The sequence below is a fragment of the Arachis hypogaea genome, chromosome 4 (genome assembly GCF_003086295.3).
Source record: "Arachis hypogaea cultivar Tifrunner chromosome 4, arahy.Tifrunner.gnm2.J5K5, whole genome shotgun sequence".
Lineage (NCBI taxonomy): Eukaryota > Viridiplantae > Streptophyta > Magnoliopsida > Fabales > Fabaceae > Arachis > Arachis hypogaea.
The window spans coordinates 117,138,460-117,210,548 of NC_092039.1; the positions used below are offsets into that span (position 1 = coordinate 117,138,460).

At 38.0% G+C, this 72,089-nt stretch overlaps 3 protein-coding genes across 13 annotated transcripts; all 3 read right to left on the bottom strand.

The window, feature by feature from the left end:
• Positions 1-5,619: 5,619 nt before the first annotated feature.
• LOC112797481 (AT-rich interactive domain-containing protein 1) lies at positions 5,620-9,773 on the bottom strand. Of its 9 annotated transcripts, none has more exons than XM_072236097.1 (5): positions 9,641-9,764; positions 9,169-9,313; positions 8,910-8,991; positions 8,049-8,577; positions 5,620-7,020 (listed from the first exon to the last, which is right to left on the bottom strand). In XM_072236097.1, the coding sequence occupies exons 3-5, from the start codon at positions 8,918-8,920 to the stop codon at positions 6,214-6,216; spliced, it is 1,347 nt and encodes a 448-aa protein (XP_072092198.1). In that variant the 5' UTR covers positions 8,921-8,991; positions 9,169-9,313; positions 9,641-9,764; the 3' UTR covers positions 5,620-6,213. The 9 variants fall into 9 exon arrangements, with proteins under 9 accessions (XP_072092198.1, XP_072092199.1, XP_025696232.1 ...); XM_072236098.1 differs by having other exon boundaries at positions 9,185-9,313; positions 9,641-9,728; XM_025840447.2 differs by lacking the exon at positions 9,169-9,313 and having other exon boundaries at positions 9,641-9,773.
• Positions 9,774-16,488: 6,715 nt separating this feature from the next.
• LOC112795283 (uncharacterized) lies at positions 16,489-17,705 on the bottom strand. Its single transcript, XM_025837221.1, has 3 exons — positions 17,598-17,705; positions 17,158-17,308; positions 16,489-17,033 (listed from the first exon to the last, which is right to left on the bottom strand). Exons 1-3 carry the CDS (start codon positions 17,703-17,705, stop codon positions 16,489-16,491), a joined length of 804 nt encoding a protein of 267 aa, XP_025693006.1.
• A 26,270-nt stretch (positions 17,706-43,975) lies between these two features.
• Positions 43,976-51,443, bottom strand: LOC112797483 (protein PTST homolog 2, chloroplastic). 3 transcript variants are annotated; one of them, XR_011881434.1, is made up of 8 exons: positions 50,445-51,443; positions 49,074-49,354; positions 48,811-49,001; positions 48,058-48,203; positions 47,808-47,955; positions 47,267-47,335; positions 44,796-47,188; positions 43,976-44,666 (listed from the first exon to the last, which is right to left on the bottom strand). XR_011881434.1 is itself a non-coding variant. In XM_025840450.3 (7 exons), exons 1-7 carry the CDS (start codon positions 50,990-50,992, stop codon positions 47,087-47,089), a joined length of 1,485 nt encoding a protein of 494 aa, XP_025696235.1. In that variant the 5' UTR covers positions 50,993-51,443; the 3' UTR covers positions 43,976-47,086. The 3 variants fall into 3 exon arrangements, 1 of the variants encoding a protein (XP_025696235.1); XR_011881433.1 differs by having other exon boundaries at positions 43,976-44,670; XM_025840450.3 differs by having other exon boundaries at positions 43,976-47,188.
• Between the last annotated feature and the right edge of the window lie 20,646 nt (positions 51,444-72,089).

Below are 72,089 nucleotides of genomic sequence, written 5' to 3' on the forward strand. Positions count from 1 at the left end.
TGCTAATGCCAATCCACCAGCTTTATCCGTCGGACTAACAATCCTTTAGTCCGTAAAATGACAAGATCTCAACTTACTTTTTACCAGACGAGATTGAATTTTCGTTTCACATATAAACACAATCTCGGGAGAGTGGAATTAGCATATTCTTTTAAGGTTATGAATTGTCAGATATTTTTCTAAACTCCGATAGTTCTAGGAAAAAACTTTTATGGCGAATTAAAGGAAAGGAATAAAGAAGGAAATAAAAAAAGAAATTGAGAAAAGTCAAACGACTTAGATGTCACAGGAATTCTATTTAAAAAAAATCCAAGCAGACCAAATTAAAAGAGTACGTACTCCACAAAATAATGAGAATTGTGATGTAATATTTAAATATTTGAAAAATGTATTATACATATAAAGAATAAAAAAAATTAACTTTTGAAACGAAATCTTACTATATTTATCTTACTAAATAATCTTATTTATATATTATTATATTTAATATTTAGTTTATAATATTTAATGTATATTTTATTTAAATGTATATTTAATGTATTTAAATGTATATTTTTACATAGAAATAAAAGAATTTAGAATAATTAATGAAAAAATTATTAGAGAATCAAAAATTATTTTAATGTACAGTCAAATGAATGAACTACCTGGAGCCCGTATAAGAGTTGGTAATCAAAATTTTAGTAAATTATGAGTTTATTTGATGTGTGTATTACCAAATTAGGGTATCAAACTTTTGAGATAAAAAAAATATTTTGAGTGAATTTTTTTTTTGACGAAAAAATTTTTTATTTATAGAAATAACCATACAATATTTATGGATAGAAGAAAAAATATTAAATCTAACTCTAAAAAAAATAGATATTTTTTATGTGGAACTATATACTAAGAGTAAATATAAATTGCAAAAAATCTTAACAAATGAAAATAGAAATAAATTTGAATTTAAGTTTCTAAATCTATTTGTGTTGCAATATTGTGAAATATCATTTTTCTTCTTGAATAAATTTAAATATTTTGTCAATCTAAAAATATTTCTATAAAAAAGTTTTCATCATTATATTTTTCTTTCAATGAAAAAAAAGATATGTATCACCATATTAACATCACTCATAAAAAAAAGTAAAAATATCACAAAGAAAGAAAAATACAAGAATATTAAAATCTAAAATTTAGGAAAAAAATTAGAAATAAAAAAAGAAGGAGGACCAAAAATGAAAAGACAAAGAAGATAGAAAATAAAAAGAAAGAAAGAAAGAGTAGGTGAAGAAGAAAAGGAGGGAGGGCCTGAGAAAGAAAAAAATGGTAGGGAGAAAAAGACACAAAGAAGAGAAGAAAGAAAGAGGGAATGAGCCTACAAGTTTATATTTCCATACTTAAAATTTTAAAAACAAACTCTTATATTTCACAAATTGACCTTTATTAAAGTTTTAGAGAAAGGGATAAATATATTTTTGACCTTTTGTCACGCAAACATTTAAGTTCCTGACAATTGAAAATTATATTTAAGTCACTAACTTCCTCAAAATCAGGACATTTAGATTTTTCCATCCAACTAAACTTGTGAAACATAACAGAGATATCTGACGTGAATGTCGTTATGCTGATATGGCTATAACAGTGTTCCAAGTGAATGTGGCAAAAAGATTTAGAGACAAAAAAAGTCTCCCAACTCTAAAATGACGCCATTCTATTCTAAACCTTAATCCTACAAATTTAGGGAATGAGTGAACAAAAATGAGGACTCTGATACTTTTTATGACCGCTGATGGTGTATCCTCGAATTCAAGGAGAAGTGGAGGATAAGGAAGACAAGAACGGTCCACTGTGAGCTCGGGGGCATGTGCATTGCATGCAAGAGATGAGAAAGACGGCGTCTCTCCAAAGAACTTTTGTAGAGTGTATGCAATCATATTCTTTTTGGGGTGTCCATCCTATATGGTAAGTAAAGAAAATTATTGGGTTTAAATTACGATTCACCTTAAATACTATATGATTTTCAAGTTTTCTAGATTGTTGTGTAGGTAAGAAAATCGTATTGTAATTTTTTTTTGTGTCTAGCTTAACGAACACATTGTAAGACTTGGGAGCTTTGATACAAGGATCCTGGAAGAGAAGGATATCAAAAATGTTAAAGAACATCACGGGATGCAAGAGTTGAAAAATAGAATCACTAGTTTGGAGAAGAGAATGGTTGCTTTAGAGATGAAAGAAAAAGACCTAATAAAATGGTGCATTTGTGTTGTTGTAATTGCTTTGTGTTGCTGTTATACAATGCAATAATTAAGCAATGTTTAAAAAGAAAAATATGGATGCAAAGTAATTGTTTTTTTTTTTTTGCTAATACATATGCTGTAATGATTAATGCCATTTACGGTATTCATAGTCTTTGTATTTTGCAGTGTTTGTGAAATGCAATGAAATTTCTTAAAATAATAGCTAATCAAATACTCAGGAACTAAAATTAAAGTTGTCAAATTAAACATCTAAGTTTAGAATTCTAAAAGAAAAAACAAGTTCACTAACAATGTATATGGTTAAATGGCATGGTACCATCTAACAAGTTTACAACATCAACAACAAAGCCTTGTCCCACTAAGTCGGGTCGGTTACATAGATCAAACGACGTCATTGAGTTCTATCATGTATCATGTCTACAAAGAGACCATTTTCATGTAAATCTCATTTGACCATCTCATGGATGGTCTTCCTAGGTCTTCCTTTACCTTTCACCCCTTGTCCACCTTCCATCTCATCCACCCTCTTGACTAGGTGCTCTATCGGTCTTCTTCTCACATGTCCAAACCACCTGAGACGCGATTCTACCATCTTTTCCACAATAAGTGCTACTACAATTCTCTCTCTTATATCTTCGTTCCTTATTCTATTCAATCGCGTATGACTACTCATCCATCTCAACATCTCCATCTCTGCCACACTTAACTTATGTTCGTGATCTCCTTTGACCACCCAACACTCTGTACCATAAAGCATAGCCGGTCTAATAGCAGTGCGATAAAAATTACCTTTAAGTTTTAAAGGCACTTTTTTATCACATATAAAACCAGACGCACTCCATCATTTTGACCAACCTGCTTGGATCCTATGATTTACATCATGTTCAATCTCTCCATTATCCTGTATGATGCACCTAAGATACTTAAAACTTTTAACTTTTCGTAAGATGTTTTCTCCAATCTTCACCTTTGTATTAGAGTTTTCTCTTTGGCGGCCGAATTTATATTCCATATATTCTGTCTTGCTATGGCTTATGTGCAGACCATTCACTTCTAGAACTTCTCTTCATAAATCCAACTTCTTATTTAGGTCTTCTATTGACTCTCCCATAAGGATGATATCATCAACAAAAAGCATGAACCATGACATAGGCTCTTAGATATGCTTTGTGAGTCCTTCCAAGACTAATGTGAAAATGTATGGACTTAAGGATGATCCGTGGTGTAATCATATACCAATAAAAAATTATTCGGTCACACCACCTTGAGTCTTCACACTAGTTGTAACCCCATTTTGTTTCTTGTAAGCACATGATGTTAATCTTCTTCCTTGTCATGATATCCACCACCTCCATAAATTTTACTGTTAGAGTGCCTATGTTTCATATCCTAAATATCAACCTTCTATCCCTTTGACCTTTACCTTTACCTTTTTCTTTGTGAACTAGCTTATTTACCCTCACCCGTTCACGAAAATGTGAGAATCCTTGCTCATTTAATACTACACCCAGGCACTGATGCAGCAGCTCTTACTCATTTGACACTGTACGCGAGCCATACAACGTGTTGCTTTCGGGCAACGACATAACTTTAGCGCAATAACGCCTTTGTTCCTTGTCATGAAAAATCGACTAAATTTTTATGTTGATTGTCGAAGGCCTAACACAACCCTCCTCCTTTATCTGGACTTGGGACCAACTATCTATAGCAGGTGTAGAATAGGCGGAGTTACCATCTAACAAGTTTAATTTGACAAAAAAAAAAACAAGCAACACAAAATAAGTAAAATAAAAGGCAGTTATCAAGTTTGCCTTAAACTATTACAAAACACACATTTAGCCTAAAAAAACACAGACACAGTTCTTCATTCTTTGTAAGAGTTGCTGCTGCCAATGCCTTCCTTGATGCCAATGTAGTTGCTGTTTCTAATTATGCGGGATATTGAGCCTATGTTGTGGCTTGAGAGTTGGATGGGAGTGGACTTTGGTCAAGTGGAGCAGGCGGCCTGAAGATTTTCTGTTTTGGCCTAAACTTGGATGGATATAATTGAGCTCTTTTTTGGGCCACGGATGGATCTTTGGCAAGAGGCTTAAATGGAGTGTTTAATGTAGGCCCCTGCTCTATATGAAAGAGGAAGATGTATTAAGTTTCTTTAAAACTTCAACTATATCAACTGGTCTATCCCTCTCTTTATCAGTAGTATCAATAATCTCAGAATCATCTACGGGGTGGTCAAAATAAATATAGAACTCATCCATCTTTAAATTTTTCATTTTATTCTCTCGCATTGCATTGATCCCTACATCCCCTGTCAGAATATGCAACCTATACTTAATGTCTGGACTTGTTGGGTCATACCACCTTATATGATTGATATCCTAGGCCCTTAAACAAGGTTATCAAGTATCTGAAGTTGACAAAATCAATGTCCATCTTAAAACATTTCTCTACCTTACCATGCACATAAACAAGCTCACCACCACTTCTAATAAAATTATACCCCATGATAAAAAAACTGACACCACATAGTAATCATCCATCGAAAAAAATAAACCAATTATTTTTATCATTTTGAATAAATCAAACTTGTGTCATACTACTCAGTAAAATTTAGGCATTTTCGCACACAATTTTAGTCATATTCAAAGATAACAATTTAAAAGCAATTTTGCCCCACAAACCCTAACCAGCAACAAAATAAACCCACATTACAATATGCTTTAGACATCCATTTCCAAACCCTTGTACCAACTAAAGCCCTTCTATAAAAAATGAACTAACCATGTAAACAAAACTTACCTTCGTAGATGAAGATAGACGACAACCAAACAATGCAACCCTTTCACCTTCTTTTTCAACCACTTCACCACGCAACAAGAAAGAAATTCGAACCTTTTTTTAGAGGGAGAAACAGAGTATGAGTGTGACTTTTCAGTTTTGATCTTTGTTAAGGGGTTTCCTCTAAACCTTTCTGCCACATATGTGTGGGACACCATTACAGCCATGTTAGCATAGTAGCATCCATGTTAGACATTTCTATTATGTTTCTGTTACATTTCACAAGTTCAGTTGGATGGAAAGATCTAAATATCCTAATTTTGTGGAGGTCAGAAACTTAAAAATTGCATTTTTCAATCTTCATAAACTTAAAAATTTGCATGACAAAAAGTCAAAGACCTATTTATCTTTTTTTCAAAATTTTATAAACTCCAAAAATTTCAGATGGAGCTTTCAAGCTTGAATGCTTGATTATCTTATTCAGGAATATGGATGGAACCAACAATCACTCGGCAAGAAAAAGGTTGAGGGCGGATTTGCAAATACCTAAACCAAAATAATGTCTACAGCATTGAATGATACATCCAAAATAAAACCAGCATCATATGAAAGGATGAAATTTAAATTACATTTCCATGTATTTAATCATGATCCTCTACAAAGAAAAATGTCATCTATATATTTTATGAAGCTGTTCTTTCAACTTTTTAAAAACTCTTGTCACAATCAAGAGGCAAGACAAAAAGGGCAAAATAAATCATGCAATTAAGAACACCAATGGCTGCAACACATCATTGTGAAAATGCAAAGTATATCTCAAAATTGGAAGCATGTAAACTAAAGAAAACTCCAAATTCTAGCAGTTCAAATCTTTTAGTTTGCTGCTTCCACCACCATTTCGCAGAGACCCTACACCAAAACCAAACCAATCAATTGAATCCCAATCTTGTACACCAAGAAAGCAAGGTGACAACAAACCATCGACACCGAAAATTCTGCAGCTATGACGCAGAAATCAATGATTTCACATCCTAAGCAATGAGATAAAGATTGGTTCTGAAAATTGCTGCAGCAAAGATGTGCAAAGATGATTTGATATTCCAAGCAAGGAGAAGAGATCAATTGACATGGAAGATTGCTGCCACAAAGAACAAATGGCCAAACTCCGCTCAACGAAGCTTGTGACTTCAGTAACTCGCTATCTTCCCTTTGTCTTAGGCTTCTTAGGCGATAATAAGGTAGTGCGAGGGTTATCTGTGTTATGTCCGAAAGAATTCTTCAATGGTCCATATTCTGCTTCATCATCGTCGCTGTTGATGTCATTTGGAGTATTCCTATTCTGGTATCCCCTTCGCTGCAAGAGGAAGACATTGAAGTAGTAACTCACTAAATCTTCCCTGCTCTTTGTAGGAAACGATTTGAAAATTTGTTCCCAAAAACATGTCTCATGTGAAAGAGGGTTTGCTTTCACCACATCCTTAAACTTCTTCTCTTCGTCTTCGGTCCACAATCGCCTAACATCTTCCCCTGTCTTGTGTAAATTCCACATGTAAAATGCATCACCCAATTCTAGCTTAAGTTTAGCCCTTTTCTGAGCAACATGGAATTGGATACACTCAACAGAACCTTGAAATTGGCAGCCACATGAATCTTTTCTTCCAGCTCCGATGGGATCCCTTTCGATAAGATTGGTATTCACCTTTGCTGCTGGCCATATTTGGTTTCCAAACCATTTTGAATCACTCTCAACAGCCATGCCAGTCCATTCAGGAACTTCAGCTTGATGGGCCGGGCCAATAGGAATGGGCATGGTGGCAGGTACATCAAGTGACCATTTCTCAGCACTAGAATGAGGAGTTGGACTTCTCTCAGAACCTCCCTCTGTTCCTCCAGCATGTGAAGAGCCATCACCAGATGTTGATTTCTTGTCAGTTTTTAATCTCTCCCTGAGATTGTAGTTTGCCCCAACCTGATCATCATACATGCAAGGATGCATCCTCTGACCCTGACCATGACAAAAATATATTAGTTTTGATTTCATGTCACATAAATTATTATTTTTTAATGGTAACAGGTAGCACAATCGCATCAATTAGACAAACATTCAGTATATATCATCTGAAAAGTAAGCATTCATTTCTACCAAGAACTTCCGGATTGATGGTTACTTAATGCATAATTAATTGTTGAATAACGAGTTAAAAAATAGCTAAAAAATCGATTTACCATGTTCATTCTTTCAAAAAGATAGCTTGCAAAATTTAGATAATGTCTGCAAACTGTAATATAATCATGTTGATATACATTCCAAGTTGAGAGAAGAATAAATTCATTACACAAGACCATGTTAGAGCACAACAATTGTAATTGTACGTTTGGTTTGCATTTTCATTTTCTGTTTTTATTTTCTGAGTTTTTTATTTTCAGGATTTTGTGAAAGAAAAAGAAAAAACTGTGAAAGCAATAAAATCCAATATTTCACATCCTGTTTTCTCTTATTTTCTTCACGAAGTTCAGAAACGAGAAAACGCTGAAAATGAAACAGAAAATAAAAAGTGCAAACCAAACACACAATAAGTTTTCCTGCCTTTCTTTATTCAGTTCTGTTTTCTTCAATATTTAACAAAAGAAGCAGAACAACAGATAAATAGAATTAGAAATGTAAAGGTAAAAAAAATAATTAAACTATAGAGGACTCCCGGACTAAATTTAAGCACAACAATGTAACTATGAAAGCAGAGAGTACACACAAAAAGGACCAAAATTTTGAATCTTATAATACAAAAACAGCATCCATATTCCATATACAAATAGAATTAACTACAAATGCCAAATTATGAGAGGGCCAACCTCAGGAAAAATGGTAACAATTTACAAAGATACAAAAATTTCGAATTGCAAGAGGCATTAAATCAGTTAAACATTTAGGGAAAAGTATGCATTCACGGTTGGTTTTCATGGAATTGTCTCAGAAATAAACAATGTCATTAGTTATCTGCATGAAAAATTAACAGCTCATATTTTCAGGATTACCTGCCAACTAGGGTGATCACTTTTCAGATATACAGCTTCCCGGAGCAACAAAGCCTGCTTCCAGATCTCTTCACTACCATATGACTTCCACTTTGACTTTTCGGGCATTGAACCCATAGCAGGATCACAAGGATTCTCAGCCCTATCAAGAATCCAGTGCAGCATTTCTGACATAGACTCTCTCTTCCTCTTTCGACCAGAGCTCCCCTTATTAACACTATCTTCATCGCCACTATCACACCTCTTGCCACCATCCGAAACTCCAGTCATGCTGTTTACTGCATCAGATATATCCGCTACTGATGTTTTACTTCCATTCAAATTGTTGAGTCTATCCATTGCATAATTACGGCTGCATAAGTTTCCAACACTAGCCACATTTGTCTTCCGGTCCAGTGAGTTCAAATCAACAATTTTCTTGGAACCACTGAGCTCTGGATTCAAGCACCTAACTCTATTAGTTCTACACAACTTTCTCCCATCTAGTAAGTCACACACACTCTCGATACTATCTCCCGCCTCTTCTTCGCTGCAAACATCCAACAATATATCAGCCTGCAACTCCATTAGCCAACCAAAACAAACCCTACCAAACACCAAACCACACTCAGGGAAGAACTCACTATGAGAAATATTCTTCAGCCATGTCTCTAGTGTACTCAAATACTTACTTCAAGCAAGTTCCACAGTGGAACCAACATTCACAAGTTCCCCAACACAATCCAAAAACCTATTCTTACAAACATCATCGGTGCAACCCTTCTCCTTCACCAAAACTTGAATAGCTTACAAAATCCACAACCATTCCAGGCCTAGATCCCATTCAAAAAAACACACAGGAATTTATCAAAACAACAATACCTTAAATGCATAAGTGCCAACTTCACCTTCAATATCTCCTATGAGCTTTTAGCAAATCCAAGGCAATCCAGCATCGACCACCCTGCCATGTACATATCAGATTCAAATCCATAAACCCAAAGCATCATGCTAAAAAGGTTCCATTTTTAACTTTTATACACCAACAAAAAAACAATAAAAGAAAGAAACAAATAAACTTCTGTATAAAGAAAAAGACTAGGTAGTGAAGCATTCAAAGTGAGGATTCAGAAGAAGGTACCAATTAAGAATCATACAATAGTTCTTTCTTTCTTTCTTTCTCTCTCTATACCTAGATGTGTAGATACAGAGAGAGAAAGAATTTTAGGGTGTCCCGCGCTTTGTTTCTCTCTCTAGGAAAGAAAACCTTAAATTGCAGATGACATCTGTGGGAGAAGGAAGAGAAAGAAAGATAGTGAAGGGGCCAAAGTTCAAGTTTTGAACAGACACAGACCCTCTTCTTCAAAAATCCAAGTATTTTTGGTTTTCAAAATCTCAAAATAATTTGCAGAAAAATAAGTTATAGAAAAAATGGTTTTCTTTCTTTTTCTTATTTTTTCCCAAACCAATGAGATTCTAGGTTTTCAAGTTTCAATTAGAGTAAAAAAAAGATTCAATTTTATTTTTCAATGGAAGTGGAAAAAATAGTTTTAGGAGGAAAAAAAAAATAAAAAGAAAGAAAAGAAAGAGAATGGAAGAAAAAGAAGGCATACCTGTGTATAGAGGGGGAGAGAGTAGGAGAAAAAGAGTAAAATTTGTAGCCCTATTGTGACCCTCTATTGAACTTTTGCATCCACCTTACTCTTAAATGATGGTTGATGGAGATAATGGTATTGTATTTTTAGCCCTCAAAACCTTGTTTATATATATATTTCTTTTGAGGTGGAAAAGGAAAGGGTAGATATAGATCTAGTTTCAAAATTATTTCACAATAAAATAAAGATATTAAAATAGATTTGATTAAATTTCAAAAACAAATATCAGAAGATACAATTTTAATTTTAAAATTTTTTTAGTTTTTAAGTGAGATTTGAATTCTTGACACTTGTCTAAGCGGATTAGTAAGTTAATTACTACACCAATTAATTTGATTGAATACAATTTTTTTAATTAAACAATATAAATTGGTGAATACGATTTCTATAAATAATTGTTTAACCAAAAAATCAGAAATATTGATTTTTATTATCTATATCAATGAATATCATACTATACATCTAGGGGTGATAAATTGGTCGAAATCCGCCGGACTGACTCGCGTATTTCGCAAAAAAATACGGGCCGAGCTAGAAATTTGAAATCATTATAATAAGAAAAGTCCGCGTAATTCGCACTGCTAATTCACAGATTTTGGCAGATTTCTGCGAGGTAAGACGAGCTTGTCTGACGGGCTTTTGTCATTAAGATGATAATTGAATTTAGAACATTACTATTGTATTAGTATTTAGAACGTTTGTTCGTTTTACTTTAAGTTATAATTTGGATAAATTTAAATCTTCTAAATTTTAAATTTTAATTTCAGAAGGTAACGTGTGATCTGTCACCATTTATACTATATTTGATTCATTAGGGTTTGGACAATATTTAATTATATATTTTAAAAATATTTATTTTGTTTTAAATAATGCTAGTTTTAATATTTTATTTTAAAAAATTTGGTTAATGATTATATTTATTAGATATTTACAAAAGGAAAGGGTGGATGTAGATCTAGTTTCAAAATTATTTCACAATAAAATAAAGATATTAAAATAGATTTTATTAAATTTCAAAAACAAAAATCAGAAGATACAATTTCAATTTTAAATTTTTTTTAGTTTTTAGGTGGGATTTGAATTCTTGACACTTGTCTAAGCGGACTAATGAGTTAACTATTACACCAATTTAATTTAATTAAATACAATTTTTTTAATTAAACAATATAAATTGGTGAATATGATTTCTATAAATAATTGTTTAACAAAAAAAATCAGAAATATTGATTTTTATTATTTATATCAATGAATATTATACTATACATCTAGGGGTGACAAATTGGTCGAGATCCACCGGACTGACTCGCGTATTTCGAAAAAAATACGGGTCGAGCTAGAAATTTGAGATCATTATAATAAAAAAAGTCTGCCGAATCTGTATTGCTAATTCACAAATTTTGGCAGATTTCTGCGACGTAAGACAAGCTTGTTTGACAGGCTTTTGTCTTTAAGATGATAACTGAATTTAGAACATTACTATCGTATTAGTATTTAGAATGTTTGTTCGTTTTACTTTAAGTTATAATTTGGATAAATTTAAATCTTCTAAATTTTAAATTTTAATTTCAGAAGGTAACGTGTGATATGTCACTATTTATACTATATTTGATTCATTAAGGTTTGGACAATATTTAATTATATATTTTAAAAATATTTATTGCGTTTAAATAATGCTAGTTTTTATTTTATTTTAAAAAATTTAGTTGATGATTATATTTATTAGATATTTACAAAAGGAAAGGGTGGGTGTAGATCTAGTTTCAAAATTATTTCATAATAAAATAAAGATATTGAAATAGATTTTATTAAATTTCAAAAACAAAAATCAGAAGATACAATTTCAATTTTAAAATTTTTTTAGTTTTTTGGTGGGATTTGAATTCTTAACACTTATCTAAGCGGACTAGTGAGTTAACCACTACATCAATTTAATTTGATTGAATACAATTTTTTTAATTAAACAATATAAATTGGTGAATACAATTTCTGTAAATAAATGTTTAACGAAAAAATCAGAAATATTGATTTTTATTATCTATATCAATGAATATCATACTATACATCTAGGGGTGACAAATTGGTCGAAATCCGCCGGACTGACTCGCGTATTTTGCAAAAAAAAAATACGGGTCGAGCTAGAAATTTGAGATCATTATAATAAAAAAAGTTCGTCTAATCCGCACCGCTAATTCACAGATTTTGGCAAATTTCTGCGACGTAAGACGAGCTTGTCTGACGGGCTTTTGTCTTTAAGATGATAACTGAATTTAGAACATTACTATTGTATTTGTATTTAGAATATTTGTTCGTTTTACTTTAAGTTATAATTTTGATAAATTTAAATCCTCTGAATTTTAAATTTTAATTTCAGAAGGTAACACGTGATATGTCACCATTTATACTATATTTGATTCATTAGGATTTAGACAATATTTAATTATATATTTTAAAAATATTTATTTTGTTTTAAATAATGCTAGTTTTATTATTTTATTTTAAAAATTTGGTTGATGATTATATTTAGTAGATATTTACAAAAGAAAAGGGTGGATGTAGATCTAGTTCCAAAATTATTTCACAATAAAATAAAGATATTAAAATAGATTTTATTAAATTTCAAAAACAAAAATCAGAAGATACAATTTCAATTTTAAATTTTTTTAGTTTTAGGTAGGATTTGAATCCTTGACACTTGTTTAAGCGGACTAGTGAGTTAATTACTATACCAATTTTAATTTGATTGAATACAATTTTTTTAATTAAACAATATAAATTGGTGAATACGATTTCTATAAATAACTGTTTAACAAAAAAAATCAAAAATATTAATTTTTATTATCTATATCAATGAATATCATATTGTACATCTAGGAGTGACAAACTGGTCGAAATTCGCCAGACTGACTCGCGTATTTCGCAAAAAAAATACAGACCGAGCTAAAAATTTGAGATCATTATAATAAAAAAAGTCTGTTTAATCCGCACTGCTAATTCACAGATTTTGGCAGATTTCTGCGAAGTAAGACGAGCTTGTCTGACGGACTTTTGTCTTTAAGATGATAACTGAATTTAGAACATTATTATTGTATTTGTATTTAGAATGTTTATTTGTTTTACTTTAAGTTATAATTTGGATAAATGTGAATCTTCTAAATTTTAAATTTTAATTTCAAAAGATAACGTGTAATCTGTCACCATTTATACTATATTTAATTCATTAGGGTTTGGACAATATTTAATTATATATTTTAAAAATATTTATTTTGTTTTAAATAATACTAATTTTATTCTTTTATTTTAAAAAAATTGGTTGATGATTATATTTATTAGATATTTATAATTATAAAAATTTTAATATTTATAAATTTAAAAATAATATTTTTATGTCTTTAAAAATTATAAATTTATTAAAATATTTATAAAATTATATTTTTTTAATATTTAATAATTAAATAAAAAAAGAATTGACATACATAGTCCGTCGAACCTGCTAATCCACCATTAGATGGAGCGATTTTAGTAAGGCAGAATCAGCGGAGCAAACATGCCCATTTACCTAACTACATCATCCTTTTATCATACAAACATAAAAAAATATTAAAAATAATAACGAATGTTTTGGCCTTAGTTTCAATTTTGGTATAAGTCCATTAAAAATTAAAAAATATATATTTTAGTTTTTTTATTTTTTGTTAATTACTAACATAACAAATTAAATGTTGATGTGACATGTTTTACCATATCAATTATAATTTGTCACTTTAATATTTAGTTTAATAAGTTAATATTTAGCTTAAATAAATTAGCAATTAAACTTAGATAATTTTTTAATTTTATTAAAAATTAAAAAATAATTTTTTATAGAAATTAAAAAACTTATAAGCCTGTCAAAATATATAAGTTTATTTAAAATATGAAATTCATACAAAAGAAAATTAAGCACAATAAATTTAAAGAAAAAAAAATGAAAATTTTTTTTAATTTTATTAAATGTGATCTTTTATTATACAATATATTTTTTTACATATTTTTTATCTTACAATAAAAGTCACATTTTATAATATCACTTAAGACAAAAGAAAATTAAAAAGATCCATTATTAAAGTAAAATAGTATCGTTATATATTTGTTTTAGTAAAATATTAGACGATGATTAGAATTTGTTAATTTTGTTTATCACTTAGTCGTTAACTAATTTTTTTAATCTAGTTATTTTAGTCTAATAATTTAACAATATATTTTATTATATATTTTTAAATATTGATATTAAAAAATAATAAATTCAGCATTCCTCTTTATTTTATAGCCCATATTAAGTAATATCTTAATCATTTTTTTAATTAAAAAAATTATCTAATTATTAAGATAAAACACACTAATAAATTATTTCAGCATTAAAATTACGTCAATGTCCTATTTTAATTTTTGTTATAAACAAAATGTAAATATTTTTAAAAGTAAAACTTGAAGTAGTTTTTTTATTAGGATTAAATAATGTTGACAACTATTTGACCTCATTTTTGTACATATAATAAAAAACAACAAATTTAAATTGGATTGAATTGAATGGAAACATCCACTAACCATGATTAGTATTTAACTATGGTTTGGATAACTGAATTAGTTTTTGGGAAGGTGGACAATTCATTGTGATTATCTTTTTCTTTTGTAGGAAAAACAAACCCTTTGGTGTGGAAGAATAAATGGGTCATGTGTGTCACCAACACATATAAATACAAGTGTCCTTTATTATTTGAGTTTTCTCAAATTGAGTCTTAACCATGCTTTTATTTCACAATAAAATAATGATATTAAAATAGATTTTATTAATTTTTTTTTCATGATATCTCTCAATTCGATAAATTAAAGACTAATTTATTACAAATTTGAATTTCATTTAAAGATTTATTGCTGGTCAATAAATTACTGTATGCACAAAACAAGATTCTAACCCCTAACATTTATTTAAACAGACGAATAAACTGACCACTCGATCAAAATATATAAGTTTATTTAAAATATGATACTCATACAAAAATGAAAAAAATCAACTATGTTATTAATTATAAGAATATATCAAACAAAATTTATTAACTTTTTTTCAAAAAAATCAAGCATAATGTTTAAGGGAAAAATGAAAATATATTTTTTTAATTTTATTAAGTATGATATTTTATTATGCAATATATTTTTTACATTTTTTTTGTCTCGATTAAAGAATGTATGGTAAAAATTATATTTATAATATCACTTAAGACAAAAAAAAAATAAAAATAAAAAGACCCATTACTAAATTAAAATATAATTTTTATATATTGTTTTGAAGCATATATCAAACATTAACTTAATGAGTTTTTTTAAAATTAATTATTATGTGCTAATGATGGTGGTTAATATTACCTCTTCTATTTTATCTATAAATCTATAATTATTATAATACAAATATAAATCTTTGATGACCTTTTTATTTAAATATGTATAAGAAAATGATTAATATCTAAAATACGCATGGATGAAAAATTGAAACAAAATGTGCATGACCATCTCAGAGGCAGCACACACAAAATAAAATTACACTCCATTCTAAAGATGGTGCACACGAAAATGGATGGAATGGATTGACTTCGCATATGGCATCCCATTCTCGGTGAGGCAGGCACGAAATAGAAGAAATCTGGGTTACCAGCTGCGAATTGGAGGACCTCATGGCTGACACACGCGAATTAGTCGAACCCGCTGATGGCAGCCACGAAATGGCCCATTCTAGGACTGACACACACAAAATGGCATGGTGGCAGTAATGGCAGCAAGTTCCAGTATTCACAGTTCACGTACGAGCATGTAGTGGCTGATTGGGAGAGGTAATGGTTTAGAAGGTTGTGGCTGGATCAATATGAAAGGGGTGAAGGAGAGGGGACCAATTCACTGGGTAGTCACAAATAAGAGAGAAAAAGTGTGGTGATTTTTTTTGTGGTAAAAAAATTTATTGAGGCAAAACTTTTTTAGTATTTATTAAAATAAGTAGTAGCATAATCAATGTTGAAGAAAATCTTAATAGGTTGGATGAATTTCATATTTTTGCGCATTGACGGCCACCCTACTAAGTGCCAGATATATGGGGACAGTTTCGCCTGGTATACTCTGGTTACCTGCAAAGACTACATCGCTTTCCAAGACCAGGCTCGACGTCGTCCATCTCATTCTAAATCCTTGTGGAAACAGGTTGGCCTTCCATTGTACGTCGCAGGTGGGGGTTGGGCCGGAGATGTTGTCCTTCATATGGTGGCCATAGTTCCTCAACGGGCAATGGTGGAAATTCCATCTGGTAAACTCGGAACACATTTTTAACACGGTATACATCGTCAACATAACACTGCCAGTCAAGCATTGCATGGACACATGCGGCTAGAGCATGAGCTCATGGATAGTGCAATGCTTGGAAGTATCCGCAATCACACCTGCAATGTAGGAAAACTCTAAACCTAGACTGTGCTCCTATAGCGGCTATCTCATCCACAGTGAATATTGATGTCGCTCTGTCGTATGATGTGACAAGCATCTAGGTAATTTTCTCCCTATTCGCAAGTATTGTTTTTTGCAAGAATTGTGAAAAAAATATGACCACATGCATTCTGTGCTTCTGCCTATTGACCCTTGTTGATAAATAGTGCATTCAGGTGGTGGCAGGTAGACTCAACAATTGTACAAACCAGAAGATTACGAGTTTCCTTTAGCACAGAATTGATACACTTAAACAGATTAGTTGTCATGTGACTATATCGATGACCCTTGTCGCGGTGTTGTAGTCATTTTGGCGGCTCTAACTCTCTAATCCAAGCCATCATTGCCAGAGACGTGGCCGGATCCTTGCCACTGATTAACTCAAGGTAGTATTGCACCTGCTCTTGCATCTTCGAGTATGCCGCATTGACCAGGTGCCTTTTGGCTTCCTTGCTCTTGAAATTTGTTGCAAAGTTAGAGGCAATATGTCTGATACAATAAAAATTGTGTTCCCATCCACACCCATCTCGCTCCAATGCAGTCGTTATTGCTGCATGCCTATCAGAGATAAGTAGAATTCCCGGTTGAGTCGCTACATGTCTCTTTAGGTTGGTAAGAAAAAAGTACCACGAGTCTGTATTCTCCAATTCGACAAGCACAAAAGCTATGGATAGTATGTTATTGTTTCCATCATGTGCTATTCCCATCAATAAGATGCCCGTGTACTTACCATACAAGTGTATTTCGTCAACTGAAACCAGTGGCTTGCAGTGCTTGAATGCTTCAACACACAATGGGAATGACCAGAATACTTGATGAAATATGACACTATCATGGTCCAGCGTGTTTTCTACATAGTACGGTCAGATTTATAGATCAACAATTATACCTAACACGAGTACGCTTAGTTATGAAAATAGAGTAACGAACGCAAACAATGTCTAAAATCCCATAATGTGACGTGTATTTCATACCTGGAATGAAAGTTTGCAACGCATTGAAATATCTCCGCAGCTGATTGTATGAGTAATCCCAGTCTCCATATATTCTGGTAATTGCCTTTTGCTTTGCTAGCCAAACCTTCTTATAAGACACCTTGTATCCGTACGCTGACTCTACAGAACCCTACAACACCATTATGCAAATGGCCACATCTGCCTGAACCATGGGGAATATATACTGGCATATGACATTACTATCAAGTTGAGCATGATCTTGCGACGTCGCAGTTGCCAAACAACTGTGAAGCCCTTGGTATTTTCAGATTTTCCAAAATCTCAAAGCCCTAGTCTTCGCAACCTTTACCGTCCAACGACATTGGTCACCAAACTGTTTGTATCGACATACATACTGAGTTTGATCTGACTCTACCACCTTGTATTCTGCACTTCTACAAATGTTGTAGTTTTTTAACAGCAAGCATTGCTGTTTCTCTATTTAGAAACTTCAAGCCAATCTCCAGCTCTATTTCATTGGTCAAAGTATAGTTGCTTGGTATGTCTTCTGCGGTAGTCGAGTTCATTGCACCAAGACTCAGTGCAAGATAGTGGCCGGGAGTGCTACTAAAAACACCACCTACCCCCCATCACACTTACCAGTTCGGCCCGAGTTGGGATAACCCTTTCGCCATAAAGCGGTTAGGTTTCAGGAACAACTTCTGCTTCCTCACCGCTATCATCCTCAATCTCATCTTCATCATATGTGTCTGCAAATTCGTCAGCAATATTTTCCAAGGATGCAACACAGGTGGTGAGGGAGGGACGCCCATGAGGATTTTCTGCATTTTTTTCTGGCATCAAGAAAGCATTAAAAGTGGGACTACGAGCCCTACCAATCTCCAGAAAGGGAATGGCTTCAGCCGTACCGAAATTTCGAATTTTCTCCACGTTATTCGAACTAGATGAGCTACCGCCGACATCTTGAAGCTCCATACAAAGTTCCATGAAATAGATGCTTGCAATGCTCTGATGATATAAAAACATCATCGAAACATGCTGGTCTGATTTAATCTGTATTTTCTGATAAGCAAATGAACTGGCTAACGCAACTGGCATCCTGTAAGCCAGGTTACTGATCTTCTTTTTCTCAATCAACCCAGTATTCACCAGAATCATATTTTTCAATTATTGCAAAGATATTTGCGGAGGAATTATTATGTAAAATGGGTTATCACACATAAATATTACACCCTCCGATGTATGAAACTTTTCTCCATTTGGATATACGATCACATATATGTGTTGAGAAGCCATTTCCACAACAAAAGTTGATGATATCAAAATTTTTTTAAAATGGGTTTCACGGAGAGAAAGAGAGAGTAAAAGAAGGGTGAATAGAAATTGTGGTATCAGTTCTGGTGGAGCAGGGTTTATATAGCCTAACTTTGGTTCCATTTCATGTGCGGCACACACTTAGTTGGCTCATTTCATTTGTGGTGCACCAGAATCTTGTGCCTATTTCGTGTGTGCCCCACCTGAATTCATTTTTCGTGTGCAGCATCCACGGCATGGAGGGAGTCCTGACACGCTCCATTTCGCGTTTGCCTTGTCTGCATTGGAAGTTCCATTTTTTGGGTGATGCAGGTGAGTTCAAAGCTCTATTTTGTGTGCACCATCCTTAAAATGAACTGTAATTTTATTTCGTGTGTGCTGCCCCTGAGATGGCCTTGCGCATTTTGTTCCAACTTTTCACCCATGCGTGTTCTAGAAATTAATCATTTTCTTATAGATATTTAAATAAAAAAAAATCTTTGATGGTCTAATTTGTTGTTTATATAATTTTTTTCTATTTTGTCAATTAATATTATATTCAATTTCTCTGATGATTTATGTAATAAAAGAAAAACAAAAAATCTAATGCATTTAAAAATAAATCCTCTTAATTTTTTTAATTAATTCTATAAAGTGTAATTTGACATCATACAAAACTTAAGTAAACTTAAGAAAAAAACAAAACGAAAAAAAAAAACACAATTTGATATGATGTCCCGCTTTATAAGATCAAATAAAAAAAAAATCTAAATTCGTTGCCACCAACAAATTTTTATTTTAAAAATCCTCAAGAATTATTTGATCTTAGACAAGTCACTAATAAATCTTTATATTAAAATTTTTCAAGAACTATTTTTATTAGACATATTATTTCTCCCGTCGTTTTAAAGCTTATAATAAAATTTGTTAAGATACATATTCAAAATTTAATAGAAAACAATGAAAAAACTAATTTATTTTATGAAAGTAATTCCCAAACAATTCTGAAGAGTAAAATTTTATTGGAAACCAAAATATCTAATGTTAAAAACTAATTTCAATATTTACTAAAAAAAGTGAGTATTTAAATATTTTTAAAATTAAAAACTGAAGTAGCTTTTTTATTAGGATTAAATATTGTTGGCAACTATTTGACTTCATTCTTGTACATGTAATGAAAATAAGTAAATAACAAATTCAAATTGGATCGAATTGAATGGAAAGATCCACTAACCATGGTTAGTATTTAACTATGGTTTGTATAGATGAATTAGGTTTTTAGAAAGGTGGACAATTGATTGTGATTATCTTTTTCTTTTGTAGGAAAAACAAACCCTTTGGTGAGGAAGAATAAATGGGTCATGTGTGTGCCACCAACAAATAAAAATAGGTGTCCTTTATTATTTGAGTTTTCTCAAATTGAATCTTAACAAAAAAAAATTTATTGAATAAATTAGTTTTTAATTTTTTAAAATATTAAACAAATAAATTTTTGAAAAAAAGGGAACAAATTGGCTTCGATATTTGTTTAAAATGATAATCTAGTCCATAATTATTTAAGGATAACTTATTTGTTTGTTTGATACAAATATGAATGTCATTTTAGTCCCATGAAAATTTTTAGGAATAAAATGTTCTCTTGATATGATTATGAACTATTAAATTGAATTACTAAAGTACTTTTTAATAAATAGTAATGAATAATATACTAATATAGTTGAATATGATAGGATCATTTGATAAATATGAGAAACAACAAAAGTCAACCAACATTAATTGGCTGACTTTTTTTATATAAAAAAATATTAATATCCACACGTACGTATTGATACAATTTTTCCAAATCCAAATTTAAGCTGTTAGTCGCGGATATTGGAAGTAGCGTTTGGTCACCAACGTTTCCTCCAATGACTTTTTTACGCGTACATGTGATCCATGCGTACGCGTCGATGGTAAATTTTGCCAATTTATGCGTGCGCGCAATTCATACGTGCACGAGTTTTACATATCTATGCGTACTCGTCGCCCAAAATTTTTCTAGCTCCAGTTTTTGAAAACTATCGAAGACGTTGAAGGTAACGTTGGCTCACCAACGTTCCCTCCAACGTTGGCACCCATATTTTGCTTTCCAGAACATTGCTCACAGCATTGTTAGATCAACGTTAGCCACCAATGTTGCATCTCCCTTTCTCCTCCAACACTACTTGCTTTCCTTTTCTTCTTCTTTCTTGCTTCGTTCTTGTCTCTTTTTCACCTATTATCAATCAAACAATTGCATGAAAGTTGGCTATAATCACAAGGTATTTGCATCATTCATATGATCAAGTAAAATTAGCATAAAACCTTATGAAAAAGCTCATAAACAACCATGTTTAATTGACTTAGGAATACATGAAATTTCAATCCAATTACTTACTTATTGTGTAAGAAAGTGCATAAAACCTAATAAAAACAAGTGAAAAATGCTTGTGAAACTAGCATAAGATGACTTGTCATCACAACACCAAACTTAAATTTTGCTTGTCCCCAAGCAAACAGTAAAACAAGAAAAAGGCATGAAAACAGCTAAGCATATATGTCCTTATTAGCAGATAATTGAATTTGATTCATGGGGTTTTATGCAGACAAGAATGCAGCTCAATTATTATTAGTTTCCAGGTGTGAAATGTCTCTCTAAGTGCTAACTAGAGTTACTGATGTGAACCTTATTCTTTATCGATCCTTGGTGTTGGATTTTTCTTTCTTTTCTTTGCTTCAGAAACTTATTTCTCAATTGTAGCTGGTGCACGAAATTGTGATCAATACTTTTCACAAATTAAATAATCCCCGGTAATGAATCCAAAAACTTGGTGTTCAATACCATGGCATAAACACAACTTCGCACAACTAACCAGCAAGTGTACTGGGTCGTCCAAGTAATAAACCTTACGCGAGTAAGGGTCGATCCCACAGAGATTGTTGGTATGAAGCAAGCTATGGTCACCTTGTAAATCTTAGTCAGGCAAACTCAAATGGGTATGGTGGTATGCGAATAAAACATAAAGATAAAGATAGAGATACTTATGTAATTCATTGGTAGGAACTTCAGATAAGCGTATGAAGATGCCTTCCCTTCCGTCTCTCTGCTTTCCTACTGTCTTCATCCAATCCTTCTTCCTCCTTTCCATGGCAAGCTTAAGCAAGGGTTTCACCGTTGTCAGTGGCTACCTCCCATCCTCTCAGTGGAAATGTTCAACGCACCCTGTCACGGCACGGCTATCCATCTGTCGGTTCTCGATCAGGCCGGAATAGAATCCAGTGATTCTTTTGCGTCTGTCACTAACGCCCCGCCCTCAGGAGTTTGAAGCACGTCACAGTCATTCAATCATTGAATCCTACTCAGAATACCACAGACAAGGTTAGACCTTCCGGATTCTCTTGAATGCCGCCATCAGTTCTAGCCTATACCACGAAGACTCTGATCTCACAGAATGGCTGGCTCGGTTGTCAGGCGAGCATTCGGTTGTCAGGCGATCAACCATGCATCGTGTATCAGGAATCCAAGAGATATTCACCCAATCGAAGGTAGAACGGAGGTGGTTGTCAGTCACACGTTCATAGGTGAGAATGATGATGAGTGTCACGGATCATCACATTCATCAAGTTGAAGAACAAGTGATATCTTAGAACAAGAACAAGCGGAATCAAATAGAAGAACAACAGTAATTGCATTAATACTCGAGGTACAGCAGAGCTCCACACCTTAATCTATAGTGTGTAGAAACTCCACCGTTGAAAATACATAAGAACAAGGTCTAGGCATGGCCGAATGGCCAGCCTCCCAAAGAGGGTTCAATCATAAAAACATGATCAAAAGGCTCTTAATACAATAGTAAAAGGTCCTACTTATAGAGAACTAGTAGCCTAGGGTGTACAGAGATGAGTAAATGACATAAAAATCCACTTCCGGGCCCACTTGGTGTGTGCTTGGGCTGAGCATTGAAGCATTTTCGTGTAGAGACTCTCCTTGGAGTTAAACGCCAGCTTTTATGCCAGTTTGGGCGTTTAACTCCCATTTTGGTGCCAGTTCCGGCGTTTAACGCTGGGATTTCTGAGGGTGACTTTGAACGCCGGTTTGGGCTATCAAATCTTGGGCAAAGTATGGACTATCATATATTGCTGGAAAGCCCGGGATGTCTACTTTCCAACGCCGTTGAGAGCGTGCCAATTGGGCTTCTGTAGCTCCAGAAAATCCACTTCGAGTGCAGGGAGGTCAGAATCCAACAGCATCTGCAGTCCTTTTTAGTCTCTGAATCAGATTTTTGCTCAGGTCCCTCAATTTCAGCCAGAAAATACCTGAAATCACAAAAAAATACACAAACTCATAGTAAAGTCCAGAAAAGTGAATTTTAACTAAAAATTAATAAAAATATACTAAAAACTAACTAGATCATACTAAAAACATACTAAAAACAATGCCAAAAAGCGTACAAATTATCCGCTCATCAGTAGCTTAGTGTCATGTGTTACAGCAGCTTTTTAGCTCAATTTTCATTCACCACACATTCACCACAGACACTTGGCTCACAATTCATCTTAAGACATTGGTGCCCAACACCTCTTTGGGTTACTAAATGTATTGTAACTAGGTTTCTCTTGATAATGGACTTTTGGTTGATAATCCCGGGTTAGTTAACCCAAGTTACCAAGTGATGAAGCACTCCTTAGAACCTAATCATCCAAGCAGATTCTAGTACAATGACACCACATGCATATGCCTTAAGGTCCAAGCTATTGGTGTCTAGCTTTTATTTTTTTATTTTTTTTCTTTCATTTTCGTTTGTTGCCATCTCTTGGCTTTTCTTCCCCCCTTTTTTTTCTTTCTTTTCAAGGATATTTATTCATGAAAGTTTCATAACAGCAACTAAGTTTATACTTGAAAGAGACATTCTACCTTGCAGCTTTTATTATTGAGCTTACCAACTAATCAAACATACACCACCACTGATCCTTATTCTAGTTCCTACTACTTTGGACTTTTACAGCTTTTGTTTTAACCTTTTCTTTTATTATGCAAAGGGGGGGCACAAGACATACATTTAAGCAGATGAGAATAAAGCAGACACTTATACTAGAACACTTAATTAAAAATTAAAGAGAGTAAATAACAGAATTCAAACTACTTAAACTAATTAGCAGGGGTTCATTGAAACTTCCAATTTAAGTACTTCAAATAAGAGGGAATTAAGTAATAATACAACCTCTTGGTGGTGTCTTCTAACTCTCCCTTTGTCATCAGCATCCATAGCTGTTGTATATTTCTTTATGTCCTTTGATAAGGATGCATAGTTCTTCCAAGAGATTGATTGAGTTCCTGCAAAGTTATTGGAAGTTGCTTGTCCCAAGCACTTGAAAAATGGTTAGCATGCATGAATGGTGGTAGGCTTTTGAGCTGTCTTTGGTGTGTGAACATCAAACTTAGTTCATTGCCACTGTCTATTGTGCATCACATTGATCACATACATAAAACCTTGTGCTTCTATAAAGAGAACAAATGATAACTAGAAGGAAAACAATGGGTAAGTAATTTTTCTGATCGTTTAGAGCTAGTGACTAATCAAGCTGAGGGTTGAAATGTGTTTTTAAATGGGTTTTTTGGTGGAACACCAAACTTAGAATCCCACATTCATCCTAAATTATTTTGGTATGCAACACCAAACTTAGCTCCTTGCAATGTAGATAAATATACTTAACTCTTTTATTGAGATAGCTAAGAAAAGAAAACTACCTTTGGTTGGGTTGCCTCCCAACACGTGCTCTTTTAATATCATTAGCTTGACATCCTCCCTTCATGTTCAGCTCAGTTCATGAATGCTCTCTTCCTTGTTCTAATGCTCTCCCAGGTAATACTTAGTTTTGTGCCCATTTGCTGTGAATGTGTTCTTTGTAGCTTCATTCAGAAGTTCAAGGCTTCCATGTGGGAAAATCTTAGTTACCAGATAGGGGCCAGTCCATTTGGACTTGAGTTTTCCAGGAAAGATCTTGAGTCTAGAGTTGTATAATAGCACTTGTTGCCCCAGCTCAAACTCTCTTCTTAAGATTTTCTTGTCATGCCACTTTTTAGCTATTTCTTTGTATATCTTTGCATTCTCATAAGCTTCCAATATGAATTTATCCAGCTCATTGAGTTGCAATAGCCTTTTTTCTTCTGCTGCTTGAGATTCAAGATTGAGGAGCTTAGTGGCCCAGAAAGCTTTATGTTCTAACTCCACATGAAGGTGACAGGATTTTCCATAAATCAGCTGGAAGGGTGACTTCCCAATTAGAGTTTTGAATGCAGTTTTGTATGCCCATAGTGCATCATCCAGCTTCCTTGCCCAGCCTTTTCTTGTGACTCCAACTGTCTTCTCTAGGATTCTCTTTAACTCTCTGTTTGCCAATTCAGTCTGCCCATTAGTTTGAGGGTGATATGGTGTGGCCACTTTGTGAATAACTCTATATTTATGGAGCATTTTCTCCATTTGTTTATTACAAAAATGGCAGATACCATCACTAATAAGTCCTTTTAGCACCCCATATCTGGTGAATATGTCTCTTAAGGAATTGAAGAACAATTGGTGCATCACAGATGGTTGTTGCTATGACCTCTACCCATTTAGAGACATATTCTACTGTCACTGGTGCATGAAATTGTTATTCCCTAGCATGACTCCAAAAACTTGGTGCACAATACCATGATTCACACGTCTCTTCACAACTCCGCACAGCTGACCAGCAAGTGCACTGAGTCATCCAAGTAATACCTTACGTGAGTAAGGGTCGATCCCATGGAGATTGTCGGCTTGAAGCAAGCTATGGTCATCTTGTAAATCTCAGTCGGGCAGATTCAAATGGTTATGGAGTTTTGATAATTAAAAGATAAATAAAACATAAAATAAGATAGAGATACTTATGTAATTCATTGGAGGGAATTTTAGATAAGCGTATGGAGATGCTTTGTTCCTTCTGAATATCTGCTTTCTTATTACCTTCATTCAATCAATCATACTCTTTTTCATGGAAAGCTGTCTGTTGGGGGATCACCGTTGTCAATGGCTATCGTCCGTCCTCTCAGTGAAAATGGTCCTCTACGGTTTCTGCACTGCTAATCAACTATCGAATTTCTCGTCTCGGATGAAAAATACCAGGCACAGCTACCGCATGGCTAATCAGCTGTCGATTCTTGCTTGTGTTGGAATAAGATCCAATGATCTTTTTTGCGTCTGTCACTACGCCCAACATTCGCGAGTTTGAAGCTCGTCACAGTCATCCCTTCCCAGATCCTACTCGAAATACCATAGACAAGGTTTAGACTTTCCAGATCTCAGGAATGCTGCCAATTGGTTCTAGCCTATACCACGAAGATTCTAATATCAGATTTAGATGCTCTGTTATCAGGAGAGATGATGTGAATCATTGAAGAGAGATCCAAGAGATACGCATTCAAGCTTGTTTTCATGTAGAACTGGAGTGTTTGTCAGGCACGCGTTCATAAGTTGAGAATGTTGATGAGTGTCACATAATCATCACATTCATTATGTTCTTGTGTAAGAATGGATATCTTAGAATAAGAATAAGGTTAAATTGAATAGAAAACAGTAGTAATTACATTAATACTCGAGGAATAGCAGAGCTCCACACCTTAATCTATGGTGTGTAGAAACTCCACCGTTGAAAATATATAAGTGATAATGGTGTTCATTGACTTTGGCCCTAGAGGGGGAATCAGAATGACCAAGACTTTGAATACAATAGTAAAAAGTCCTATTTATACTAAACTAGTTACTAGGATTTACAAAGATAAGTAAATAGTGCAGAAATCCACTTCTAGGACCCACTTGATGTGTACTTGAACTGAGCATTGAAGCTTTCACGTGTAGAGACTTTTCTTGGAGTTAAACACCAACTTTGGCGCCAGTTTGGGCGTTTAACTCCAGCTTTTATGCCAGTTCTGGCGTTTAACACCAGAATAGGGTAGAAAGTTGGCGTTTAAACGCCAGTTTGCGTTATCAAAACTTGAGCAAAGCACAAACTATTATATATTGTTGCAAAGTCCAGGATGTCTACTTTCCAACGCAATTGAAAGCGTGCCAATTGGGCTTCTGTAGCTCCAGAAAATTCATTTTGAGTGCAAAGAGGTTAGAATCCAACAGCATCTGCAGTCCTTTTTCAGCCTCTGAATCAGATTTTTGCTTAGGTTCCTCAATTTTAGCCAGAAAATACCTGAAATCACAGAAAAACACACAAACTCATAGTAAAGTCCAGAAATGTGAATTTTGCTTAAAAACTAATAAAAATATACTAAAAAGTAACTAGATCCTACTAAAAACTACCTAAGAACAATGCCAAAAAGCGTATAAATTATCTGCTCATCACAACACCAAACTTAAATTGTTGCTTGTCCCCAAGCAACTTAAAACACAATAGGATAAAAAGAAGAGAATATACTATAAATTCTAAAATATCAATGAAACTTAGTTCTAATTAGATGAGCGTGACTAGTAGCTTTTTGCTTCTAAATAGTTTTGGCATCTCACTTTATCCTTTGAAGTTTAGAATGATTGGCATCCATAGGAACTCAGAATTTAGATAGTGTTATTGATTCTCTTAGTTTAGTATGTTGATTCTTGAACACAGCTACTTTATGAGTCTTAGCCATGACTGGGTGAACCTTTTCAGATTGTGACTCAGCTTTGCTAAAGTCCCCAGTTAGAGGTGTCTAGAGCTCTTAAGCGCACTCTTTTTGCTTTGGATCACGACTTTAACCACTCAGTCTCAAACTTTTTACTTGGACCTTCATGACATAAGCACATGGTTAGGGACAGCTTGGTTTAGCCGCTTAGGCCAGGATTTTATTCCTTTGGGCCTTCCTATCTATTAATGCTCAAAGCCTTGGATCCTTTTTACCCTTGCCTTTTGGTTTAAAGGACTATTGGCTTTTTCTGCTTGCTTTTTCTTTTTTTTTTCTTTTTCGCCATTTTTTCTCTTTTTTCGCAAGCTTTGTTCTTCATTGCTTTTTCTTGCTTCAAGAATCAATTTTATGATTTTTCAGATTATCAATAATATTTCTCTTTTTCATCATTCTTTCAAGAGCCAACAAATTTAACATTCATAAACTTCACTATCGAAAATATGCACTGTTCAAGCATTCATTCAGAAAACAAAAAGTATTGCCACCACATCAATATAATTAAACTAATTTCAAGATAAATTTCGAACTCATGTACTTCTTGTTCTTTTGTAATTAGAAACATTTTTCATTTAAGAGAGGTGAAAGATTCATGGAGTTATTCATAGCTTTAAGACATAGACACTAGACACTAATGATCATGTAGTAAAGACACAAAACATAGTCAAACATAAAGCTCAAAAACCGAAAACAGAAAAACGAATAGACAAGGAGATTAAGGAACGGGTCCACCTTAGTGAGGGTGGCGTCTTCTTCCTCTTGAAGAACCAATAGTGTCTCTTCCTTGCCTTTGTTGCTCCTCCCTCAAGGCTCTTTGGTCTTCTCTAATTTCATGGAGAATGATGGAGTGCTCTTGGTGCTCCACCCTTAGTTGGTCCATGTTGTAACTCAAGCCTTCCAAAGAGGTGTTGAGTTGCTTCCAATAGTTGTGTGGAGAAAAATGCATCCCTTGAGGCATCTCAGGGATTTCTTGATGACGGACTTCCTCATGCTCTTCTTGAGGTCCATGAGTGGGCTCTCTTGTTTGCTCAATCCTTTTTTTAGTGATGGGCTTGTCCTCTTCAATGAGGATGTCTCCCTTTATGACAATCCCAACCGAATTGCATAGGTGACAAATGAGATGAGAAAAGGCTAACCTTGCCAAAGTGGAGGATTTGTCAGCCACCTTGTAGAGTTCTAAAGGTATGATCTCATGAACTTCCACTTTCTCTCCAATCATGATACTATGGATCATGATGGCCTGATCCACAGTTACTTTGGATCGGTTGCTAGTAGGAATGATAGAGCGTTGGATGAACTCCAACCATCCTCTAGCCACAAGCTTAAGGTCCGGTTTTCTCAATTAAACTGGCTTGCCTCTCGAGTCTCTTTTCCATTGAGCTCCTTCCACACATATGTCTATGAGGACTTGGTCCAACTTTTGATCAAAGTTAACACTTCTAGTGTAGGGGCGTGCGTTTTCTTGCATCATTGGCAAGTTGAACGCCAACCTTACATTTTTCGGACTGAAATCTAAGTATTTTTCCCGAACCATTGTAAGCCAATTCTTTGGATTCGGGTTCATACTTTGATCATGGTTCCTAGTGATCTATGCATTGGCATAGAATTCTTGAACCATTAAGATTTCGATTTGTTGAATGGGGTTGGTGAGAACTTCCCAACCTCTTCTTCGAATCTCATGTCGGATCTTTGGATACTCGTTCCTTTTGAGCATGAAAGGGACCTCAGGGATCACCTTCTTCTTGGTCATAACTTCATAGAAGTGGTCTTGATAGACCTTTAAGATGAATCTCTCCATCTCTCATGACTTGGAGGTGGAAGCTTTTGCCTTTCTTTTCCTCTTTCTAGAGGTTTCTCTAGCCTTAGGTGCCATAAATGGTTATGGAAAAATAAAAAGCAATGCTTTTACCACACCAAACTTAAAAGGTTTGCTCATCCTCGAGCAAAAGAAGAAAGAAAGAAGGGGAAGAAGAAGAAAATGGAGGAGATGGAGGGAGTGAGCAAAATCGGTCAAGGGGTTATAAGGTGTTTGTAATGTGTGAAATTGAAGGAGGGATGATGGGTTTATATAGGAGTGGGGGGAGGGTAGGTTCGTGTATTTGGGGTTGGGTTTGGGAGGGAAATGATTTTGAATTTGGAGGTAGGTGAGGTTTTTGGGAAAGAGGGGGTGGAGGTGATTGGTGAAGGGTATTTGGGGAAGAGTGTTATGAAAAGGTGTGAGGGAGAGAGAGAATGAGTTGAGGTTGGTGGGGATCTTGTGGGGTCTACAGATCCTGAGGGGCCAAGGACTTCTCATCCCTGCTCCATTTAGGCATGCAAAAATGCCTTTAGAGTACAATTCTGGCGTTAAACGCCAGGTTGCTGCCTATTTCTAGCGTTTAACGCCAACTTTTCTTCCCTTTCTGGCGTTTAACGCCAACTTGGTGCCTTGTTCTGGCGTTAAACGCCAGTCTGGTTGTAACACCCTACCATATAGAGTCTTATGCTTAAGTCATAATTCAGAGATGGCAAGGTATTACGACCTCTAAAATAAAAATTTAGTACGTATAGTAGTATGAATGATTGATTATAACTAGGAGCCTTGTAGAAAAAAGGGGTAAACAAAAATCGCAACTCGAAAGCGCAACACTCCGATCGATAACGTAACGAACAAGGATAACCAACGCGTGATTATATATACAAAGGAGTGTCAAAAACAGGAATATCAAGACTCAAGATTCGGCTGCAAAGATAACCGGTCCGAGCATAGCAATATATACATATGATAAAAATAAGGAAAATCCCAAAGGAAACCCAAAGCGACACAAATACATAAAACCTATTCTCCAAAATCTCCCATAAGAGGAGTCATCACAGTTGTATTATTTAATGGAGATAAAAGTATCTAAGCAAAACATATAAACCAAAACATAGCCCCGAGAATAAAGGATCTTCGCAATTATAGAAGTCTCCAGCATGCCTCAGCGGGAAACCTCACGTCCTGCATCTGAAAACCACAAAATCCGCATGGGTGAGAACCAGAGGTCCCCAGCATGGTAACAGCTTCCACATATATAATACATAATAATAGAGGAAAGCCGAAGGCAATTCTAGAACTTCCTCCAGATAATATCAAAGCTTATAAACAAGCTAAACCATAAAGGGCATCTGACTAAAGATACTTCAGTCTAACTAATACTTCCCTTTTCAATTCCTTCAAACCTCCCAACCACCAGCAGGAGTATAATGTAGCAAACACAGTTATATCAAGCAAGAAATATACAATTAGGAACAAGTAAGGCATTTAGACAATTAGCAAGTAATATGCAGTCAAGTAGGCAATCTCAAACAATTCATATAGTATGCATATGATGAATGCCTGTCCCTAGTGGCTGATGATATCATCTGTCGGTTATAGAGCCAACCCGACAAGTCCTGGTAGTTAACCATTGGACTATCCCTCTGTCGTGTCTCCCCAACTTGAGTCATGCTCATTATAACTTGATCATAACCATGATCCATATCCATCACCCTTACTGGTGAATATTTATCCATCACCATCACTGGTGAATATTTATCCATCACCATCACTGGTGAATATTTTTGGGGGTGAGCTCGTCCGGGAATTTCACAGTGCCCGGCCACCCTGACGACATAGGGTCAAAAGAGCTTCAAGTCTCGACCTGGAGCACGTGGTGGCTAGCCACTGCTTTCTCCCAGGGAAACTCTCATCTCCGATAATGGAAGTGCAACATTCACGATTCATTCAACAGCATATATATGCATTTATACATAGCCATAATCATGGCTCCGCCGTAACATGGCAATAATCCAGCCATCCGGCTCAGGGTTAAATCCATAACCAGCCGTTTCATTAACAATTACAGCCTTTCGGCCTATGGCATAACAAGCACTTCCACCACCATCCTCCGCATCTCACATAATCATGCTTGATCCTCATTGATCATTCATTTTCCCCTTGCTTCACTCACAAGTTACCACATTCACTAGCCTTTCTTCTCATAGCTAGACATATCATAATGATTTAAGACATAAGTGGTGAGATCGGAGGCTTAGAAGTATGAGATTTGGCTTTGAAAACTCAAAAATCAACTTTGGGATGAAAACAGGGCCACGCGTACGCGCACTCCACGCGCACGCGTGGATGGCCTCAAAACGACGCGTGGATTGAAAAATAGCCAAGCGACGCGCACGTGTCAACCACGCGTACGCGTGGGTACTCTCGTGCCCCAGGCACAAAGCTGGCACAGTTTTCGCACAACTCTCTGGAAAATGGCTGGGCATTGGGTGCAGCACAATCGGCGCGCCCGCGCACATCACGCGCACGCGTGGATGGCATTTTCTGGAAGAACGGCGCGTACGCGCCAAGTGCGCCTATGCGCGAGGGGTCATTCTGCTAAAAAATTTCTAAGTTAAAAGCTGCAGAATTCACAGATTTAAACCCCAATCTTCCAACGGACATAACTTCCTCATTTTAAATCATTTTTCACCCGTTCTTCAATCGGCATGGACATCCCGGATCCAATTTCATTTCTAAACAGATTTGGCACAAAACAGAGATCCGTAGTCCAAGTTATGTCCCGTCAAAATATGCCCAAAAACCATGTTTTTCATAAAAACCACAAAGTGCCATTTTCAAACAGGCCATTTTCAACTCTTTTCAAAACCAATCAAAACATGCCAATTTCATCCCTTTTCTTTGAAATCAATCAATATATATCAAATTCAACATCAAGCCTCCTCAACTCACACATTGACACATTACCACAATTTACAAAATCACTATCTCATCATTTTAACCCACTTCACCCAAGTGGCTCAAACTCAAACGTATTGACATATCATATACTCTTCCTCATGCCAATTCTCAACAACACCAATTCCAATAAATCATCATTGTACACAATCAATATCATACTCACCATCAACATGGTTCAATCCACAATTCAACCATAACCAATCATCAAGCATATATCACAACATGCATATTTCTCATACATCATACCACCAAGGCATCAATAATCAACATCACATATATGACCACATCATATATCTCAATCATTCAACAACATCAACCATTCAATGCCTATCTTAGGGCCTCTAGCCTAAGTATTTCCTACCACATTACATATTAGATACGGAAAACCGAAACCATGCCTTAGCCGATTTTCCAAGCTCAACCGGAGCACTTCCAAACCACTTATCCACAAGCTCTCAAGGACTCAATACCTCCAAGAACAGATTTTTCACCACCAAATCCCTTTTTCAAGCTTTTCAAAATCACCACTCAAGCTCCAATATTCACATATACAATTGGGGGATGCTTTGTTCCTTCTGAATCTCTGCTTTCCTATTGCCTTCATTCAATCAATCATACTCCTTTCCATGGCAAGTTGTCTGTTGGGGGATCACCGTTGTCAATGGCTACCGTCCGTTCTCTCAGTGAAAATGGTCCTCTACGGTTTCAGCATAGCTAATCAAATGTCGAATTTCTCGTCTCGGATGAAAAATACCAGGAACAGCTACCGCATGGCTAATTAGCTGTCGGTTCTCGCTTGTGTTAGAATAAGATCCAATGATCCTTTTGCGTCTGTCACTACGCCCAACATTCGCGAGTTTGAAGCTCATCACAGTCATCCCTTCCCAGATCCTACTCGGAATACCACAGACAAGGTTTAGACTTTCCGGATCTCAGAAATGCTGCCAATTGGTTCTAGCCTATACCACGAAGATTCTAATCTTAGATTCAGATGCTCTGTTGTCAGGAGAGACGATGTGAATCGTTGAAGAGAGATCCAAGAGATACGCATTCAAGCTTGTTTTCATATAGAACGGGATTGTTTGTCAGGTACGCGTTCATAAGTTGAGAATGGTGATGAGTGTCACATAATCATCACATTCATCATGTTCTTGTGTTCCACAATATATATATATATATATATATATATATATATATATATATATATATATATATATATATATATATATAATTCAAGCAAGTTCAATGAAAAGTTTCCATTCAACTCAATTGGGATGTCAATGCCCTATCAAGAATGTTTTTCTTGGAGAATTTTATTATTTTAACTAAACTTATTGTGTGTGTGTGTGTGTGTGTGTGTGTGTGTGTGCAACTGTGTGTGTGTGTGTGTGTGCGCGCAACTAAAAATCCTAAAATGCCTAAAAATGAAATACAAAAGTGTTGGGATTAGAAACTTGTCACCCAAAAATGCCGACGGGTCGGACGACCTCCCCACACTTAAAAGTTTGCACTGTCCTCGGTGCAATGAAAGATGAGCAAGGGGGTACGACGACTCTCCGAGTTGCTACTTTCAGTTGGTAGGTCAACCGGTTGCTACATGCTCTTTCTTCCGCTTCCCTTTTTGCTTATGACAAAACATCCTGAAACTAGAAAACAGGATAAGAAGACAAGTAAATGCAAAAGCAAGGAAGCCTAAATTGTTGGAATGAGGTAAATCACTAGAAAGAAGTTAGTGAATTAGTGTGACTTTAAGAAAAAATAGGTGTATGGTTCCTAAATTGCGCGCGGTTTAGAACGCATGCACACTAGCATAAAAAGCTTTGTCACAATTTATACAAAAGAAGCATGCACTTCACTTATTCTAGTGTGCTTGAGATACTCTAAACTCGTAGGTTAAGACAACCAAATAGCGATAAAGAAGCATGAAATTATTCAAGCAAATATATATGGATGCATATGATCAAGAGACACAATGCATTAAGATAAATGCACAACATCGAATATCAAGAGATTGCCTAATCAAAGAAAAAGATTCAAATCACATGGTGGCTAGCTACAACATGCAATTCAAAAAGATTTAGGGAGCTTAAAGGCAATTCTCATTCACTTGGTATTCACAAATGTTCAAAAAAGAAACTCAAAACCAAGTAACAAAATATAACCTCAATCAGAGAATCCAATAATGAGTATAAACACAATGATGTTAAGATAACATCCTGTTTAGTATTCAGCAGCAATAAACAGTAAACAATATTCATAATCCAACACTTATAATGAAAAACAGAAATAAAACTAACTAAACAATTAACTAATTAACTAACTAAAAGAAATGGTTATGGATGGTGTTTGTTAGTGTTGGATGATGGTTAAAGAAGGGAAAGAAAAGAAGGGAATAGAGAAGAAGGAAAAAAATTGAAAAAGGAGGAGAAAAGAAGGTGTGTGAGTAAGGCAATCCACGCACACGCGTCATGTGACGCGTAAGCGTGGAGGGGGTAAAATGGCATCGACGCGTCGCGTGGTGGGTTATTTAGAGGTGTGACGCATACGCGTGGTGTGACACGTACGCGTGGGTATAGTTGTGCCTCGGGCATAAAGTTGGCATGAAGTGGGCACAACTCTCGGGTGTTAGTATGGAAGGTGGAACTTCTGAATCCATACGTACGCGTATGGCACGCGTGCACGTGGATGGTCGAAAAACTTGTGGCCACGCGTACGCATGGGTTGGTGCTCTGTTTTTAAAAAATTTTCCATGTTCTTGCACCAAACCAAGCATTCCAAACCTCCAAACAGCTACCGAAACACCATAAAACCTTATTCAACCTACTAAACTACCAAACAAACTCAACAAACTAAACAAAACATGAAATCAAACTAATTCTTACCAATATTTACAAAAGAGAAAATGAAAAAATTTTACCATAGTGGGGTGTCTCCCACCTAGCACTTTTATTTATTGTCCTTAAGTTGGACTTATGGGGAGCTCCTCATCAAGGTGGCTTGTGCTTGAATCCATCCTTGAACATCCACCAATACTTGGACTTGCAATAAGCTCTATCCTTCAAAATCAATAACTCTAAGCTTTGATGGAGTTCTTCACAAACCATGAGCTCCCAATGTTGATCCTTCTCTAGTAATCCGGGATCCCATACTTTATTTTCACACCCATCTTCAAGTTGATCATCGTTAATCCATCCGGGTGGCAAGCAAGAAGAATTCTCAATCAAGCAACCAAATATCATCCTAGACCCAAGCAATCTAGTTCTACACCAACCCTTGCTACTAAGCTTTGAACATGTAACCATAATGAACCTTGATTTACAATGCCAACCACTAACCATCTCCCTTTTGCTCTTAAAGCCACAAAGATGTCTAAGTTGACCATCCATCTCAAGCAAACCATATTCAAGGGGAATAATAAAGCTTAAGTATAAGGAATTTACCCACTTGAATGAAAGAATGGATGGTGATGGCTTGGGGAGAGGTATTTCCAATGTCCTTGTAGGCTCTACTCCCTTATGTTCTTCCTTGACCACTTCCACCTGTTCACAAACTTCTTCAATTTCAATCCTTTGTTCATCAATTTCATCTAGCTCTTCTCCATCACTCAAGTCATAAACGGGAGGGTGAGAGAAATCTTGCTCCACATTGCTTTCTATCTCATAGGGAGAAGGTTCTTCAAGTTCAAATGATTCACTACCAAGAAGGTTGGATGCATGATCTTCATCACCAAGGGAACTCAATTCTTGCTTCATTCCCTTCAAGTCTTCATTCAAAAATTGTTTTGGAGGTTGTGCACTCTTCTCCTCAACATCAATTTCAATCTTCTTGGAGGTATGTTCTATTATTCTAGATTCCCATGGAGGTTCCGCATCTTCTAAGTCCTCAACCACTTCTTCCTCTTCCTCAACAATCACAGGCTCATCCAATTATTCTAACACAAAGTCACATCCCTCATTCTCCACCGGAGTTTTCAATCTCTCCTTCATGCTATACTCTTCAATTGATTCTCCATATGTAGCCATGGGAGTGCTTTGAGTGTTCAAGCATTGGGAGGCTAATCGGCTTACTATCTCGGTCAAGGTAGCCACAAATTCTAGTGTCTCCCTTTGCATTTTCCTTTGCCCTTGAAGTAGCAAAGTGAGAAAATCATCCATTAGGGCATGGGGAGGATATGAGGGTTCACTATTTTGGAGAGAGGGTTCATAATAGGAGGGTGGTTCTTCTTGGTAAGGGTATGGAGGTGGTGTATATGGAGGTGATTCTTGGGAGTATTGATATTGTGGTGGTTCCGTATATGGTTCATATGGCTCATAAGGTTGTTGGTATGGTGGATATGGATTAGGATCATATGGAGGTGTTTGGTGAAAAAAGGCTTCTAAGTATGATTGATGGTTATGTTGAGGATATATCTCATAGGCACATGGTGGTGGTTCTTGATAGTCACAAAGAGATTCACCATAGCCATTTGATTGGAATGCATCACAGAATGGCTCTTGTTCATAGTGTATTGGTGGAGGTTGTTGCTAAGAGAATTGATCATATGCATATGGCTCCCCCCACCTTTGATTGTTCCATCCTTAATACACATCCTCATTGAAATTCCCATTTCCTAAAACATAGTTGTAATCACACTCATAGCCAAAGTGAGAATTCATAGTGAAAAGAGAAAACGAAAACAAAAGCTAACAAGAAATAATGAAACAAACTCCTACAACTACCAAAAACTAACAAAGAAGCAAAAGGCAAACATATTCACAATATTCACATATATACAATAACCAATAACAAGGCACACAATTGCAAATCCCCAGCAACGACGCCATTTTGATGAACGGAAGTTGTGTGTCGGTAAAGAATTTCGCAAATGAAATCTCGTTGAAAGTATAGTTCTAAACCAACAAATAACTCCTCAATAAAAAATTTGGTTGTCACAAGTAACAAACCCCTATAAAACTAATAACCGAAGTATTTAAACATCGGGTCGTTCTCCCTAGGAATTGTAATAAAGTGTTCTTGTTATTGGTTAGGAGTATGTTTTGGGGTTTTTGAATTAAGAGACAAGAGATGTAAATGGCAAAGGAAATAAATAAACAACTAAGAAAGCTCTTGGCAAGGTATGAGAATTGGAAGTCCTATCCTTATTATCATCATCAATTGTGATGAGAATTGTCCATTGCTCCACTTAGTTAATCTCTAACTATGAAGGAAAGTCAAGTGGATATGATCAATTTGAGTCCACAAGTCCTAGTCAAATCACATTGAAAGACTAGCTTTAGTGGCATTCAAGTCAATTAGCAACTTCTAATTGTCAATCAACAAAAGAGTTTGACAACTCAAGAGTCACCAATTACTCAACCAAAGCCAAGAGGAGAAAGATCTAGCTCATAACTAAAAGAAGCATTTCATCAAACACATAAAAGGCAATAAAGGTAAACAACATGAATTGCAAGAATTAAAGAGATATATAACTACAATGACAAGAAATCAACAATAGAAAACTAAAACAAAGATAGGAAGATATGGAAATCATAAATTGCATTGAAAGGAAAAGGAGATCTACAAAAGAATCCATAAATTACAACTAACAATACAAGAAACTACAAGAGAAGTAGAATGCTACAACTACAAGAGAACAATTAAAGATGAAAAAGGAAAATTAAAGCAAAAGAGAAGAAATAAATCTTGATCTAAACTAAGAACCCTAATTTAGAGAGAAGAGAGAGCTTCTCTCTCTAGAAACTAACTAAAGCATGAACTAAACTAAACTATGTGCTAAAAAATGTTGATTCCCCTTCAATCCTTGGGTTTAATAGCATCAGAAGTGAGTTGGATCCTGGGAGGCTCAGAAATCGCCCCCAGCGGATTCACTTTAAGTGGGTCACGTGCGAGCACCGACGCGTATGCAACGCTTGACATTTTTCCATCCACTTGTACGCGTATGTCACGCGTACGCGTCGCCATGTGACCTCACATTCCACGTGTGCGCGTCTGCCGCGCGTGCGCGTCGATATCAGCATCCCAAATCTTTGTTTTTCCATGAGTTCTCCACTTGTATGCTTTTTCTCTTTATCACCTTGATCCATTCCAAGCCTTTCCATCCTGAATTCACTAACAAACACATCAAGGCATCTAGTGGAATCAAAATTAGCAATTAAGGGCCTAAATGTGGAAAAAAGGTGATAAAATCTCCTAAATTAAGTACAAGATAAACCCTAAAAATGGGGTTTATCAGTGTTTCCTCCAAGATGAGTAGTAAGTATCTCCATGGAACTCATTCTGTCTAGCACCTTGGTTGTGCATGTATTGAACATGTTCAGGTTGCTGCTCTTCATAGCTCTCTTCTTGTTGTATGGTGCGGATTTTACAACCACAAACTAACCGGCAAGTGCACCGGGTCGTACCAAGTAATACCTCAGGTGAGTGAGGGTCGATCCCACGAGGATGGACTAAGCAACAATGGTTAAATGATTTACTTAGTTAGGCAAGCAGAAAATGGTTTTGAGATGTTCAAAAGGTTTAAGAAGTGACTTCAAAATATCAGAAGGCAGGCACGCAAATAAATAAATTGAAAATAAAATATGGGAGAAAACAGTTAAGGCTTCAGAGTTATCTATTTTTCGGATTGACTTTTCTTATTAACTATTTTAATCATGCAAGAATTAATTCATGGCAAACTATATGTGACTAGACCATAATTTCTTAGACTTTCCTAGTCTCCTCTAAAATTCATTAACTGTCAATTTCTTGGTCATTTAATTCCAATTAGAAGCTGCATGATCAAATTCCAGTTTATATGCCATAAAAATCCTAATTATCCAAAAATAAGTGGATTATATGTCACGTATTCCGTTAAAGCCAGATAATTAAAATTTAGGAGAAATTGTTTTCAAGCTGTTGCTCAAGTAAAGAGCTTTTCCAAGTTATATAAGAACTCAATTAGAACATGGGTCATACTTTCGTTCCACCCAAATTCATCAAATAAAGAATGAAAACAATTCTTGAAATATAAATCAAAACATGAATAAAAATAAAAAAATAATAATATCAATCCATACAATAGACAGAGCTCCTAACCTTAACAGTGGAGATTTAGTTGCTCATGGTTCAGAGAAAAAACTAGGATTCAGGTAAATTGTAAAAGTACAGAATTAATCTCTCCCCCAAAGAAGAAAAGTTTCTCCTTTTTATAACTAATCCTAATTAATTTAAAATATAAAATTAAAACTAAAGAATATCTTTTCCTATTTTAAAATAGAATTCAAATTTAAATCAGAATTAATTATGGCAATCAGCAAGTCTTCAATTGATGGATGGGGATCACTTGATTCCTTCACTCTGCAGCCTCTGATTTGTGCTTTCTGGGTGAAAATTGGGCTAAAAGTAGCCAGAAATTGCCCCCAACATTTTCTGCATTTTCTGCACGTGACGCATGTCACGCATACGCGTCAGTCACGCGTACGCGTCGATTGTCTTTTTCGTGTGTCACGCGTACGCGTCAAGTATGCGCACACGTCGCCTTGCAAATCTTCAAATTACGTGTACGCGTCAGCCACGCGCACCGTCGCCATGGAAAGCTCCAAATCACGCGCACATGTCGCTCCTCATTGGTTTTCTCCTTTAATTTTTGTGCTGCAAAAACTCCATCAAATCCAACTGAATGCTACCTAAAATAAATAGAATTGCACAAGACTCAAAGTAGCATCCATAATGGCTAAAAGATAATTAAACCTTGATTAAACTCAACAATTTAAGTGCAAATTCACTAGGAAAAGATAAGAAAGATGCTCACGCATCACAACACCAAACTTGAACTATTGCTTGTCCTCAAGCAACCAAAACTAATATAGGCTTAGGATGTGAATTTGCATGAGAATGAGAGTTCGATTAAGCTCATGTCTCTTCTTATAGTAGGATTTACAACTACGATCCTGAATAGGTTTGGCATCTCACTCTCCTTTGAATCAAAAGAATGTTACTGTCATTCGGAACTAGAATCTGGATAATATTATGAATTCTCTGATCTTTATATTTCAATTTAATCCTTGAACACAACATAATTTTCTTTAATTTATTTTTCTTTGGTGCTTTGCACCTTGAGCCTAGCCGTGACTTTAAATATTTTGTCTCAAAGATTACTTGACATAGAAACACCACAAGCACTTAACTGGGAGACTCTCTTTAAGTTCTGAATTTTTCTTTCAGCTACTCCCAGACAGTGGTGCTCAAAGCCTTTGGCATACTCTGCTAAATGCACTTGGTCTCGACTCTAAGTGTTATGTCTCAAGTATTACTTGACACAATCACACCACAAGCATATGACTAGGGAAACAACTTTTTGAGCTTTTAATCATGTCTGACCTCCCTAGTCATTGATGCTCAGAGTCTTGGACCTTGCTTATTATTATTATATATTTTTTTTCTTTTGCTGATTCTTTTGCTTCAAGGATTAAATTTTTGTTTATTTCAAAAAAGTCATAATAATTGTCTAAATTCCTGTTCCTTATACATCAACATTCTTTGATTCAAATTTAACTATGCACTGTTCATGTCATGTATTCAGAGTCACAGAAAATACCACCACATTTAAGTAAATAAGACTACTCTTAAAATTAAACTCAATTTCTCATGCAATACATTATTTAAATTCTTTTCTTTTTAAATTCAAACTCAGTGAGTGGTACAAGAGACAATTATTATAATTAAATCTAAATCTAAGAACTAAAAGTACTGAAATCATGCAGGCAGTCAAAGCAATAGAAAACAGAGGACAACAAAATAGGAATGGAAGAGAAATAGAATGAAAGGAACTTAACTGCCTCAGTTATGTTGGTGGCTATCTCATTCCTCCATGAAGAACATTCATCCTCCTTTGGTGCTAAAACAGAAAAGCCATAAGCGAAGTGTCAACATCAAACTTAAAGGTTTGGTTGTCCTCAAGCAAAGAAGAACTGAAAACCAAAACAAATAGATATTATGATGAAAGAAGAATAAAAGGTTAAAAGAACAAGAGAGAATTAGGATTTGGACAGTGGATGATTTGAAATCAGGCGCTGAGGTGGTTTAATTAGGCGTCGCATGCAACGCGTACGCGTGAGGCACGCGTATGGGTGGATCGCACGAATTTCAAGCGACGTGTACGCGTCGGCGACGCGTACGCGTGCACGGCCAGGATAGGAAAACGATGCAAACGCGTCAGGGACGCGTCCGCGTGGTGGGGCTTGTGCGTCTAGCATAGTTCTAGCCCACACCACCATTACTCTCTGGCTATATGCCTTTTACGCCGATTTTACTCATCCACGCGTGCGCGTGCTTGACGCGTAGGCGTGGAGTGTCAAAAGTGCAAATGATGCGCACGCATCATGGACACGTACGCGTGAGCCAATTTGTGCGCGAAGTACACTTCATGCGCCACTCCCACTCAACTCTCTGTTCACTTTTATTTTTCACGCACACATATATGACGCGTACACGTCAGCGACGCTTGCGCGTCGTGTGCTCATTTTTTTTATGCAGAATGCATGTGAAGATGCAGAATAAATGAATGAATGAATACTAATAAAAAAATAAAATAAAACTAAGAATGAAAAGGAATGATTATACCACGGTGGGTTGTCTCCCACTTAGCACTTTTAGTTAAAATCCTTAAGTTGGACATGTGGTGAGCTCCTTGTCATGGTGGCTTGTGCTTGTACTGATCCAGGAATCTCCACCAATGTTTGTAATTCCAATGGCTATCGAGATCCCAAACTAGGCGCATAACGCCTTCGAGTAAGTTGAAGCAAGTGACAAGGCCCCAAAAGTGTTGATTGTGGGAATGGATTTCAGGGTTCCCAAACCTTGTTTTTACACCCGTCTTCTTGTGTAGCACCATTATTTCCACCGGGTGACAAGCAATCTAAATTCTCACAGAGACATCCAAACAACCTTCTAGACCCATTCAATTGAGCTCTACACCAATCCTTGCACTTCAATTTGGAGCATGCAACCATATTGAACCTTGCTTGACAACTCTTACCACTAACAATCTTTCTCTTACTCTTAATGCTACAAAGAGCTCTAAGTTGACCATCCATCTCCAGTAGCCATATTTAAGTGGAAAAGTAAGGGTTAAGGATAGAAATTTTACCCACTTGAATGTTGTATTAGATGGTAATGGCTTTGGGAGAGGTCTTGCAAGCTCCACTCCCTTGTGTTCTTCTTTGAATTCTTCCACCTCTTTGCAAGCTTTCTCAATTTCAACCTGTTCCTCTTGGTAGCTTTCTTTTTCAACTAACTCTTTGTTGACCTTGGTCTCAGAGCCAGCTACTTTACCACTTCTCAGTTGAATATCCTTGCAATCTTTTTCAACTGGCTCCTCATTAACTTGTGCTTCCGTACTTGCCACTTGTCCACTTATCAAGGTGCTAGCCTTGCATTCCTCTTAGGTTTGGAATTGCATTATAAGAAGGCTATTAGTGGTCCTCTGATCAATTTCATTAACTTTTGTGACTAATTGACCCATCTGAATCTCCAAGTTCTTGATTGATGCTCTGATTTTCTGTCTAAAACTTGCCAATATTGCTTCCAAAGCATTATTCTGTTGGGCCTAAGAAGTTGCTTGTTGAGATGACTGAAACTGGGGGTTATTAAAATTATTTTGTTGAAAACCACCCTGAGAACTATGATTAAAATTTTGTGGCCTCTGAGGTTGCTTTCTCCACCCAAAATTTGGGTAATTTCTCCACCCCTGTTGTAGGTCTTAGAATAGGAATCATTATTGAGATTTTTAGGAGCACTCCCCATGTAATTGACCTCTTGAAGAGGGTTTTGGGTGTTGATAGCTGGGACTTGCATGCCACTCATCTGTTGAGTAAGTAGATTTATTTGTTGAGTCATAAGCTTATTCTGGACAAGAATAGCATTAAGAGTTTCTACTTCCATAACACCCTTCTTCTGAGAAACCTCAATATCTGATGGTGGCTCTTGACATGGGTAGAAAGATGATGGTTCTTGGTAATTGGAACATGGAGCATTGAAGTTTCTTTGCTTTTGACTTTGCCAACCAAAATTTTGATAATTCCTCCATCCACAATAATATGAATCACTACTTGGATGTGAGTAGTAACCCAAGTGATCTCTCTCCATTATTTTTCCTTAGCACAAAACACCAAACAGAATTAAACGCACCATGTGGTAAACAAGCAATCAAAGAAGAAAGAGCATAAAGAATATTTAAACTCAATAAATAAAATAAATAGGAAGAATAAAACAACTAAGGAGACACCAAACTTAATTTCAGAAATTAAGAAAAATATTAGTATTAAATATATTTTTTTCGAAAATATTTAAAGCAAAATTTAAATAAAATCAAAACTAAAACGCCTAATTTAAGCAATCAAACAACTGATAATTGTTAATCACTATCAATCCCCGACAACGGCACTAAAAACTTGGTGCAGAATTTACAACCACAAACTAACCGGCAAGTGCACCGGATCGTACCAAGTAATACCTCAGGTGAGTGAGGATCGATCCCACGAAGATTGATGGACTAAGCAACAATGGTTAAATGATTTACTTAGTTAGGCAAGCAGAAAATGGTTTTGAGATGTTCAAAAGGTTTAATAAGTGACTTCAAAATACCAGAAGGCAGGCACGCAAGTAAATAAATTGAAAATAAAATATGAGAGAAAACAGTTAAGACTTCAGAGTTATCTATTTTTTGGATTGACTTTTCTTATTAACTATTTTAATCATGCAAGATTTAATTCATGACAAACTATATGTGAATAGACTTTAATTTCTTAGACCTTCCTAGTCTTCTCTAAAATTCATTAACTGTCAATTCCTTGGTCATTTAATTCCAATTAGAAGCTGCATGATCAAATTCCAGTTTATATGCCACAAAAATCCTAATTATCCAAAAATAAGAGGATTATATGTCATGTATCCCGTTAAAGCCAGATAATTAAAATTTAGGAGAAATTGTTTTCAAACTGTTGCTCAAGTAAAGAGTTTTTCCAAGTTATACAAGAACTCAATTAGAACATGTACTTCTGTTCTACCCAAATTCATCAAATAAAGAACAAAAACAATTCTTGAAATATAAATCAAAACATGAATAAAAAAAATAATATTAATCCATACAATAGACAGAGCTCCTAACCTTAACAGTGGAGGTTTAGTTGCTCATGGTTCAGAGAAAAAACTATGATTCAGGTAAATTGTAAAAGTACAGAATTAATCTCTCCCCCAAAGAAGAAAAGTTTTTCCTTTTTATAACTAATCCTAATTAATTTAAAATATAAAATTAAAACTAAATAATATCTTTTTCCTATTTTAAAATAGAATTCAAATTTAAATCAGAATTAATTATGGCAATCAGCAAGTCTTCAATTAATGGATGGAGACCACTTGATTCCTTCACTCTGCAACCTCTGATATGTGCTTTTTGGGCTGAAAATTGGGTCAAAAGTAGTCCAGAAATCGCCTCCAACGTTTTCTGTATTCTCTGCACGTGTCGCATGTCACGCGTACGCATCAGTCACGCGTACGCTTCGATTGTTTTTTCGCGTGTCACGCGTACGCGTCAAGTACGCGCACGCATCAACTACGCGCCTGCGTCGCCGTGCAAATCTTCAAATCACACGTACGCGTCAGTCACGCGCACGCGTCGCCATGAAAAGCTCCAAATCACGCGCACGCGTCAAGTACGCGCACGCGTCGCTTCTTGCTAGTTTTCTCTTTTAATTTTTGTGCTGCAGAAACTCCATCAAATCCAGCTGAATGCTACCTAAAATAAATAGAATTGCACAAGACTCAAAGTAACATCCATATTGGCTAAAAGATAATTAAACATTGATTAAACTCAACAATTTAAGTGCAAATTCACTAGGAAAAGACAAGAAAGATGCGCACGCATCATTGTCCCCACACCACTGGTGGTTGATTGGTTGTGGTCGCTGCTGCAAGTTGTAACCCATCCATTCTCTTTGACATCATTTCAATTTGTTGTTGAAGTTGCTAGAGCATAATCTTGTTTTGAGCCAAGATTGTATCAACTCCTTCAAGCTCAAATACACCTCTCTTGGGAGTAGCTTGTCTTTCAGAGGAGTAGAAATACTCATTGTTGGCCACCATGTCTATGAGATCATATGCCTTTTGAGCAGTCTTCATCATTTGCAAAGATCCTCCTAAAGAATAATCTAAGGCTTTCTTTGAACTCATGGACAAGCCCTCGTAGAAATTTTGGAGCTCAACACATTCACTGAACATTCCTTATGGGCATCTTCTAATCAAAGCTTTATACCTCTCCCAAGCTTCATATAATGATTCTCCTTCTTGTTGCCTGAAGGTTTGAACATCAGTTTTCAGTTTAATGACTCTTTTAGGGGGGTAGAATATGGCTAGGAACTTGCTAACAAAATCATCCCAGTTAGGATGGACTCCATTGGTTTTAACAATGTCACATTCTCAAAAACACAGAGATGTTGGTTTGGGTCTTCAGCAACACTTCATCCATATTGGCAATTATTTTGAACTAGAGTGATAAGTTGGGGCTTGAGTTCGAAGTTATTAGCATGGACATTGGGGGTTAGGATACTGCTCCCACAATTTCTTGGGTTAGGGATGGTGTAGGAGGCTAGAACTCTCCTTTAGGGCTGGCCATTGTTGTTGGCCACCTCCATTGGTGGATTAGGGAGGTTGCCATCCATCTCTTGATCTTCCTCTTCTAATTCTTCTTCTCTAATTATTCCCTTCCCTCTTGCTTCTCTTTTCAATCTCAAGAATGTTCTCTCTGGTTTAGAATCAAAGGAGGTGGATGCACCTCTTCTTCCTCCTGGCATACAACACAAAACAAACCAAAACAAAACAGAGCACTCTGTTGCTTAGAGTGAAGTTAAGGTTAGTAGAAACAAAATCTCAAACAGTTAGTGTGCTTGATAAAAAAAATAAAAGAAAAAATGCTTAATCTAGATTATCACCTACTTAATCATTGTCGATCTTAATCAATCCACGACAACGGTGTCAAAAACTTGATGGGGAAAAAACGATTCTACACAAACTAACCGGCAAGTGTATTGGGTCGCATCAAGTAGTAATAACTCACAAAAGTGAGGTCGATCCCACAGGGATTGATGGATCAAACAACTTTAGTATGGTGATTAGTCTAGTCAAGCGAATATTGGTGAATTGAGTGAAATTTGATCAAACAGAATGAAAATTGCAGGAAACTTAAATGGCAAGAAAAGTAAATTGCTGAAACTTAAAGTGCAAGATATTAAAAGAACTGAATCTTAAATTGCAAGAAATTAAAATTGCAGATTCTAAAATGCATGGAAACTTAAATTGCATGAATAATAAAGGGAATTGGGTGCAGGGGATCAAAACAGAAATAGACAATTGCAATAGAAGTAAGTCAGAGAGATCTAAAATAGAGAAATTCAAAAAAAGTGATTCATCAAGGATTGGAGATATCATAATCCAACATGAATCAATTGAGTCTCAACTCCCTTCTCAATCATATGAGTGGATCTATGGCGAATTGAAATTGATTGAATCCCAATTCTTTGGCAATCCAATCTCTCTAATCACAATCAATCTTGCCAATTTCTTGATCTAATTGTCATGAGAAGAGTTAAAGCACATTCTCTTATCCATAAGCCACACAAATGCAAGCAATTTTTTAAGCTAATTACTAATAAAATAGCCAAAACACAATTGTAGATTATACTTTCCATTTAGCCTAGCACACCATAATGTTCCTAGCAATTGTAGCCAATTCATTATTTATTTCTTCCCAAATTGCTGTCTTAAATGTTGAACATTGCAGCTGCCTATTCTTCACTCTCGTACATGTAACTATTAGCAATAGTTGTGGAAGTAAAGCAAAACCTAGCCTCTTAAAAAAACTCCAACACCATGCTAGAGAAACATTGGTAGAAATCAAAATCTCCAAAATGGCAATTTGAAAACAGAAACACAGAGAAAAAAGAATGTTTCATTTTTATTAAAATCAAACAAACATGTTTTCATCTCTATTTTCATTTGAAGTGAAAATGAAAATTGAAAACACTCAAAAAAACACCACCATACTTTCCTGTGAAGAAATGCGGAACACAAAAAATTTCGGGTACTAGCCTAATGCCTGCGACACTCTTTCTGATCTACAGATTCTATCTCAGCACAATCGCACACACTATCCTACACTAATCATGAACCACGAGGAGATTGTTCTCATAACCTTTATTGGTAACAACAATAGGCAGCAGTGGATCAACTTTCCATTCACCATCAACAATGAATTTGATCTGTTACAAGAATCAAACATTTGAATGCTTACTATATCTTATCTGGATTGTAAAACAAATAGTTGAAATGCGACTAACCTCGTATTTTCCAGGATATAGCAGCAAGTTCAAAGAAAATATGCCGGTATTTGATTTCTCCATTTTTCTCTGCAATATAATACGGTTAATTATTGGTGTATTTTATGCTAAGTGTAAGGATCTAAAATGCCTGAATCTATACAACAAAACAATATTAAAATAAAAAAAATCTTTTGCAAAAGTAATCATTGCATCATTAAAATCAGAGACAACTCAAAATTGTAGAATACATCCTCGAAAGGGAAGAACAATGAATCAGGTGAAAGTAATGAGCTAAGAACTCACTAAATTAGGTCCTCACGGTCACAGCTGTCCTTAATTTCTATTCCTTCTTTCCATAGTATTTTTTTTTTTAAAGTAAAACGACCAGAATACATTTTTGAGGGTTCAAGGTTGTGCACAACCCCTCATCCGCATCCACATGCTAGGCATAACATTTTCAAATACACATAGTACTACTTCTCAAAGTCAGAATCATGATTAAACCCATCTTGAGAAAATATTCATTATCTATCAACCAAAATCATGAAAGAGGTCTGACCTGGGTGGACCAACCATCAAAGGATCCTACTAAATATATTTGTGAAGATGGATTATGCCAAACTACACAAATCGTCTTCAGAGTTTGCAAGGCTCTGTGAGCATTATTAATCCTCTTCTGCTTCTCTTCAACAATTTTGTGTGCATCCCTGGGAAAACATGGGATTGTCAAGGTTTACGTAACACAATATACATATATATATATATATATATATATATAAAAGACGATGGCTGAGTGGAGTTGGGGATACATTATTGCCAATGACTTCTTTCCTTCTAATACTGACAACTTAGCACGTATGGATCGCAGTCTGTCCTGAGCATTCATTATCTCAGTTTCTTGGAATTCCCAAGCATCGGAATACTTTGCTAGATCATCGGATGAGTTCTTCTGATCCTATAAAAGAATATACAGCACCCAACTCAGATCCCAACTCAGATTAATTTAGTATCCTGAAGTTACATACTAATGCTTTAACAACCCAAAAACTGCTAAAGAAAGAGCAACGATTGAAGCCTCTTATTATTGATTTTTTGAGGTGGTTTACAATTGAAGGCAATGTGTTCCGAAAGAAAAATAATAATAATAATAATTTTCATAACAAGTTAACTGGTAGCACAGAAAATTTAAGTACATTCACACTGTTTGGCTTATAACAGACTGTATGTATCCTTTTGTCATTCATTTCCCAGCCCTATCGCAGTAATTCTATTTTCCTATCATTCCTCATACAAAGTATTCAGCTTCTAAGTCTAACTACTCAACATGCATTAAAAATGGGTACATGAATTTGCTAACCGAAAAGCTACTACCCTCTACCCAAAAAGCCAAAAAAGAAAAAAAAGAAAAAAGTGATTTATAAATTAAGACTGACTACATGGAAAAGAATGGGAGAGGTAAATGAGATTCAAAAGAAGCAGGTATGTAAATCTCATGCTATTTATTTCGTTCTTATGTTGCGGTAATAATAATATACAGCCATGTCCATTAGCTCATTACTCACCATCTGCATTGTAACATAATCAGCTTTAGATCTCAACGAATGAAGTGCAGAGGATAGCTCCGATTCCAAATTCCGGATATAGGATTTGATATCAGTGTGATTTGCATCCCCATCAAGAGAACTGAACCCTGCTTCTCTATTTGCAGGTTCAGCAGAAGACTCCCCAATTTCACTAGGAACTATTTCAGCAGCTGTATATGATCATACAGATATCAGTTGATCCTGTCCAGATTAAGAAACAACCTGAAAATAAAATACATTACCTTCAAAAGCTACATTTGAAGAACCATTCCTCTGGATAATCCAACTTCTCCATGTGTCGGGCTCAAGGGAGTTTCTTAAATTTTCACTGCCTAATTGAGATCTGTGCTGATCAAGTTTGATCAAACCACCATGAAGAGTACTTACTGTATCTTTATCTTCACTGTTTCTGGAAGGATCACTTTCATCTTTCTCTGTTAACCCAAGTCCAAAAGAATTACTTCTCTGTCTCTCCAGCCGATTCAATATACCCTCAATGCCTGACTCCTCAACTTCGATATCCCTGTTAAACAGAAGATCACATTCAAAAATAGTTCTCGTACAATACACTTACCATTAGAACAAAAGCCATAACTGATGACAAGGCAATTTATTTCTTTCGAATTTCTTAGAGGATGGCACCCGTTGTGGAAAAGATGGTTGAATCGCGTCTCAGGTGGTTTGGACATGTGAGAAGAAGACCGATAGGACATCCAGTCAGGAGGGTGGATGAGATGGAAAATGAACAAAGAGCGAAAGGCAGAAAAAGACCTAAGAAGATCATCCATGAGGTGGTCAAACGAGATCTATATGTAAACGGTCACCTCAAACGAGATCTATATGTAAACGGTCTCTCTGTAGACATGATACATGACAGAGCACAATGGCGTCGTTTGATTCATGTAGCCGACCCCACTTAGTGGGACAAGGCTTTGTTGTTGTTGTTGTTGTTGTTGTATGGCACCCGTTCAGGGCACCGAGTCAGCATGTTAAACTCCTCAAATCCTAATGGTAAGACTAGCCAAATAAAGCCAAACGTTCCACTCTAATATCAGCTGCAGCATTGAACCCATGATTTTGTTTTGATATAATTTGATGGATCAAATGCTTACTCCCACGTCAAAATTATAGCTAATAGATATGGCGTGACTAGTTCCCAAAATTTTTTCAAAGTCACCATCTATCTAGAAGAGCTGCCACCTATTCTTGGGCAACAACAGCCGCTATGTTAAAAGTATCTAATTCTACAACTGACAACATTAACCAAATAAAGCCAACAAAACTTGTTACCATTTGCAGTCCACATGGGACTGCTCCCTGGCAGCTCTTACCGTCTCAAATCTAAGAAACTAAACTGAGGCACTAGCTCATAACTGCGGGAACAATGAAAGCATAGATAAAATATTCCAAATTTGAAAACTTTAGAACTCTTCTTAGGTCCGTTAAACCATTCAGGCAAAAACATCCAAGGGAAAAGAAACCCAAAACAAACACAAGAAAACAAAAAAAAATAAGGCAAAGTAGTGATAATGATAATAATACGAGGGTAAGTCCAACATTATAGCAAGATTCTTCAATAAAAAAAAAAGGACACATCTTAAGGAGATTCTCACATTGATTTGGCTTGCTTGCAAGAGTTATCGCCATCAGAAGAGGAAGAAAACCCAGAAGCCATTGATGCTTGACCATGAATCTCAGCAACAGAAGCACCATCAAAATCGTAACTTTCACGTGACCCACGATCCAAATCCCAGCCATAAACAAGATAGCATTCTTTGGTAACAATGGCATCAATCAAATCAACCCTCCCAGCAGCCACCAGCTCCTCCCTCGTCGGAAATGCTGATGATTTCGTGGAACTCCGCATGAACTCAAGAATCTCCGCCTCCAGAGGAGAGAACACTTCCTCTTCGGCCCCACCCAAGTCCTCCTTGCAGCAAAGACCCTTCCTCCCTTTTTTCTTCCTCAGTGATTTCTCCTCCTGCACGTGGAGCTGCACCTGGAGCCTCTTGGCGGTGGTGTACTGGAAGGAGAAGATGAAGGGAGGAGTTAACTGAAAGAGGGTGTGGTGGTGGCGGTGGCGGTGGCGGTGGCGGTGGCGGTGGGGAAAGAAATGGAAAGAAAGGGAAGAAAAAGAGGGTGCGGTGGTGAGGGAGTGCATGATTCAGGCATTTCGTCGAACAGCTAGAGTGTGTTCAAGAAATCAGAGAAGACAAACAAAAACGCGCGAGAGAGAAAGAGGGGGGGGGGGGGAGTTCTCGTTTTGTGAGAGTGGGAGAAGCAATTGTTGAATTCTGTTCTGAGCTGCCGATTTCTTGGTGAGAAAATTGAGGCTCTGCTATGCGAGCTTAGAACAAGAGAAAAGTGAAATTTGCATTGGTGGGAAATCTGCTTATTTCAAAGGCTGAAGGTGCAGCCATATATAGCATAACAAACTCTGCTACAAGATCCAAACTAATTAATGAACCAATGCAATATTCTCTCCAGCTACCTCCTAATTACTCTCTCCATCTCTAACAAACTCATTCACGAGCTGCTGGCCTCAAACATGGGTTGAAGACGGTAGAAAAAGGACGGATCAACACAACGTATATCTTGCATAATTTAATACTAAAAAGTATCTTTTTTTTTTCAATTTTAGAGAACAAATTAAATTGGTATTAAAATTTCAAGATTAAATTGAGTATTACCCTCTAAATTATTTTAAGTAATCAAAACTTCGTCACTATAAAAATAGAATAATTACCTAAATCAATCTCTAATGATTTTTAAAATAGATATTTTAGTTCTCAAAAAAAAATAATATATAGATCAATTCTTAAAATTTTATTCCAGTTGACAAATCAGTTTTTAGTTTATTTTTCGTATTATGCAAATTAGTTCCTAAGGATTTTAAAAATGAACATTTTAGTCCCAAAAAAATTAATATACAAATTAATTCTCAACGCTTTTTTCTATGAGACATAACAATCCTCCATCCAAAAAAATAAAATAAAATTATTATTATTATTATTATTATTATTATTATTATTATTATTATTATTATTATTATTATTATTAATTGTACAATAATATTGGACCATAATTTTTTTGTATTTTTAGACAAAAATAATGATAAATTTATTTATTAAATTCTTATCTATGTATTTTTAATATATATATATATATAGTCACTCAATAATAATAATAATAATAATAATAATAATAATAATAAGAGATTATTCTACAAAAATTCAAAGTTGAAACTATTTAGTATTTTTGTATTTAATATAATCAAAAGATGTCATACTTTAAAAAATATGTTTGTATTAAAAGAAAATGTTTTAATTTGGATTTCAAAGCATCATATTTAACTTAGCTTTGCACATGTGGACGACGACACTAGTATATTAATACACTCTTTTCAACAAAAAAGTAAAAAGTGAATAATGATGTTTTGAAATCCAAATTAAAATATTTTTTTAATACAAACATGTTTTTTAAAGTAGAACATCTTTTGATTATATTAAATACAAAAATATCAAATAGTTTTAACCTTAAATGTTTTTAAAATAATCTCTAATAATTTTATTGAATATTATTATTATTATTATTATTATTATTATTATTATTATTATTATTATTATTATTATTATTATTATTATTATTATTATTATTATTATTATTATTATTATTATTATTATTATTCCGGGGGCTTACCTAGAACCGGACAGTGGTTGGGCTTGTTTGTGAGGCCCAAGCGCTAGAGGAAAGTGGTCTCCGACTTAGTTTACGTCTGGGAGCCGCCTCCGAGTTGTGTATGTGAAAGAATGGGGGTGGTACCTGCAAAGACACTCCGATGCCTAAGTCAGCAAGGGTGTAAGCAGGTCTAGATAGTATTGGGCTTAGAGATACTTGAGGGATGTCAGTGTATTTATAGTGGCGAACTCATAACCACCGTTAGAGTAGTTCTGCCTTTTAAGGGGAATAACCGTCCCTTTATCTTAGGAAAGTTGAGATATTGCTCTTGGAAGTGGTTAGAGAGATTTTAGGGGCAGTTATCCTCTTGAGTGAGGGTTTATCTGCCAGCTAATCCCTCATTCCCGACTTCTTTAGAGCAAGTCGTGGTAGGCACCGACTTCGTAGATTGAAGGTCGGTGTAGGGTGAGGCTCAATCCTTTGGATTGGGCCTTTCGTTGGGTCCTGGGCCTTATCATTGGGTCAGGGTATGAACAGTGTCCCTACTCGAGCCCAATTTCTTTTAAGATTTGGGTTCGAGTATTCTACTCGGGGTCGTAGCCGACCTAGGAGGGAACCGACGTGATCATTGGGAGCCGACGTGACTTTTCGTGGCTTTTGATTTTCACAGTTACGTCTAATCAAACGTCGCGTCCGTTAGAGGTTCGCGTAGGGATTGATTACCTTGGTAACGGTGCGCTCATTAATGACTGCTTCTGTTTTTACCATTATGCCCCTAACGTGTTTATAAATACTTTCCCTCTCTTTCATTGTTTCGTTTCTGCGATTTTTCGAATTTTTTCTTCTTCTCATCCGTTCGTGGGGCATTCCTTGTTTGAAGGCTTTCATCTTCTTCTACCTTATTTCCAGATAAAGGTTAGTCTTTTCTTCTCTTCTTTTTTTACAACGTGCTTTCTGTTTGCATGCTTTTATTTTTTAGAGAGAGAGAAAAGTTGATTTGTAGGCTTCTGTTTGATTCCGTACTCCCCCCCTTAGAGACCATGTTTTTGATTTTCTTTTCTTTTTCTTTTGTAGGTTTCACTAACCCTTTTTAGGAAAAGAAATGTCTTCCATAGAAATTCTTGCTCAGTGGGTCGATGTCACAGTCTTAGGGGAGGAACCTTGGGTTGACACTGATTTTATTACTGATCTTCACATTCGTCACCGGCTCTGCACCTCTGATGAGGATGAGCCAAAGTATGAACTGCTTGTCCCGGGTCCAGAAGACCGGGTTTGCTTCGGTAGGGCTTCGGAGGCAGTCCCTCATTTCTTTTATATGTATGAGAGCATGATCACCCGCCTGGGCGTTTTTCTTCCTTTCTCTGATTTTGAGATTGCTGTTTTACGTCACTGTCATGTTGCACTTACCCAGCTTCATCCCAATTCCTGGGGTTTTCTGAAAATTTATCAGTTTGTCAGCCATGCTTTAGACTTTCCGACTTCTTTGAGTATTTTCTTTTTCCTTTTCCACATGACCAAGCCCTTCAGTTTGCAAAATAACAAGCAGCAGTGGGTGTCCTTTCAAGCTATACAAGGTCGGAGGGTCTTCACCCTTTTTGATGAATCTTTTCATGACTTCAAAAATTACTTTTTCAAAGTTCAAGCCGTAGAGGGTCACCACCCCTTTTTCTTGGATGAGAATTCTTCTCCTTGCTTTCCTCTGTACTGATTAGAGGCCTCCCCCTGTGAGAAATATAGTTTGGACGACCTGGATGATGTGGAGGTAGCCGTTGTGGGGTTCCTTCGAGAAGTGTGGGGGAGGGCCCCATATTTGGATACCAAAAAATTTCTCCAGGGGTCGCCGACCTTTGTCCAGACACAACTAGGTAGCTTTTTTTATTGATCTACTTTATTTCCGACTTGTTTTTACCGACTTGTTTCGCTGACTTTTTGGCTACTAATTGTTTTCTTACAGAGATGGCGAAGAAGAATTCCAGTGAGTCTTACCAGAGAGTCCAGGAGGCCAAGGCGAGATCTCACGCCAGGACCGGTGGTGCCAGGGTAACTAGCTCCTCTCTTCCTCCTCCTCCTTCTTCTCAAAATTTGGTGACCCCTTCTCGACCTATCGTTATTTCCTCCTCGGCTTCTTCTCAGCTGCCCCCTCCCCCCGACCTTCTCCTGAGTTGGAGAAAAAGAAGCGTAAGACTTTAGAGTCTAGCTCTTCTTTTAAAGGTGAGGCTAAGGTGGATGCTCCTGCGTTTATCCGAAAATACATCTATCCTTATACTTGTATAGGTATGGATGATGTTTCTATCCGGAACCACCTCACTATTCTGGCTTAGGAGAGTGTCAGGGCAGCGGCGGTGTGCACCAAGTTTCTTGATATTTTTGAGAAGACTCCTCTTAGCTCTCTGGGTTCAACCTTGAGGGTTGAAGAGTTGGAGGAAAGGCTTCTCATATATCAGAAACAAGAGAAGGAGTTGAAGGAGGAGGTTGCTAAATTGAAGGAGGAGAGGGATGGCCTTCGGGAGAAGGAGAGCAAGTTACAAACCCAATGCAATATGGAGGAGGGCTTGAGGAAGAAGGCGCAGAAGAGTTATTCGAGCTTGTTCAAGGACCTCGTGGAGGTGAGGAAGGACTTGTTGAATTCTCGGAATGCTTACGCCGAGTTGGAGGACTCTATTGCTGAAGGAGCCGAGGAGGCCTCGAGGATTTTTAAGGAGCAGGTCAGAATCCTTGCTCCCGACCTGGATCTCTCTCCTTTGGATCCTGACAAGGTCGTCATTGATGGTGTCATAGTTTCTCCTCCTGCTCCCAAGGTTGTCTCTGAGTCAGATTTAAAAACTCGGGGGAAGAGAATCATTGAGTCTCCTCCTCTTCAGAAGGATGCTCCGAGTTCTTCAAGGTCTCACAGAACCTCCTCTCCGTCTCCTATGGATACTTCTCTCCTTGGACCTGATGGCGCTCCGTCTTCTCTTCCCGACTCTGGTGGTGATCCGACTACTCCCTTCAGCTCTGGTAGTGATGTTCCGAAGGATGCTTCGAGTTCTTCAAGGTCTCACAGAACCTCCTCTCCGTCTCCTATGGATACTTCTCTCCCTGGACCTGATGGCGCTCCGTCTGCTCTTCCCGACTCTGGTGGTGATCGACTACTCCCTTCGGCTCAGGTGGTGATGTTCTCTAAAAAATTTATTGGCTATATGGGGGCCCGGCCTGTGGGTCTCCCCTTTTTTAAACTCTTTTTCATGTTGTAGTGGTTGTTCCCTGACATTTCTCTTGGCCTTTTAAGGTCGTAAACAAAATATTTATAAATACCCTTTTTGAATAAGGGTTTTAAGTTAACGAAAGAATACCCTTTTTTGGATAAGGGTTAAGTTACCTTTTGCGTGCATGCTTTTTAGCTTTTTGAGAAACCCTTTTGATCTTTTTGAAAACCTTTTTTGGGGTCGTCTGTCTTTTTTTCTTTTTCTCTAAAGACTTAGAACAGTCTTTAGCTTTGACATTATTGATATGTTTTTCGATCTCTTTTTGGTATTCCTTATACTCAATTTCAGAATTTATTGAGTTCCTATGACTTAGGTTACTTTTGTGATGTGTTTTCTTTGCTGCTCGGTTCTTCATTCTGACTTATGAGTCAGAATGTTTCCGAGTTCTTTGCGATCAACCTTTATAACCTCTTTACACCGACTTGTACCTCGTTGTTTTATCCTGACGACCATCTAGGTCGGTTCATGAGATTTTCACGCTTTGTCGAGCTTAAGCCGACGCATTTCGTAGAAAGAAAGAAAAAAACGAGAAGGAATTTATAAGAGATATTGTAAAAGATCTTTATTTATTTGGGAAGGTACTTTACTGCTACTAAGGGCCTTTGATAGTCTATTTTCCCTTAGCATCTACCGTGATGCCTCGTTAAAAACCCTTCTTCAAAAAAAACCTTTGATTTTTGGGAAAAAATTATGAAGTTGGGAAAAGAGTACATCAGGTAGTAGAGTTTGCTTTTAACTATAGTACCTTTTCAAGTTACAAGCATGCCACGACCTTGGTAACTCGGTGCCGTTTAGGTCGGTCACCTTATAATATCCTTTTTCTAAGACCTCACTAACTTTGTATGGTCCATTCTAATTAGCAGCGAGTTTTCCTTCCCCCGATTTGTTGACTCCAATGTCGTTTCTGATCAAGACCAAGTCGTTTGGGGTGAAGCTTCTTCGAATGACTTTTTTGTTGTACCTGGTAGTCATCATTTGTTTCAACGCTGTTTCTCTTATCTGGACTTGTTCTCGGACTTCGTGAAGCAGTTCAAGCTCCTCTTTGTGCCCCTGTATGTTTTCGATCTCATTGTGGAGAATCACCCTTGGACTTTGTTCGCTGATTTCTACTGGTATCATGGCTTCTACGCCGTAGACAAGTCGGAAGGGCATTTCTCCAGTGGCAGATTGTGGCGTCGTCTGGTAAGCCCATAACACTTGTGGGAGCTCCTCAGCCCAGGCTCCTTTTGCATATTGTAGTCTTTTCTTTATTCCTGCTGTTCATACCCTGGGTCGAGCTGTCCGACCCGGGATGTTCTACAGGCAAAGCGACCGACCTCTTCTCAAAGAGCTCAGCCAAACTCACAGGAAAGCCCAAACAAAGGGCCCAAATAAAGGAACACGCTCCAAATCCTAAGGCGGCCCAAGCCTACAGAGAGAAAGGCGGTTCCCTTAAAGATAAGATAAGATGACCTCACTTAAAGATAAGATAAGATAAGATAACTAACTTATCTTATCCACAGAAGGCCACATCTCACCATTATAAATACACTGGAGCACCCAGGTATAACTCATACTCTGATTCTACTCAATACCTGCTTAATACCCTTGCTAACTTAAGCATCGGAGTCCCTTGCAGGTACCCCCCACCCTCCAGGGACGAAGGATCAGCACCACTACCAAGTCCAACATGTCGGACACATCAGCTCCGGCCGCCGCACACCTGCCGGACACGTCGGCTCCGACCAACACAGAAGATCTCATCCAAGATCGGCCTACAGTTTCAGGTAACCCTCGAAACATTGGCGCCGTTGCCGGAGAACCTGGAAGTCATCCCATTAACATGGCGGATGACCATGACAACGACCACGATTCAGGTTTGGAAGACAGAACACCGCATAAAAACGCGGACACGATACTCAAAGATACTCCAAAAACCAACGGAGATAAAAATTCATCAAATCCAGGAGTAATAGAAGTACTTCAAAATAGATTGGAGCAACTTGAGAAAGAAGCCCAACATCGACGAGAAAAAGAAGAAGATCTATGCCGGGAAATAAGGCGGCGCCGAGAATTAGAAGATAAGCTTATAAAACTCGAAGCTGATCTCAAAACTAAAGCTACTCGACCATCCACAGAGGATAGCTCTCAGAAAGATCAAGATCCATTCACCAGAGAAATCATGAAAACCAAAATTCCAAAAGATTTCAAGCTTCCGGATATGACTCTATATGACGACACCTCGGATCCCAACCATCATCTCAGCAACTTCAGAAGTAGAATGTACCTCACTGATGCCTCAGATGCAGTTCGCTGCAAAGCCTTTCCAACAACTCTAACCAAGACAGCCATCAAATGGTTCGACAACCTACCTCCGAAATCCATCTCGAGTTTCGACGACCTGGCCAAGAAGTTCCTGGCCCGATTCTCCATACAAAAGGATAAAACCAAACACGCACCTAGCCTACTAGGGATCAAGTAAGGAGATCAGGAGAGCCTTCACAACTACATGGAAAGATTCAACAAAACATGCATGGACATACAAAATCTTCCAACAGAAGCTGCCATTATGGGACTCATAAATGGCCTACGAGAAGGACCATTTAGCCAATCTATATCAAAGAGATACCCGACCTCCTTAGACGAAGTACAAGAACGGGCACAAAAATACATCAATATGGAAGAAAACTCTCGACTTAGCGAAACCTCAAGGTTCGGTTCTGCCTACCAAGATAAAGAATCCAAGAAAAAGGAAGATCGCTCCGGAGAGAAAATCAAGAAATATCATAACTATACTCCTCTTAGGGTATCCTTGGTAGATGTTTACAAAGAAGTCTGCCATACAGAGAAAATCCATCCAGCTCGGCCACTTAAAGGTAAAAGAGGAGGAGGAAATCGGAATGAATACTGTGAATATCACCGACTTCGAGGGCATTCTACCAATGAATGCTTCGATTTGAAAAACGTCATAGAAAAATTAGTACGAGAAGGAAAATTAGATCGGTTCTTGGCCAACCAGGACGAAGAACCAAGGAAAAGAAGGAGGGATGAGGACGTCGGACGATCTGAACGATCACCTCGCTCACCAGAAAGACATGTCCACGTGATACACGGCGGATTCGCTGGGGGAGGAATCTCCAAATCATCTCGCAAGCGACACCTCAAAGAGGTATACCACGTCGAAGGAAAAAAGGAAGCCCCAGACATCCCAGCAATCACGTTTACCAAGGAAGACGCATCCGGAATCATCTCGAGACATGACGACCCCATGGTCATTACGATCATACTGGCAAACGCCAACCTTCACCGTACACTAATTGACCAGGGAAGCTCTGCCGACATCTTATTCAAAACTGCCTTTGACAAACTCAGTCTAGAAGAAAAAGAGCTAAGAGCGTACCCGAACAGCCTATTCGGACTAGGAGATACCCCAGTTCAACCGCTGGGATATGTATTGCTGCATACAACCTTCAGAAAGGGGAACCAATCTAGAACACTCAAGATAGACTACATCGTGGTCAACGTAAGCTCAGCCTACAATGCCTTAATAGGTCGGACAACGTTAAATCAACTCGGGGCAATAGTTTCAACTCCACATCTATGTATGAAATTCCCAATTGCGGAAGGGATAGCTACAATAAAGGCAGATCAAAAGATGGCACGTCGCTGTTATAACGAAAGCCTAAACCTCCGAGGTGAAGGAGGAGAGTTCCACACAATCGAGCTCGGTGGAGTTCAGAGGCGAGAAGAACTCCGACCACAACCCGAAGGAGAAGTAGAAAGAATCCAGATCGGAGACACCTCGGATAAAACAACTAATATTGGCACGATCCTAAAAGGATACATAAAGGAATCACTAATACGGTTCCTACGAGATAATGTCGATCTCTTCGCATGGAAAGCCGCCGACATGCCAAGTATTGATCCCGAACTAATGAGCCACAAATTGGCAGTCTATCCGGGATCCCGGCCGGTACAACAAAGACGAAGAAAACTTGGACCAAAACGAGCTCAGGCTGTAGAAGAACAAGTACAAGCGCTACTTGAGGCCGGGTTCATAAGGGAAGTCAAATATCCACTATGGCTAGCAAATGTCGTCTTAGTGAAAAAGTCAAATGGGAAGTGGCGAATGTGCACCGACTACACCGACCTCAACAAAGCCTGCCCAAAAGACCCCTACCCACTCCCAAGCATCGACGCTCTAGTGGATGCTTCATCAGGATATAAGTATCTCTCATTCATGGATGCATATTCAGGGTACAATCAAATCCCCATGTATCCACCAGATCAAGAAAAAACATCGTTCCTAACACCGAAAGCAAACTACTGTTACATAGTGATGCCTTTTGGTCTCAAGAACGCAGGAGCTACTTATCAAAGGCTAATGAATAAAGTTTTCTCAGATCACATCGGAAAAATTATGGAAGTTTATGTAGACGATATGTTGATAAAGACACAAAGCAAAGATACATTGTTATCCGACCTGACTCAAGTGTTTTACACTATCAGGAAACATAACATGCGGCTCAATCCCACAAAATGCACCTTCGTAGTAGAAGCCGGCAAATTCTTGGGCTTCATGCTCACACAAAGGGGGATTGAAGCAAATCCAGTCAAGTGTCGAGCCATACTCAACATGAAGAGCCCAACCTGTATCAAAGAAGTACAACAACTCAATGAGAGGTTGGCCGCTCTATCCCGATTCTTAGCAGGAGCTGCGATAAGATCTCTTCCCTTCTATGCTACTTTAAAAAAGGGAAAACAGTTCGAATGGATGACAGAATGTGAGCAAGCCTTCCTAGACTTCAAGGAGTTCTTAGGACGGCCACCTATCCTATCTCGACCACGAGAAAGAGAACTGCTCATATTATACCTCGCAGTAGGGAGCCGGGCAATAGCCTCAGCACTAGTCAGAGAAGACGAACATGGGCAAAAACCCGTCTACTTTGTTAGCAAAGCACTACAGGGATCCGAGCTGAACTACCAGAAAATAGAAAAGTTTGCCTACGCCCTGATCCTTATATCCCGGCGGCTTCGCCCATATTTCCAAGCGCATACCATCAAAGTTCGAACCAACCAACCCATAAAAGGGATATTGCAGAAAATAGATCTAGCAGGAAGAATCCTACAATGGGCAATCGAGTTGTCCGAATTCGACCTCCAATACGAGGCGCGTACAGCAATCAAATCGCAACACCTGGCCGACTTCATCGCAGAATTTACAGACATCTCGGAAATCCCCATAGAATGGAACATATACGTAGACGGATCCTCGAATAAAACAGGAAGCGGTGCGGGTGTGATACTTAAAAACAACCAAGGAACTCAACTTGAGCTCTCCCTTAAATTCGGATTTTCGGCCTCAAACAACCAGGCAGAATACGAAGCACTATTAGCTGGTTTGAAGCTGGCTAGGGAAGTTGGAGCTCGGAAACTCAACATTTACAGTGACTCACAAGTCATCACCTCACAAATAACAGGAAGCTACCAAGCTAAAGATCCGACCATGAAAAAATATTTGGATAAAACTAAAGAACAGCTCGGACAACTCGGGGAATATAGGATCCACCACATACCTCGTGAACAAAATGCCCGAGCTAACGCCCTTTCAAAATTAGCCAGCACCAAACCAGGGGGCAACAACAGAAGCCTCATCCAGGAGGTATTACAGAACCCATCAATAGCAGAAGAAGAAAGAATCCTAGCCATAATAGGTCGGGATCAAGGATGGATGACCCCCATAATAAACTACCTCAAAACAGAAGAACTCCCTACAAATAAAAAGGAGGCAAAGAGGCTGAAAAGGGAGGCACAGTACTACACTATCATAAACAACACGCTGTACAAAAAAGGGATATCAACACCTTTACTAAAATGCGTACCAACTTCCAACACAAAGGAAGTCTTGGAGGAAGTACACAGCGGCATTTGTGGTAATCATCTCGGAGCGCAAGCTCTCACCAAAAAGATACTCCGGACGGGATTCTATTGGCCAACTCTACAAAAGGAGGCTACAGAATTTGTAAGGACATGTCCACCATGCCAGAAGCATGCCAACTTTCACATTGCCCCACCAGAAAAGCTCATCAGCGTGACCTCACCCTGGCCATTTGCAAAATGGGGACTCGACCTTCTCGGACCCTTCCCACAGGGATCGGGACAAGTAAAATTCCTCATAGTAGGAGTAGATTATTTCACAAAATGGATCGAGGCAGAACCCCTAGCCAACGCCACCGCTCAAAAAAGTCAAAAATTCCTATATAGGAACATTATTACGAGGTTCGGGGTACTATACTCCATCACCACAGACAACGGTACCCAATTTACAGAGGCAGGCTTCAGAAAACTGGTGGCCGACTTGAACATAAAACACCAGTTCACCTCCGTCGAACATCCCCAAGCCAATGGACAAGCCGAAGCAGCCAACAAAGTCATATTGGCCGGGTTAAAGCGGAGGCTACAAGAAGCAAAGGGAGCTTGGGCCGAGGAACTTCCACAGGTCCTATGGGCATATCGAACAACCCCCCATTCCACTACAAACGAATCACCATTCCGACTAGCATACGGAACGGAGGTAATGATTCCAATAGAAATCAAAGAAGGATCTCCCCGAGTAGTCCACTACAATGAGCGAGCAAACTCCCAACTTTAGAGAGAAGAGCTCGACTTGTTACCCGAAATCCAAGAAAGAGCTCGGATCAGGGAAGAAGCCCTAAAGTGACGAATGGCTTCCAGATATAATCAAAAGGTAGTGCCGAGAAGTTTTGCAGAGAATGATCTCATCCTAATCAGAAATGACATTGGAACAACTCGACCCGGAGAAGGAAAGCTGGCAGCAAACTGGAAAGGACCCTACCGAGTCATTGAAGTACTGGGGAAGGGTTACTACAGACTGTCCGAGCTTGATGGACGAGAGCTTCCCCGATCATGGCACGCCTGCAACCTAAGAAGGTACTACAGTTAGAAAAGGTAAAAGATCTCACTAAATGGATGCGCTCTTTTTCCTGAAAAGGTTTTTTAATAAGCACCATATCGAGACCTAGATCATACCCGACTTAAAGGGACAAGGAAATTCCCACATGTATATATTTGCATTTTTTCTTTGAATAAAGTTTATTTAGATATTCTACAAGATTCCAAGACGCATTAATCTGAAGTATTCATCGTCCGATTATAAAGCAACATGTCGGTAGAAAGTGAAAAACAAATTCACTGCGCGACCACGATAAAGACAATCGTCCGATAAAGGTGAAAACGCGATTCACCCAAAAGATGATCTAAAGACGCCAACCATTTTCTACAAATCGGCAAAGATGAACACAGAATAATGTAAGAAGTTATCGAAAGCAATCCAAAAAAGAACCTGACGAGGTCTTACGGATAGCTAATATAATAACTTAAAAGACTGGCCGACGTTCAGAAATCGGACCAAGTCAACCCAAGTTATAAGTAAACCCTGGAAAGAGGTCTGGCCAACCCTATTAAAGAGGATTACTTTAACTTAGAAGGGCCTGACATAACAAAGTCAGCCCAAAACTAAAAAGTTATACAAGTAGTTCCTGAAAGATATCTGACAAAGATCCAAAAAAGAGGACTACGAAAAATAACTTAAAGGAGACCGACAGAACCAAGTCGGACTCCTACCATTAAAAAAGTTATACAAGTAGTTCCTGAAAGAGATCTGACAAAGATCCAAAAAAGAGGACTACGAAAAATAACTTAAAGGAGACCGACATAACCAAGTCGGACTCCTACCATTAAAAAAGTTATACAAGTAGTCCCTGAAAGAGATCTGACAAAGATCCAAAAAAGAGGACTACGAAAAATAACTTAAAGGAGACCGACATAACCAAGTCGGACTCCTACCATTAAAAAAGTTATACAAGTAGTCCCTGAAAGAGATCTGACAAAGATCCAAAAAAGAGGACTATGAAAAATAACTTAAAGGAGACCGACATAACCAAGTCGGACTCCTACCATTAAAAAAGTTATCAACATAATCCCTGAAAAAGACCGAGTAAAGGCCCAGAAAAGGGGATCACAAAAATAACTTTTGAGGAAGACCTACATAAAGAAATCGGTCATAAGGCGCTAAAAATACAAACAAAAAGCGAGGAAACCGAGAAACAAGTCGGACCCCCCACAAGCACGGCCTCAAAAGGATCCAAGCTACAAACGATAAAGCACGCAAACAACCTAAAGAGGCCAGAACAGCAAAATTTCAACAGATATCATGCATAATACGGCAAAAGCTTCAAGAGGTCACCACAAAACCAACCTCAGAAACTACTTTTGTTTTTCAAAAAGAGTTGCAAGACAGACAAACTAGAAGCGTCAAAACAAAACAAAGTTCAAAAGCCCACAAACCGGGCTATTTACACAAAATATCCAGAAAAAGATCAGCTAAAGATCGGGAGCTTTCTCGGCAGCATTAGTATGAGGAGAAGGCGGACGAGTCTGAAGGGGCACGACATCTACGGTTCCATCATCCCGGTTCAGAATCTGGCAATCCGGATCAGATGTAACGGGAGGAACAGAGGAGGACGATACCTTAAGAGAAGGCACTGGGGGAGGATCAGTCTCTTCATCATCCTGGTCATCAGGGACAATCTTACCATCTCTCACGACATTATCCAGGCTAATGAGAGTCAAGTCGGCATCAGGAGCAACAACCCGGAATTGCTCCATCAGGTTCTCGGAGGCAGCAGTTACGCTACCCACAAGGTGACCTTGAAGCTCTCTATAATTAACCCGAGCTGTTTCTAACTCCTCCCGAAGACGCATCAATTCCCTATAAGCCGAGACATAGCTATCCTTATGTTTCAAAGCCATGTCTTCGGCCAGCTTCAGAAAAGCGGCAAGGGCAATAGAGCTGGCCTTCTCACCCTCCAGTTCCTTCTCCACCTTGGCCAACTTCACCTCCAACTCCTCCTTCAGACCCTTGATTCGATCAAACTCTGACTTGGCCTCCTCCATAAAAGATTTGGTAGCATGAACCGGAATCCCCTGAATTGTTCGAAAAATAGCCGCACCCATATGGGCCATCTTCACACTATTTTGGGTAATAAAATACAAATGCTTTAGAAGAGACACATCGTCCATGGAAAGCCCACCATAAGGGGCAATTTGCTGGTCAACAAACTCAATGGCATCAAAATCCGGGGCATCCAAGTTAAAAGGCTCGGATGTTTTTTGCTTCTTGCTAGGAGGGGCACCAGGAGCTGCTGTAGAAGATTGTGGAGGATCGACCAGACGAACCCGAGGAATAGGAATTACCTTCCTCGGCCCAGGAGAACTCGGAATAGGAGGTTTAACTGGAGCCTGGGAAGACACCTCACCGACCACTTTGGCCGAAATGTTTAAAGCAGCAGTTGCCTTCTTCGCCTTCTTGAAGGCCTTCATGGAGTCATTGTTCTTAGACATCTCTGCAAACACGAAACAACCACGACAAAGAGTTACAAAAGAGGAACAAAAAAGGAAATAAATATAGAGGCAAGTCGGGCCAATAGACAAACAAATACCCAAAGCAGGCCGAACCAAGGACGGATCATTTAGAAATCTCTTCGTATCCAGATGGGGAGGCTTCCCCCACAAATCTTAAAGAATAACTACAAAAGCCCGCTCAACCTCACTAAGCATTTCCCATGTGTAACGTGGCACTCTTACATTCTTTTGCCACTCTAGAGGAAAAGCAGGCTCATCATTTTCATCAAGAAAAAAGGGGCGGCCCCCTCAACAGCTCGAACTTTAAAAAAGTAGTTCTTGAAGTCCTTAAAGGACTCATCATACATTGCAAACACTTTATGGCCCTGGGCGGACCGGAAAGAAACCCAAGAAGCTTTCTTTTTTGAAGAACCGCCAGGCTTGGCAGAAACAAACAAGTAAAGAAAAAGAGTCTGGGAAGGTGTTACATCTAGTTCACTACAGAGAAGTTGGAAAATTTTAATAAAACCCCAGGAATTGGGGTGAAGCTGGGATGGAGCAATATTACACGACCACAACAGATCAGTCTCAAAAGCAGTAAAAAGAAAAGAAACGTTCAACTGGCTAAAAAAGTATTCATAAGCATAAAAGAAGGGGCGTTCTCCCTCAAAAGAAGTCGGAAAGCACACTCTCTCGTCAGAATCAGGGGCAACAAGCTCGTAATCCTCCTCACGGGCAATGTTATCACAAATCCTATGGCACTTCCTCAGCTCTGTGCAAAATTCAGCATCCACAACAGAAACACACAACAAAACAAGGGAGTCCAGCCAATCAGACATCCCCTCGGGAACTCTGGAAGACATCTCTACAATGTTATTGCGAGAAGACATGAGGCCAACTAATCCTACAAAGTAAGAAAAGAAGATAAGGGTTACTACAAACATCTCGGACAAAGGGAGAAAACAGCTCGGTCAGTAGATAAAACAGCGAAAAGGAAAACCCCAGGACTCAAACCAAAAGTCTTGGGGCATCCTTTGGAGGCAGTAACAAAGCAAGGTTTCCAGAAATACTCTACAGCTTACATCCTAGCATTTCTCAAAAAGGATTCAAAACAACAAACGCTTTTCACCAAAGAAAAACACAGCAAATCATTACAAGCCTGCCAAGCAATCCCAAACATCAAACACGACAAGCAGAGACTATTAAAGATGCAACCTTTTTTCAAAGATCAGGCAAAAAGCAAACCTCCAAAAACAGGGAACAGATGCAGATTCTCTGTCAGAAGCAACAAAACCCTAGAAAAGCCTCGACAAAAATGCCAAAAAGAGCATGAAAGAAAGCAAAACACGTTTACAGCAAAGGAAACAAAAGCAAAGATCACAAAAAGGTTCAAAGCTTTCAAACATGCGAAAACAGAACTTCACCAAAAAACTAAAGACGAAGCTACGAAAGAAGCAAGAAAGCTAGTACCAACCTGGAAAGGGCAGCAAGCTTCAAAGAAACTGAAGATGGAAATCTGGGAACACCTTCTCACAAAGAACGCGAACAAAGAGCAATGTCGCAGGGAGAAACGTAAAACTCCAGGCGAAAACAGAAGCTCCAGAAACGCCAAAACGATGATGCGAACACAGAAAAAAGGAGAGGCGCAAAACAAGAAAATAGAAGAGCGGAGAGAACGTAGAAGAGAAGTTTTGAAAAGGGCAAAAGAAGAGAAACTGTTTCTGGGCTTTCAAAAATCAAAATAAAGAGCCAAAAGGAAACAGGGCAATTAATGCTAAAATTAAGGAAAGCATTAAACCCTCGCACGTTCCCAAAATGCCGATATAAAAGCGCACGCCTTTAGAGGAAACGTTCTACATTCAAAAGCTGCTGCAAAGGAATCGACAAAATGCTTGAGTTCGGCTTCACCGAAGAAGGACCGAAGTCAAGGACTCAGCCTCAAAAAGAGAAGACCGAGCTCAAGCAGGGGCACTGTTCATACCCTGGGTCGAGCTGTCCGACCCGGGATGTTCTACAGGCAAAGCGACCGACCTCTTCTGGTCAGGACAACCCGACCTCTTCTCAAAGAGCTCGGCCAAAATCACAGGAAAGCCCAAACAAAGGGCCCAAATAGAGGAACACGCCCCAAATCCTAAGGCGGCCCAAGCCTACAGAGAGAAGGGCGGTTCCCTTAAAGATATGATAAGATGACCTCACTTAAAGATAAGATAAGATAAGATAACTAACTTATCTTATCCACAGAAGGCCACATCTCACCATTATAAATACACTGGAGCACCCAGGTATAACTCATACTCTGATTCTACTCAATACCTGCTTAATACCCTTGCTAACTTAAGCATCGGAGTCCCTTGCAGGTACCCCCCACCCTCCAGGGACGAAGGATCAGCACCACTACCAAGTCCAACATGTCGGACACATCAACTCCGGCCGCCGCACACCTGCCGGACACGTCGGCTCCGACCAACACAGAAGATCTCATCCAAGATCGGCCTACAGTTTCAGGTAACCCTCGGAACACCTGCCAATATAACTTTGTTGGCTGCCTCGACTTGTCCATTTGCTTGTGGATGTTCCACCGAGGTAAACTGGTGTTTGATCTTCATACTGGCCACCAGGCTTCTGAAGGTAGAGTCGGTGAACTGGGTTCCATTATCTGTGGTAATGGAATATGGTATTCCATACCTTGTGATGATATTTTTGTAGAGGAATCTCCGACTTCTCTGGGCTGTGATGGTGGCTAATGGTTCTGCTTCTATCTACTTTTTGAAGTAGTCTATTCCCACAATCAAGTATTTGACTTGTCCTGGGGCCTGGGGAAAAGGACCTAACAGATCCATCCCCCATTTTGCAAAGGGCCATGGAGAAGTTATACTGATTAGCTCCTCAGGGGGAGCCACGTGGAAATTTGCATGCATTTTGCATGGTTGGCACTTTTTCACAAATTCTGTGGCATCTTTCTGCAAGGTCGGCCAGTAGAATCCAGCTTGGATTACTTTCCTAGCTAGCGACCTGACTCCGAGATGGTTTTCGCAGATCCCATTATGAACCTCCTCTAGTACTTCAGTGGTCCTTGAGGTCGGTATGCACTTCAATAATGGCGTTGATATTCCTCTTTTATAAAGGATATTTTTCACCAGAGTGTAATGTTGTGCTTCCCTGCGGATTTTCTTAATCTCTTTTTCCTCTTTGGGGAGGATGTCAAATTTTAGGTATTCGACTAAGGGATTCATCCATCCGAGGTTTAGCCCAGTTACCTTTAGGACATCTCGTTTGTCCTCTACTTTTACCACAGAGGGTTCTTGGAGAGTTTTCTGGATCAAGCTTCTATTATTCCCTCCTGGCTTGGTACTTGCTAACTTGGATAGGGCGTCTGCTCTACTATTGAGATCCCGGGTTATGTGCTTAACCTCGGTTTCCGCAAAGTGCCCGAGGTGCTCCAGAGTTCTTTCCACGTATCTTTTCATGTCCGGGTCTTTAGCCTGATACTCTCCATTTATCTGGGAGGTCACCACTTGAGAGTCACTGTATATCATCACTTTTATTGCACCGACTTCTTCTGCCAGCTTCAATCCTGCAATCAGGGCTTCATATTCTGCCTGATTATTTGATGCTGGGAATTCAAATTTGAGGGATACCTCTATTTAAGTTCCCCTTTCGTCGGCCAGTATTATGCCTGCACCGCTTCCTGTCTTGTTTGAGGATCCATCTACATAAAGTTCCCATGCAGTTGGCTTCTCTTGATCTCCCACGTATTCTGCTATGAAGTCGGTGAGGCATTGGGCTTTGATTGCTATCCGAGTTTCATACTTTAAGTCAAACTCGGAGAGCTCTATTGCCCATTGAACCATTCTCCCTGCAACATCCGTTTTTTGGAGGATTTGCTTCATGGGTTGGTTCGTTCGGACTCTTATCGTATGAGCTTGAAAGTAAGGCCGTAGCCTCCGTGAGGCTATTACTAAGGAGTAAACAAATTTCTCCAATTTGTGGTACCTTAGTTCGGGGCCTTGTAGAACTTTGCTGATGAAGTATAGTGGATGTTGTCCGACCTCGTCCTCCCTTATCAGGGCTGATGCGACGGCTTTGTCCACTACGGACAGATATAGGATGAGATCTTCCCCAACTAGAGGTCGGGTCAGGATTGGAGGTTGGCTCAAGAACCTTTTGAACTCCTGGAACGCTCTCTCGCATTCTGGAGTCCATTCAAACTAGCTTTCCTTTCTTAATAAAGAAAATAGTGGAAGGGATTTTAATGCTGATCCTGCCAAGATCCTAGAGAGGGCTGCAAGTCGGCCATTTAGTTGTTGAACCTCCCTTATGTAAGTCGGGCTCTTCATTTCCAGTATAACTTGACACTTATCGGGATTGGCTTCAATCCTTCTTTGCGTCAGCATAAACCCTAGGAATTTTCCGGCCTCCACTGCGAAGGTACACTTTGCGGGATTTAGCTTCATCCCGTGCAACCTTATGGTGTCAAAGACTTGCGAGAGGTCTGTCAAGAGATCAGCTTCTTCCTTAGTTTTCACTAGCATGTCGTCTACGTAGACTTCCATTAAGCTCCCGAGGTGGGGAGCGAACACCTTGTTCATCAGCCTTTGGTATGTGGCCCCTGCATTTTTTAGTCCAAATGGCATGACCATGTAGCAGAAATTTGTTCGGGGCGTGATGAACAATGTTTTCTCTTGGTCTGGCTCATACATAGGGATTTGATTATATCCCGAGTAGGCATCCATGAACGACAAGTATTGATACCCCGAGCTAGAGTCTACTAGAGTATCAATACTTGGGAGTGGATAAGGGTCCTTGGGACACGCCTTATTTAAGTCAGTGTAATCGACACACATCCTCCATTGGCCGTTTTGCTTCTTGACTAGTACTACATTTGCTAGCCATGTTGGATATTTAACTTCTCTGATGAAGCCGGCTTCTAGGAGTGCCTGTATTTGCTCCTCCACCACTAGGGCTCGTTCTGGGCCGAGCTTGCGCCTTCGCTATTGTACAGGTCGGGATCCTGGATACACCGAGAGCTTGTGGGACATAAGCTCGGGATCTATCCCAGGCATGTCGAAGGCTTTCCAGGCAAAGAGGTCAGAATTGTCTCTTAAGAGCTTAGTTAACCCTTGCTTCAGGGTTTCCCCTAGGTTGGCTCCTATGTTGGAATTTTCCCCTCCTCTTTGCCGACCTGTATTTCCTCAGTTTTTCCTCCTGGTTGTGGTCGCAACTCTTCTTTGGCCCTTGCACCGCCGAGCTCTATGGTGTGAACCTCTTTGCTTTTTTCTCTCAGGTTCAAGCTTTCATTGTAGCACTTTCTTGCCAATTTCTGGTCTCCCCGCACCGTTGCTACCCCCGCTGTTGTCGAGAATTTCATGCAGAGATGGGGGGTGGATACCACCGCTCCGAGTCAATTTAGGGTAGCTCTTCCGATTAGGGCATTATATGCTGACCCTACGTCGATGACTATGAAGTCTATACTCAGAGTTTTGGATTTTTCCCCCTTTCCAAAGGTAGTATGAAGGGGTAAAAATCCCAGTGGCTTTATTGGCGTGTCGCCTAGCCCGTATAAGGTGTCGGGGTAGGCTCTTAGCTCCCTCTCGTCCAACCCTAGCTTGTCAAACGCAGGTTTAAAAAGGATGTCCGCCGAGCTTCCTTGATCTATTAGAGTTCTGTGGAGATGGGCATTGGCCAGGATCATGGTTATCACCACTGGATCGTCGTGTTCAGGGATTACTCCTTGCCCATCCTCCTTTGTAAATGAGATGGTAGGAAGGTCGGACGATTCGCTCCCGACCTGGTAGACTCGCTTGAGGTGTCTCTTGCGAGAGGACTTGGTGAGTTCCCCTCCCGCGAATCTACCTGAGATCATATGTATATGTCTCTCTGGAGTCCGCAGTGGTGGGTCTCTTCTATCTGCGTCATCTCGCTTTCTCTTCCCATGATTGTCCGACTTTTCCATGAGATATTTATCAAGTCGGCCTTCTCTGGCCAGTTTTTCTATCACATTTTTGAGGTCGTAACAGTCGTTTGTTGAGTGACCATATATTTTATGGTACTCGCAGTAATCGTTGTGACTCCCCCCTTTTTATTTTTAATGGGCCTAGGAGGCGGCAGCCTTTCAGTATTGCAAATTTCTCTGTATACGTCCACTATAGAAACCTTTAGAGGAGTATAAGAGTGATATTTCCTGGGTCTGTCGAGACCGAGGTCTTCTTTCTTCTTGGACTCCCTCTCCCTTTCTTTTATCGAGGGAGGGTGCCCAGATTGCCAACTCGACTCTCTCAGTCTGGCATTTTCCTCTATGTTGATGTACTTTTCCGCTCTCTCCTGTACATCACTCAAAGAGGTCGGGTGCCTTTTTGATATGGACTGTGAGAAGGGTCCTTCCCTAAGTCCATTTACTAATCCCATGATAACTGCCTCTGTGGGCAGATCTTGAATTTCCAAACACACTTTGTTGAACCTTTCCATGTAATCACGCAGAGGTTCCCCGACCTCCTGTTTAACTCCAGGAGGCTCGGTGCGTGTTTTACTTATCCTTCTGGATGGAGAATCGCATCAGGAATTTTCTTGAGAGGTCCTCAAAGCTGGTAACCAACCTTAGAGGGAGGCTATCGAACCACTTCATCGCTGCTTTTGACAGGGTGGTCGAAAAAGCCTTGCAGCGTGTTGCATCAGAAGCATCAGCCAGATACATCCGACTTTTGAAGTTGCTTAAATGATGCTTTGGGTCTGTGGTTCCGTCATAGAGGTTCATCTCAGGGCCTTTGAATTTTCTTAGAACCTTCGCCCTCATTATGTCCTCGCTGAACGGGTCCTCTCCTTCCAAGGGTGACTCTTCTCGGTTGCCGCGGGAGTCTCGGGCTTTAAGGGAGGATTCAAGCTTTGTGAGTTTTTCTTCCAACTCTTTTCGTCGTTCTATTTCCTCCCTGAGGTTTC

Bases quoted from the DNA above. Each gene is read 5' to 3' on its own strand.
- LOC112795283 (XM_025837221.1), bottom strand. From the start codon at position 17,705: ATGAACTCGACTACCGCAGAAGACATACCAAGCAACTATACTTTGACC. The intron at 17,309-17,597 runs GTTAAAAAACTA...ATGGTGTTGTAG, and splicing joins GAGAAACAGCAATGCTTGCT to GGTTCTGTAGAGTCAGCGTA. The intron at 17,034-17,157 runs GTATGAAATACA...CGTACTATGTAG, and splicing joins GTTGCAAACTTTCATTCCAG to AAAACACGCTGGACCATGAT.
- LOC112797483 (XM_025840450.3), bottom strand. From the start codon at position 50,992: ATGCACTCCCTCACCACCGCACCCTCTTTTTCTTCCCTTTCTTTCCAT. The intron at 48,204-48,810 runs GTGAGTAATGAG...ATTCTTTTATAG, and splicing joins ATTATGTTACAATGCAGATG to GATCAGAAGAACTCATCCGA. The intron at 47,336-47,807 runs GTCAGACCTCTT...ATTATATTGCAG, and splicing joins TTGATGGTTGGTCCACCCAG to AGAAAAATGGAGAAATCAAA.
- LOC112797481 (XM_072236093.1), bottom strand. From the start codon at position 8,615: ATGGAGTTGCAGGCTGATATATTGTTGGATGTTTGCAGCGAAGAAGAG. The intron at 7,021-8,048 runs GTAATCCTGAAA...TGTCATGGTCAG, and splicing joins GTGATCACCCTAGTTGGCAG to GGTCAGAGGATGCATCCTTG.